This window comes from Heteronotia binoei, chromosome 3 (assembly GCF_032191835.1).
Source record: "Heteronotia binoei isolate CCM8104 ecotype False Entrance Well chromosome 3, APGP_CSIRO_Hbin_v1, whole genome shotgun sequence".
Taxonomy (NCBI): Eukaryota; Metazoa; Chordata; class Lepidosauria; order Squamata; family Gekkonidae; genus Heteronotia; species Heteronotia binoei.
This window is the reverse complement of record NC_083225.1, coordinates 89286823-89353571: the sequence shown is the minus strand read 5'-3', so window position 1 is coordinate 89353571 and position 66749 is coordinate 89286823. Positions and strand designations below refer to the sequence as shown.

The window sequence follows — 66749 nt, the reverse complement described above, 5'->3', positions numbered from 1 at the left end:
ACCACCTTTTCTCCATTTCTTGTGATTTTGGGTGGCGGGTTGCTTGCTGGCTTTTTGACTGGGGGGGGGGGGGAGGCAGCCAAGGAGGGCTGCAGGTGAGTGAGGCCTGCTTGGGCTGGCTCGATCTCTGACCAGCCCAAGCAGGCCTTGTTTGGCCAGGGCTCTCCTTTCTTGCATCAGATGGCTTTTGGCTGGGGGAGGGATAGGTGGTGGCATAAGCTAATACGCATAAACTAATGAGTTATACTAATGAGCACCACCTATTTTTCTACAAAATGACTCCTGGTTTTTGGAATGATATTGTGCATATGTAGCATCTAAATAATTAGATTCTTAGTTTATAGTTGATTTCAATGCTGGTTTATACCTTGCAATATGTGGTTGTAATTACTGGCTTTGTAAGCTCACCATTGATATATGAAAAAAGAGCAAATTAGCAGAAATGAATATGGTTACAGCTGACTATGCGTGCACATAATGATTAAAAGCAGATTTTGCAGGGAGGGAGGGAAGCTCCAAGCTAGCAATAGCAGGCCAGGACAGGAGCAGAGAAATAAGAGATAGAAAAAAAATGTGCATGTAAAGTAGAGAAGTGGTAATTCAGGAACTGTTGATGTATTGTTATGTTAGAACAAAGGCAAATTTTATTATCAGTCAGGTGCCAAATTATTTTTTGTGTATTTTTCTACCCGATCATATGTTCCAAAGAATGCTCACCTCTGGGAAACTATACATTTTGGCACTGAAGCCATCAGCATATTCATACATAATAGTAACACTGTGAAAAGTTAAATATTTTTCACCAACAAATATTCTTCACTTCCTTTTTTAATCATCTGAGTCAACTTCAGTTTCCTCTTTGAGAAGGAAATGACCATTAGCAGAGGAACAACTTGTGCTACTTCAGCATGTTTATAGCCAGACACCAAAGTAGCAATTATTGCTCTAGCATGGGCATTAAGTTGTAAGTATTTGCTTTAAAAGAGAGTTGCTTGCAGAGCATCACTGTTAGACTCACAGGTGGCAAATATGGGTTGAATTGGTTGGATGTGGTCCACACAGGATTGACTCTCACTGTCTCTGGCTTGTCATTGGCTGATTCTGCTCTCCTGCATCCACTGCCAGCTTCGTCAGGCAAGAACGCCACTAGAGGATCACTGACCTTTGAAGGAGACAATTCTTTGCTGACAGGTTCTCCTGGGGGCTTACTGATCCTTACTGCCTTTCCTCAGAGCCTCTTGTAGGAAGTCTGTCTCCCCCCCCCCCACAACAAACAATGCTATCACGAAGCAAACAGTAAACTGTGAGAGAGATGTTCATGAGACAAATAGTAGCAGTTCCTTCTCTTCAACTGACAAAAAAGAATGTTCATTTACAGCAGGGAGGGGCAAGTTCCACAGCATCAGATAAGCAGGCTGCCCCTTTTCCAGAAATTAGCTACCTTTGAGGGTGGGGGGATGGGGAGAGAATGCCTTCACTTGCGTGGGAGGGAAGACAGCAAGGCTGGGAGAGCACTCACCCAGAGGCCTTTAATGATACTTTTCCAGGTTGGTCGGAAATTCCTGAGGTATCACTACAGGCCTCAGAGGGAGGCCTTTCCTCCTGGGGAACCACTGTTGCCAATCTCCAGGTGAGGACTGTGGAAACTGACTGGGTGATTTTGGACCAGTCACAGATGTTCAGCCTGACCTGCCTCACAAGGTTCTTCAGATGAAAGGGGAGGAGGAGATTGATGTAAGCTGCTTTGTTCTCCCACCACACATACTGTGAAGAAAGACTGTCCTTTTCCTATTACATAGAGGCTGAGGGAGGGAGAGGAAGGTGATAGAAACCTGAAGTCAAAGGATCAGATAAAGGGATAGTTCCACCTGAGGGCTGGCTACCCTATGCCTGGATGTTTTCTACTATTTAGCAGCAGCTCCCTATGGCAGCCACTGTGGCATAGGATTAGGGCCTCAGAGCGGGATCTGCCAGACCCAGGTTCTTGCCGTGGAAACTGACTGGGTGATTTCGAACCAGTCACAGATTTCCAGCCTAACCTGCCTCACAAGATTTTTGTTAGGATCACACGGGGAGAGGAGAATGATGTAAACTGCTTTGGTTCCCTTCTCCCTCCACACACTGTGAAGAAAGACTCATTTTCCTATGTAGAGAGTGCAGGAAGGGGGAAGGCAATGGAAACGAAGTCAGAGGGGCAGATGAAGGGAAGGAGATAGGGTTGCCAAGTTAGGAAATTCCTGGAGATTTAAGGGGTGAGGCCTGGAGAGCATGGGGTTTGAGGAGGGATAGGACCTCAGACAGGTACAATGCCATTTCCTACTGGGGAACCACTGGAGATCACTCAGATTTACAACTGCTTTCTAGATGTCAGAGATAATAATAAGCTTTTTATTTATATCCCGCAGGCTCAGGGCGGCTCACAAGACATGGAGTGTACCATGGTTATAATAAATACAATTATACAATAAGATACAATTAAAACACATTAGATAAATAAATTAATTAAAACCACTACAAATTAAAAGGCGCTAAGATCAGCTTAAAAGATCAGCTCCCATTGGAGTGGGGGGCAGAGTCAATGCCTTCACTTGGGTGGGTGGGAAGATAGCAAGGGTGGCAGGAACTCACCTAGAGCCCACTGTATTTTTCTTCACAACAGCCCTTACTCCTAGTATATGATCATTGTTATCAATACATCCCACAATCTCTGATGCCCATTTTGTACCCTTATCCAGAATTTACCCAGGTGCTCCCCGTTGCCTCACTCTGATGATCTGAGTTTTTAAACTTACATAGGAAATAAAACTGCTGAAGTCAATTCTCATGGCAACTGCAGATGAACTAGTTATCTGTTCACTTTTGGCATACACTATCAGCTTTATGATTCTCACTGTGTGAAGAACTTTGAGCACACATTATTTTACAACTTCATAATCATTTGCCTGTTTATTACCAATGAAATACTATTTGCTTTAATGATATTGTAAAGTATGACCTTTTGAAGACATGGAAGTCATGCTGAAATATAAGCAGTTTAGTTATGATGAGTAATAATTAACTATTTTTCTGCATTAAAGTTTAGAAACTTGCACAATTTTTCATTAGCATGTGCCAACTTATACTTTGCATGTTTAGAAGTTATATAGAACCAAATCATTCCAGAGACAGTATCACAAAATCTATACAGGAACACCGAACAAACTGGAACACAAAAGTATTTTTAAGTGTTCCTGTCCTTATGGAAGATTTTATTTCCTGTGATATGACAGTGCTTTTTCATTATGTCAAAAAAGTGCAAAAGTAACTATGTTGGAGAAGCAATATAAATGGTAAAAAGTTTGACTAAACTGAAGAGCCTTCTAGGAATACAGGAAATAATAGAATGAATAATCAGTATTCTGATGAGTAGAATAAGGTTCTTATCAGGAAGAAAGTCTTACATGCCTGCTAAGTGGAGATTGGGTCCAAGGCCTCTGTGGGGACGCAACAAACTTTTACTGCCATGCCACATTAATATACAGACATTTAACTTCTATCATTCAGGGTATATTCTGCATCCTGTGGCTGTCAGAGATAAAACTTTTGATGTTTCAAGTAATTCAGATTTATAAAACAAACATAAAGGTTCAAGGCAACTAGTAGATTGCTCAAGTCAGCCCCCCTTCAGCAGTATCTGGACTTTGTCAGCAGCAACAGCCCCTTGTCTATACCCTTCCTTCTACAGGACAACAGTCTTGCACCTTCAGCACTGGGGATTCTCAGAACTGGAAAATAAAGGAGGAAAAATACAGACTGACCAAGGGAGAGACTTTTACCCTAATCTAATCATGTGTCCTAAATGTTGTTTAGCCTTGGTGCATGTTTTTGAAATCGTTGTGCTCCTGTCTGTTCTCCTGGTTCATACTTCCAATTTCAAGTTACATTTTTCAATAAGTAAAAACAGTAATCTAGAGATTATCCTTTCCTTAAGTTTTTCTTTCCTTAAGTAAATCTCACTGGTCACAGTACATCACAGTAATCACCTGTAGCATTCTTGGATTCTACCAGTGCAATCCTATGCAGAGTTACAGTAAGTCTACTGAAATTAATGTGGTTTGACTGCAGGCATTTTGCATAGGATTTCATTTTAAAGGTGAAAGACTTCTGTTTACGCAGCTGAAGTGCAGACTTCTCAAGGAATGTAAAAAAAAAATCTGTCATTTAAAAAGTGGAAAAATAATACATTTTAATAAACATTAAGTAATAATAAAATATAATAAGAAATATCTTTAATATAACTTTGTAGCACTATGTACAAAAGTACACAGTTTTACTTAATTTTGTAGATGTAGCTGGGTAGTATGAGCCTTCACCTACAATGTCTTCTGTCAAGAAAAATGCATGTTTCACTTACAGGTGGTCATTATTTGTTCTTTCTCCAACTAGAGGCACGGGCAGCCCAATCCTGAGATCTGTGGTGTAGCCCTGCCTGAGTGTAGAACTAATATGGGCGGTGCTAGTCAGCTTCCAAAGGGGAGAAGTTATGCCAGGTGGAGAGGGGGACATAGCATAAGCGGGCAGGAGGAACAAGCCATCGCCATGGTGATCCCACCCATATGTACACTATTGGCTTGCTGCCAAGGTAGAGTGGGAGGGGAGGGAAGGGGCAGGCAGGACCACAGGATTGGCCAGTCCATTGCACATGACCGGGAGGGGGAGGCAGAAAGCCTGTGCCTGAGAGGCCAGCAACCCCCCCACACTCTCCCATTGTCAGAGACTCATGCCAATGGCAGGCAGACAGGCCCCCTGGCTAGCCACAAACAGGAAGTACAAAGTGCAGAAGTTCCCTTCCAAAGACAACAGCCAGAATGTGTGTATGGGAATGAGCAGACAGAGTCCCACTTTGGCACCAAGTCCAACAGCCAACCACCCCCCAAGACTCAGAAACCGCCCCTGTGCCACCTTGATGCCCCGTACTATGCACATGGAATTCCTCCCCCAGGGGCCATAGAACTCAGAGTGCGAGGCGCCAGGCATGCATCCACTCCATTATGTGCCCCTCCATTATGCTATGAGCACAACAGCCCTGTGGAATTAGGCAGGCTGTCAGGCTCTGATCCTAAATGGCAATAGGCACAAGTAGTGGTGATGCAGTGTGGAGTAGCTCTACATCACCATGTCCATAAGGGAGGGACTGCAAGAGGCAAGGGTAAAAGGCAGGATAGAGCTATCTATGTTTACAGAGAGTTGTCTCTGATACACCCTTTATTGGAGCCACAAACCAGGTCAGGTATGAAAGACAGTGAGTTTTATTGTGGTAAAATGATAATAGGATTTATATATATATTCAGACCAAAGAATTCGTACAAGATATTGGAATAAAAGGCAGTAGCGGGTATGATAGGGGAAGGGGGAAGTATGGGTGATATATACCTATCTCAGAGGTAGGACAAGCCTGAAGAGGATGGGTAAATGATACTGCCCAGCGCTTTCACGCTGGTATTTTTTTTTTGTGACCATCTTACTTAGTGCTATATTTAGTGAAGAACTATTATTTTTGTCTTGATTTATTATGTCTCATCATTTGAAAGTTTATTCTCTGAATGTAAGAGGCTTGAATAATTGTGTTAAACAAAAACGTGTATATTCTAATTTACTATCTCTGCATCCAGATGTTCTTTTTCTGCAGGAAACCCATTTGAAGGATAAAGGCAATTTAATTTTTAAAACTAATTGGTTTAATACACAAATACAAGCAAATGGATCATCTAAGTCCAGAGGAGTGGCTATATTACTATCCAAAAATGTTCGATTTCAGTTACAAGGTATTTTGAAAGATTCTAGAGGCCGTTATTTATTTATAAAAGGTATGCTTGAAAATCAGAAAATGACTTTAGGAAACAATTGTGTTTCTTAAATGAAACCTTTAAAATACTAGAAAAATTTAAAGAAGGCGAATGTATTTTGGGTGGTGATCTTAATTTAATAGCTAATTATAGCCTTAACAAAACGTATCTGAGTGGTAAACAGAGGTCAAAACATAGTAATAACACCAAATTGGCTTTGCTGTTTGAAAAATATAACTTAATAGACTCATGGAGACTTCTTCATCCCAGTGAGAAGGATTTTACTTTTTTTTCTATGCATCACTTGGTGCACACATGTATAGATTATGGTCTTATTTCTGTAGGCTTAGTACAACAAATGGTGTCTTCTCAAATAGGATATAAGTTATGGAGTGATCATGCATGGGTTGAAACATGTAGAAGGCAAAACAAAAATGAAGCAACAATGGTCATTTAATACAAATTTATTATCAAGTCAGTTATTTCAAGAACAATTAATTGAACATATCAAAAATTATTTTAAGGAAAACACACAAGAAGAGACTTCTCCAATATATATTTGGGATGCTTTAAAACCGGTCCTACAGGGCCACATAATATCATACTCCGCCTATATAAATAAACAAAAAAAGAAATTAAAGAATGATTTAATTGAAAGTATTCAATTATTAGAATCAAAACATAAGCAGACCTGCAGTAAAACTATTTATAAACAATTACTTGCTAAAAGAAGGGAACTAGAGTTATTAGACAGTGAGAATATTCAAAAAGATCTACTAACCCTTAAACAAGAACACTGGTGTAATTCTCCAAAATTATTAAAGAATTTGGCAAAAAGAGCAAAACAGTTTCGTTCTAATAGGCATATAAATATGATCAAAAATAAATCTGGTAAAATATCAACTAAAACTGAACATATTTGTCAAGTTTTTCATGAGTATTACAAAGAATTATATACTACTACCAAACCATCTCAAGTTGCTATTGATAAATATTTTCAGGAGCATATACCATTAGTTATTTCGCAAGATCATAGAGATCAATTGGATAAATTATTTACTAGACAAGAACTTTTTGAAACAATCCGTGCACTTAAACTCAATAAAGCACCAGGACCAGATGGATTTTCATCAAGTTTTTATAAATTATTTGCAATAGAGTTAATTGATCCTTTAGTGAAAGTATGCAACTATATTTTGTTAGAAGGCATCCTGCCACCATCTTGGAAACAGGCAATAGTAACAGTAATTCCAAAATCAGAAAAAGACACAACACTTCCATCGTCTTACCGACCTATTTCACTACTAAATGTAGACTTTAAAATCTTTACAGCAACATTAGCAAGAAGATTAAGTAAGATTATTCAGAATTACATACTTCCTGATCAAGTAGGATTTATCAAGGGACGAGATCTTATAGACCACATACATAAAGTACTTAACCTTATTAATGTATCTAAAAAAATAAATTACCAACAGTTTTAATATCATTAGATATAGCTAAAGCATTTGATTCGTTAGAAATAGATTATCTTAAGACACTTTTAACTAAAATGGAATTTGGAAAAAAAATTATGACAGCAGTGAATGCTATTTATGACTCTCCATCTGCGGCAATAAAAATTAATACACAATTTTCTAATAAATTTATATTGGAGAGAGGGACTAAACAGGGATGCCCGTTATCTCCCTTATTATTTGCTTATGTCTATTGAATCGTTATCTTCACAAATTAGAAATTCTAAGTTAATCAAAGGTGTATTAGTAGGTAAAACAGAATATAAACTTACTTTATTTGCTGATGATATGCTATTATTACTTACTTCTCCCACAAAATCAATACAAGCGCTTAATTTGGTCCTACAAGAATTAGGAGAAATTTCAGGCTTATTAGTAAACCAATCAAAATCGAAAATAATGCCTGTAAATTTCTCAAAACCAACAAGCAGAAATAAAAAAAAATTCAGATTAACAATGGTCTCTAAATCAAATAACTTATTTAGGAATCAAGATTTAGGTAGATATTAATAATTTGTTCAATTTAAATTATTTAACTTGGCAGAAGGAGTTAAACCTTTAGTTACAGAAATGGGACAAATCTTTATTTTCTTGGTATGAAAGATATCATTTAATAAAATCATTTATCTTGCCAAAATTTATATTTTTATTTAGAGCATTACCAGTGACAATTCCTAAAAAATATTTTCAATGTTGGCAAACTATTCTAAATAATTTTCTGTGGGCCAATAAAAGGCATAGAATACGTTTGAATATATTATGCCGAAGAATCACAAAAGGGGGTATGCAATATCCATCTTTGTTTAATTATTATAAGGCTACCCAATTAAATAAAATAGTTTTAATGTTAAGAAGAGAACTTACCTGATTGGGCACATATATATTCAATCTTGTCAATGCCTTTTCATATCCGCGATGTGATATGGCAAAGAGCTTCTGAAAGACCAGTACGAATAAGACAGGACCCTTTTTTAAAATCTATCCTTGATGTCTGGGACAATATGAGATACAAACTACTTCCCAACCTATCAAGATTCACTTCTTTTATTGGACAAACATGGTACTTACCTGCCAAACTTCATCAACAATATCAAAAATGGCATCAGTATGGGGTTGATACCCTTAATGACTTAATTAAGAACAAAAAAAATATAGATAAAGTATCACTAGAAAAAAACCTATTTTTTCAAATCAATTGGTTAGAATATTATCAACTTAAACATCTTCATGAGTCTATTAAATTAATAGAAATAGTAAAACAACCATTAACATTATTTGAAAAAAATTTACAGTCAGAAACAGGTATTTCTAAAGGGATACTCTCCAAAGTATATCAAGCCATTTTATTTAATGCAGAAACTAAAATACTACCATATCAACAAAAATGGCAAACATTATGTAACTCCAATCTTACAACTGAGATATGGGAAAAAATTTGGAATAGCTATGCTTCAACTACTCCTATTTTAGAACTTAGGCAACAAACCTTGAAAATTATAACTTTTTGGTACACCACTCCCCAGCAATTATCTCATATAACAAAAGAGCTTTCACCACAATGCTGGAGGAAATGTGGTGAGATTGGCACATATATGCATTGCTGGATGGACTGCCCAGTAATAAAACAATTTTGGAATATAATTCTTCAAAAAATAAAAGAAATTACTGGATTCTCATTGGAATTAGAGCCAGTAATTTTGCTTTTGAATGTACGGCCTCATTATATACAGTCTAGGTCTACCTATGAAATGATAACTATGTTGCTATATGCAGCAAAATCAAGTATTACTCTCCTTTGGAAAAGTGAACGACAACCAGCATTAAGCCTATGGCATAAAAAATTATGGAATCTTTATTTAATGAGTAAAATAACATCTAACATAAAATCAATACAGAATCCTCTTCAGGTTAATACCTTTGAAATCGTTTGGTTTCCTATTTTAGTATATTTAATGGCTCAAGGTGAGATTTCTAATATAATAAAAAAAATTATTTGTATTAGCTAATTTAATGTAACAATTTGCATAAGTAACAAGACAAAATAATTTTTAGTTGATGTAGTTCGATGGTCATATGGTAAATTTATTAACAATCTGGTATGAGATAATACCTACTTTATATGTATTGTTAAATTGTTCCTTTTTATTGTTTAAGTGTTTGATTACAATAAAAATTGTTATTACAAAAAAAAAGCAGCTAGAGAATCTGAGGAATTTTCTTTCTCATCTATAAGATCATCTGCCGTTATTTTCTTCTTCCTCTGCCTTTTCACTGGCAATGCTGTTTCCAAAGAGTCAATTTCCAATGTTTGATTTTCATCCATATTCAACTGTGAAATCTTGTCATTACATTTATTTACGAATTCCAATGCCTTACTGTGAACCTTATCAAATGTTCTTGTTATTCCTTCAACTTTGTTGTAGCAGAATCTCCATGCAATAAACATATCTAAACCACTTTTCTGTAAATAACTTGATAATGGGGCTGTAGTTTCAAATATATACAAGTAAGTAAATGCTGCAATATTGTTTCAAACTTTAGAACAGAGTTGTTGAACTCATTTGTTATGAGGGCAGGATATGGCATAAATGAGATCTTGTCAGGCCGGACCATGTGTGTCATAAAATGTAATGCCAGGTAGCAGAAATATAAACTTTATAAAGGATATAGACAGACAGATTTTTTAAAAGCTTAAAATAAAACATGCTTAAAACATTAGCACCCATTGGTCTTAAAGATACTTTGTTGGTCTCTCTCCCAGGGAACTGGGCAAAGAAAGCTCTGGCTCTTTCCATCTTTCCCCAGGGGACCATGTGGAGGAGCCTCAGTCAATAGAAGGAAGAGAGGCTTGGCTCAGTAGCTCTGCTGTGCAACTGAGAGAGCCTGGCAAAGCAAGCTATTCCTCCCTTCTTCCTCCCCGCAGGAGGAGCCTCCGCAAATGGAGAAAATAGACGCTTTGCTCTGTAGCTCCTGTGCAGTTGAGCAAGCCTTGCAAAGCAAGCTGGTATGCAGAAGGAAGCAAGAGAGAAGGAGAAGGAAGCAGATGACAGCCAGTTGCTCGGGGGGTCAGATAGGAGCCCTCCGGGGGCCCAATTCAGCCTCTGGGCCACATGTTTGACACCCCTGCTTTAGAAGATTTTGAAGTAAAACATTTGTTTCTTCTTATTTTGCATCAAACTTGTCTGAATCTTGTATCATTGATAAACATGTCAATAGATTAACAAAGTACTGACACCGGCATCATAAAAATGCCCAAATACAGTTGTTGCTGCATTGGATTTTCCTGATCATCTTGTCTCACCAATTAGCTTTAATCATTTCATTTTTTCTTGTCCTAGGTGTTTTCCAACAACTTCTATCCATACATTCTTGTATGATGTTTTCACAAAAGTTGCTAAATTGTAGAGCAAATTGAAAAAAAGAAACTGCAGCACACAACATTTTGTTGTTTCAGTTATCACCAAATTCAAGACATGGGCCATATATGAACATGATGATCAGACACATCAGTAATTTTACTTTGTAAACCATTATACTGGCCATTGTAGCTTGCAACTCCAACTGTACTATCAGATAAAGATTTTGGGGGATCAATTTTAAGATGATGTAATACACGTCACGATCCCAGGCTGGGATTCCCAGCTAAGCTTCATTGCACAGTCGCAATAGTAAAGATCCAAGCATATATAATGTATGCATCAGCCTCACATAACCGAAATCAGAATTTTTTCAGAGTTATTTATTGTATTCTTAAATATAAAGTATACTCAAAATGATTTTATTCAATTTTTTTCATTAAAATAGTAATATAACATACATTTTAGTTGCATTACAGTAATAATATTGGGACTTCTGTTATATTTTCAAGCTACTAAAAGGTCATTAACATTTTTAACATACTGTCTAGTATTGAAGGGGGCTCACTTCATCAGGGGCCCACAGGGCCCACTTGCCATCAGGCAAGCTGACACCCTGGCCAGTCCACCACTGCAATGGGCCCTTTCATACTTACAAGGGGGGGTGGTGGCAGGGATCAGGGTCCAAGTCATATAGATCAGGTCTGTTTCTTCATCTCTTTTCAGGGCCCAGGCTATGGGTTGCTGTTTGTCTATATCTGTATCATTGAGACATAGACACACTAGATACCCATTGCCTAGGTGCCCAGTATTATTCTGCAGGTGAAAGTGTATGTAGACATTGTCCATTGCTGGGCTGTAGATATGTTCCATTATGGGGAATTCAGGGGCTTTACATGAGTGTTCTAAGCTGAGCAGTATATTTATATATATGTTAGCATTTTGGTTCTCTCCTTCAGCTGTTTCTGCAAAATCCCCTTTCTACGGGGTCCCCATCACCAATGTCTCTGTTTTTTAAATGTAACATTATGCTGGCATTGAAGGAATGATCTGAACTGGAGAAGGCTTGAGACCCAATTTAGGCCCCTCCATACAAAACATTCCTCTGATGCTGATCCAGCCCGGGGCTTTTTTTGTAGAAGGAACTCCTTTGCATATTAGGCCACACTCCCATGATGTAGCCAATCATCCTGGAGCTTACCGTAAGCCCTGTAGTAAGAGCCCTGTAAGCTCTTGGAGGATTGGCTACATCAGGAGTGTGTGGCCTAATATGCAAAGGAGTTCCTGCTACACAAAAAGCCCTGATCCAACCTATGCCAATGCCACATTTACATCATGGCTAGTGGATCTCCAGATATATGAGCATATCTAGGGGATACACTGTTGTGTCTTTGAGATACACTGGTTTAAGGTTTAGTTAGCCTCTAAGCCATTTGGAGATGAGATTGAGATCTGTGCTGTGCTTACTGTAGGCTGGATTGTGCCTGTAGTTTGAATGTTTCCAATTTGCACTAGAAAATATCTATAGAGAATATTTTTCTTGACAGCTTCACAAGAAATTAACCAATTGTTTTCATAAAGGTTATCTAGCATGCCACAAGCTATATGCTAATTATACCTAATGAACTGGAGAATGAACAAAAGGGCAGAAATCAGGAACTGGATTGGTGAACATGATTAATTCATTAGTGGACGTGCTGGTTATTTGATGCTCAAGTGGGCATGAAATTGCTATAATAACCTTGACTTCTTATTTATGCCTTTAATTGCAAAAAAAAAAGTGATTTTACACTACAAGAGTAGTGCCTCTGACATAATTAGCTCAAAATTCAAGTACCCTAGTAATAAATTAATGCCCAAGATCAATGAGATCTCAAAGACTAGATAATGGCTTTTTTTGCAGTAATATGCCTCCTTTAAGTTGGCCTGCTTGAAATGCAACAAAGGTGTAGAGTATACATGCTGAGCAGAGACTGCAAAACACCATATATCATAGTCTCATAACTATTCTTCAGTTAATTTCCTTAAAATCTTTTATCGGGTTTTCAGTTAAATAAACAGTGGTGCAAGTAGAAAATATTGAGCCAATGCAAATTAAACAAAAATACGCAGTCTGGGTTGTAGTTCTACACCTCCACCTGTAAGAATTTTATTCACTTTGCAGCTTCATAAATTAACAGAGACTGGTTGGTCGTATAATATGTAGGGACATTTGGTTTCTAATTGTTTCCAGATCTTTAAATCCTTTTTACATTTCTATTTTTAGAAATAAGCTTTGTTTACCTCATTCTTGCACAATCTATTAAACCAAGGATATATAAGTGTTTACCTCTCCCAATGGAGTAATGCTGCACATTTGTCTGGTTCACATCCAGTATTTTATATCTCTTTAGATCATGAACTATTATACTTTATTCTAGTTTGATTTTATTGAGTTATAAAAATGCTATTGGAGTTCCTTTTTCAAATTCAGTTAAAGCTAAACAAAGAAACAGATATTGGCCTGTGAAATTTCTTAAAGTCTGCTGCTATTAATTCAAGGCACACAAAGGATTAATTCAAGGGACAACATAGGAAGTCTGTCCTACTGACTTTCCAGTACCACAAGATGAACTCACAGTCTACATTATAGTCTCTGTTGCTAAGACATTACAGCTGTCTGTAAATCATGACATCAAAAAAATCATGATAGGGAGATCTCCTCCCAGAAACTGCTGCTGGGTTCCCCAGTGAGGATGACCTCACACTTTTAGGATATGACATTAGAAGTATGAATTTTATGAACTTCAAATGGAGCTTGCTGAATTATAAAGCAAAATTCCATTGACTTTAATAGTGTTGAGAAATGTATTTGATTTATTTATACCTTGCTTTTCTACAAAATGCGGACCCAAGGTAGCTTACATCATTATTCTCTCCATTTTATTTTATCATCAGAACAATCCTGTGAGTTAGGCTAGGATGAGAGACTGTGACTGGCTCAAAGTCACCCAGCAAGCTTCCATGACACAAGTCCAACACTCTTAACCACTACACCACACTAATTTTTTGGGAGGTAGGGACTTTTAGGATTATGCCAAAGCTTGAATTACAGGTATTGGTAAAATTGTAAGAAGAAAAGTTTTAACACACTGAAATAAAGGTGAGGAGAAGTCTCTTCAATGGAACTAAATTGGGAGAACAAGGTGTCTGTTAAATTTGAGTTTACAACATGTTATTAAAATCACCACAAACAGGAAAAAAGTGACAGAAAACGATAAAATTAGAGATAATGAAACAATTGTTTAAGAATCAAGCATGTCATCAGTAAATCACTTAATTTGTTTTATTTATATTATTTATAGTCTGCCTTTTTCACTGAGCCTCAGGGCAGATTATACAGTATAAGTCAATACAATCAACAGGCTGGGACATCCAATAAACAATGCAGTAAGGTTTGGATTGTAGAACTCTGATACAGTGCTGAAACAAGGCATAAGCATTAAAGCAACACATTAAACAATGCAGAGAGAGATTACTCAGCAGGAGCTTACTTACATCAACAAACAGTACACAGTAGTACAGTCTTACAGTTCCTGTCCCTTTTTCAGAGCATCTTTCTGAACCATTTCATTTCATACAGCCGTGCTAGTGCTAGAAAGTGCTGTCAAATTGCAGCCAATTTAATGACAGCCTTGTATGGTTTTCAAGGCAAGAGACGTTCAGAGGAGATTTGCCATTGCTTCTCTGTGTGGTGATAAGGTTGCCAACTGTTGGCACTTTTGTGGAGATTTGGGGGTGGAGCTTTGCCAGGGTAGGGTTTGGGGAAGGGAGGGACCTCAATGGGGTACAAAGCCATGGAGTCCAACCTCCAAAGGTGCCATTTTCTTCAGGGGAACTAATTTGTCTTGCTGGAGATGAATTGCAATTCCAGAAGATCATCAGGCCTTACTTCAAGTTTGGCAACCTTAGCTGTAGTAACCCTGGACTTCCTTGAGAGTCTTTCATCCAAGTACTCACCGGGGCCAACCCTGCTTAGTTTCTGAGATCGAATGCAATCAGAAAGCCCTCCTGAATAATTCAGTTTTGCATAGTTTGTTGAAAGCTAGGAGAGTGGGAGCCTTCCTAACCTACCGAAGGTCCATAAGGCGAGGGACACAAAAGAGAATGAGGATATAGAATTATGTACTTTGGCTTAGCAGTGTAAATTTTTGAAAAGCACTGTAACTCTAGACCCAGCAAAATACTCAAGTTTGTATGTGGATACAAGAAGTTAGAAGCATGTTGCTGCTTCAGTGCAACCCCAAAAGGGGAAACTCTGAAAGCAATTGCATTCTGCTGTTATTTACCACCCAGAGTGTTTTTACAAAATACAATATGCATGAGTCATTTCTCCTACTATGAAATGTGGATGCTTCTGTGTTTAAATGCAGGGGGCATTTCACCACATATAAATTGATACTGCAGGGGAAAACCATATAAAGTTATTTTTTCAAATTTATTTTAAAATTCCAAAGCTGTTTTTCTTTCTTCAGTAGGTACCTAACAAATACACTTTAACATCAATAAAGCAAATGAAAGGAAACAACAAAGCTGAATTAATGAGACCCTGTTCCAACAATGCAAAATAGAGACATCATAAAACTAGTATTGGAACACCAAAGTGCCTGGGAGATCAAAAGGGCTTTGATTTCATATCTATGCCAATGTGAACTTGATAGGCCTTTCTAGGGAAGCATTCGAAAGCTACAGAACCATCAGTGAAAAGCCCTGCTAAGAGTATTCACAGTCATCAACAGTATAAAGGAATCTGGAGCAAGCCTCCACCTGCACATCATAATGTTTGAAGGGCTTGCATAACAATTGCAGAGCATATGTTGCAGCAAAAGCACTCAGGGCTTCTGGTTTCTGTCATATCTGAAATGCTATTTGTTTGGCAAGCCCTTTAAGACTCTCAAGCTAAGCAAAATGAAGTGTCTATTTTACTATACTATATCTTTGGCTAGACTGAGGACAGCCTTGCTGAATAGATTTCTAAGTGACAGAAAGCCTGCAATTGTTTCTGTTATCCAGATATTTGGAATTTCAGGAAATACTTCAAGTGCCAAAGAAACTGCCTTCAAAATAGGGTGGCCAGGCCCCTTGTAACAGCTGGTGGGGACACACTTATGAGAGTAGGGAGGAATGCTGGAAATTAACACAACATGCCTATATGACCTGGAAGTGACATAGGCATGTCAGGGGGGGTGACACTCTGATTTTTGGGCAAAACTCTATGGTGGTATTAGCTTCTACCATAGAGTTTTGCCCAAAAACCAGAGCATCACCTCCCCCCTCCAATATCCCTGACATGCCTGTGTCACTTCTGGGTCACATAAGTACATTGTGTTAATATCGAGTGTTCCTCCCTTTTGGCTGGTGGTGGAGAGGTGGGTGCTTAAAGCAGGAGACCCCTGCCCCCATCGGGGAAGGGGTCTGGCATCCCTACATCAAAACAAGAGCTGCTTTCCAATATTTTAAGCTGTCTACTTCATTGTTTAGTACAGTGTTTTCAGAAGCAACCATTAGAGATTCATTCTCCTGTTTTGCTAGTCTGAATAACGACCAAATAGATCATTAAAATTTGGTGTCAGCTTGGGTCTTACTGCCTCTCCTTGGCTGTTTAATGCATAATGATCATGACAGCAGAATGAGACTTTGTTAGAGCTTTTGGTAAACAGTCAGCTATTTAGAGCCGAAGAACTGAATGCTCTGCTATTTACTGAGAATTTTTTTGTTATGGAAAACCTGTTTGTTTGTTACAGAATCATTTCCATTTTTGCTGTTTATACTTGTCATAGTAATATAATGCTTGGGGATAATACAACGCTACCCAGACCACTATAGGGGCTGTGTGTGAGTGTGTGGATGGGCACATGTGTATGTTTAGGCATGCCCATGTTTACTTTTGTGAAGTTCACAGATCAACTTCTAAAAAAAAAGCTGTTACTAAATTTCCTGTCCCAGTTCTCTAGGCTTGCCAATCCCCAGGTCCCAGCAGGGGTTCTTCCGCTTTTCCAGTCTCCTTCCCACCCCCAGTCAGCTGGCCAGCGGGGGGAAGCCCTGGCCCAAAGCCACCATGTGATTTTTTTTCCCCTCCAGAGGCTCCAGTCTCCGATTGGAAAGGCTTCCTCTTGGGATGGGGTATCTGTGTTACTTGGAAGAAGTTGGCTGCAACTCATGAGTAGAGAGGCCAAGCCCTCACTTCAGAGTCGCCAGAAAAGGGGTGGCGGGGAGGAGGGGAGGAACGTCTGCTGAGCATTTCATTATTCCCTATGTGGAGATCAAGTCTCATAGGGTATAATGGGGAATTGATCTGGAGGTTTGGAGGGCTCTGGAGGAGCTGTTTTTTGAGATAGAGGCACAAAATTTTCAGTATAGTATCTAGTGCCTCTCCCCAAAGTACCCCCCAAGTTTCAAAATGATTGGACGAGAGGGTCCAATTCTATGAGCCCCAATAGAAGGTGCCCCTATCCTTTATTATTTCCTATGGAAGGAAAACATTTAAAAAGGTGTGCTGACCCTTTAAATGTGATGGCCAGAACTCCCTTGGAGTTCAATTATGCTTGTCACACCCTTGTTCCTGGCTCCGCCCTGATGTCTCCTGGCTCCACCCCCAAAATTCCCAAATATTTCTTGAATTGGACTTGGCAACCCTACAGCTTTCTTTCTTTCTTTCTTTCTTTCTTTCTTTCTTTCTTTCTTTCTTTCTTTCTTTCTTTCTTTCTTTCTTTCTTTCTTTCTTTCTTTCTTTCTTTCTTTCTTTCTTTCTTTCTTTCTTTCTTTCTTTCTTTCTTTCTTTCTTTCTTTCTTTCTTTCTTTCTTCCTTCCTTCCTTCCTTCCTTCCTTCCTTCCTTCCTTCCTTCCTTCCTTCCTTCCTTCCTTCCTTCCTTCCTTCCTGGATTTATACCCTGCCCTTCACTCAGAGTCTCAGGATCGCTTACAATCTCCTTTCCCTTCTCCTCTCCTCAACAGGTGGGGCTGAGAGAGCTCTTTCAAGAACTGCTTTTGAGAAAGCCACTCTTTCAAGAACTGTGACTGACCCAAGGTCACTCTGCAGGTGCAGTGGAGGAGTGGAGAATCAAAGCCAGTTCTCTTAGATTAGAGTCCACACTCTTAACCACTACACCAGACTGGCTCTCTGGTGCCACAAACAATGCAAACTTTCACCTTCTTTCTTGTGGGAAATCTATTTTGCAGAGTTTTTAAAATATTGTCAGGCTTGTTACCTACCTTAGGTAGGAGGTAGGGTTTGAAGGAAAGGACTGTAAACTTATAGGTAAACACACATTTCCAGAAAACATAGTTTCCCAAAGCAGATGTATTGTGTTTCTGGGTAATACAGATGTACAAAGGCAGATATAGGCTACAATCAAATGAAAAAAGAGGAAAGAATAGATTGTTAGATTATGTTCCTATTCTCCTTCCTCTGGGAGATTTCTAATGTTGTCAGCTATCCAGCTAAGCTTTCATACCCAGCAGTTGATGTTACATGGGAACAGCATGCTCTGTAAACTGTGCACCCAGAAAATTCCACCAGAGGGCAATCAAGGTTTAGGAAAGATTGATTTGACAAAATGGAAACCCAGGGAAGAAAAACAAACCTAGCAGCTATATTAGAGGTCTGCAGAACAGTTGCCACAGGCAGACAGGTTTAGGCTGCATTTTTGTTTGTTTTTAAATCCAGAGGTCTAGAACTCATACAGAGCCTGGCCTAGGCCAGAATGGGGCTATTAAGCAAGTAGCAGCAGCAGCAGCGGTAGTAGTGGTATAACACATACAATAATTTATACTGCTATTTGCCACATAACAAATGTCCTCCCTCTCAAAAAAAGGCTTTTTCTCTTTACTATATGTATAAAAAGAGGAATCATTATTTACCTTTCCTGTGTTCATATATGGTGTTAATGTCCTGAACTGAGGCAGCCTCTCTCAATTTCACCTTTGGGAGAGTTCTCCGGTGGTCCGTGGTAGTGGGACGGTCCTGAACTGTTGGGAGTAGGCTCCTCCTCCGGAACAGGGTCGTTGATCGCTTGATCCGGCCTGGGGGAGGGGCCGCTCCCTTAGGACCTCGTCAGTCCAAACGGCCCTGTTGGAAGAACAGGACGTGTTCGCGGTGCCTGCGAGGCACGTTGATCAGACGGAAGAATTTTCTCTTTGAAGGCCCCTGCCTTTTTACTTCAGCCGCAATCGGCGGCGGGCAGGGAAGTCGCCGTCAGCGTTAGGCTTTGCCTAACAAAAACGGCTCGTGCATCGGTTGCCGCGGAGAGAGGGAAACGAAGGTCGCCTCTTTCTAGCCTGCGCAGGAGGCGTTGGTGTGAGCGGCAAAGCCGACAGTCTGGTCCCACGCAGCGCCGGCTGGCGTAGTGCAGACGACCAGGGCCCGGTTTTTACCCGGCGGAAGACCTTGGCGAGGGCTCCAGGCAGCGGTTTACTCGTGTGTAGGTAAGCCGTCTGGGAGAAAGAGCGGGAAACCTTTCTGGTTTCGCTCTGCCCTTATTCTTGGGACGGGCTCTGCTGTAAGGAGGACAGCCCACCCAAGAGCTTGCAGCTGCCCCCCCCTTTTTTCCCGCCTCCCTGTGGGGAGCGGGTAGAACGTTAGTTAATTCAGCCTCTCCTTTTCCAGACACGCGCCGCGTGGTCAGGAAGGGAGGGGGGAGGTCGGGGTTGGCTTGTTGTCGCCCTGTAGGGGTCGCCTTAGCAGGCTTTTAACCTGGGAATGGCAGTTTCCTTTCCCTTTTTTGTGTTCACTTTCGTTTCAGCCTCCTGCGCAGTGGAGATGGCTGACGAACAGGAGCAGGGGACAGGTTCAAACAGCGACTTCTCCATGCCTAAGTATTCTGGCTCAGCTTCTGAAAGGGATCGTGAGGATTCTGACCCGGACTTATCCGGAGAGAATGCCAAACTGAATTTACTTGCTTGGTTAAAAAGGGAACTTAGCAAGGAATTTGCCCCGGCTCAGGACGCCGCTGCGCATGCTCACCCTCGGAAGAGGAAGAGGCAAGCGGTTTCAGATTTTGCCATGGCCCCTACAGACCCTAAGAAGGCAAGATTGAGTAAGAACTTAGAGTCTCCTAGTGATAGCTCGCAGGAGGAAGAGGAGGTTGCTTCCTCGGTGGACTCTTCTGCTAGAGAGGAGGGAGAACTCTCTGAGGAGGAAGATGATACTCCCTCTGTACAGTCTAGGGTGTTCCCAGTGGAGTATTATTCTAAGCTCCTTCCTAAGGTCCTGAGGGAACTGGACTTCACGACCACACCCAAAGAGAAGGCAGATCTAGACCCGGACCTACCTTCAGGCTCGGGAAAAATGATGCCCAAAGTGGGGGTGTCTCAGACCGGTGTACCCTTGCCCGCTCCCTTCTTTAGTCTGATTAAAGCGGAGTGGGAGCATCCGGCCAAGCCAAAATCTAATCCACATTTATTTTCCAAGCTGTATGGGTTGAGCCCAGAGGCTACTAAGCGTCTGAAATTGCCTCTAGTGGACGATCCTGTAAATAGTTTGTTGTCCACATCGGTGCTGCCTATGGATGCAGACGGCCTACCTAAGGATGCTTGTGACAGGCGGATGGAACAGGCCCTACGAAAAAACTTTGAAGCTTCGGCTTGGTCCATCCGGGCTTCTTCAGCGGGCTCCCTGTTTGCGCGTGCAGTTTATACCTGGGCTTCTAATTTGGCGTCAGCTGATAGTGATGCGCCAAAAGAGTTCAAAGATGAGCTCAAGAAAATAGCCCTGGGCACAGCATTTATTGCAGATGCAACCTTGGACGCTATGCAGTTGTCTGCTAGGGCAGTGGCATGCAGTGTAGCAGCACGTAGGAATGTCTGGCTTCGAACTTGGGAGGCCGATGCAGCGGCTCAGGCCCGATTAGCAGCTGTTCCATTTAAGGGTGTGAGTCTCTTCGGGGACGAATTGGAGCGCTTCCTGATTGAGGGGAAGGACAAGAAGAAGGTTTTGCCTTCTAAGAGGAAGGACTTTAAGTCTAAGAAGCCTTTTCAGCCCTTTCGGGACTCTAAAAAGTTCTCACGGCCTGCGTCGTTCAAGCCCTTTCGAGGGAAGTGGCAGTCTCGCAGTAGGGATACCAAACCCTTTGCCAACCGTAGTGACAAAGGAAATAAGAGTGACTCCAAAAAGGGAGGGTCACAATGACTATGCCACAAGGCCAGATCTGGTTCCTATCGGAGGGCGGCTTCAGTTTTTTGCAGCTCAATGGAAGGCTTCGGTGGCAGACCAATGGGTGATCGACACGGTTTCCAAGGGCTACGCCTTGGAACTGGAATTCTTCCCACGTCAGAGGTTTCGTCCAGTCCTGAGGAAGCAGGATCCAATCAAGCACCTGGGAATGCTGGGTGCTATTCAGCATCTTCTGGACATCAGGGCCATAGAACCGGTACCCCCAACTCAGAGGGGTCTCGGGGTGTACTCCATTTTGTTCCTGGTTCCGAAGCAGAATGGCGATACCCGGGCCATTCTGGACCTGAAGTGGGTCAACCGCTTTGTCAAGACCAAAAAGTTCCGGATGGAGACTTTGCGTTCCATTCTCTTGGCAGTGCAGGAACGAGAGTATCTGACGTCAATCGATCTGTCCGAGGCTTATTTGCACGTACCCATTCGACCAAGTCACCGTCGGTTCCTCAGGTTCGCCTACGATGGGAAGCACTTCCAATACCGGGCCCTGCCTTTCGGGCTCAAGTCTTCCCCGCGAGTGTTCACGAAGATCATGGTGGCGTTGGTGGCTCATTTACGGATGGGGGGCGTGGCTCTTCATCCGTACCTGGACGATTTGTTGGTCAGGGCCGCTTCGCATCAGCAGAGTCTGGAGGACACCGAACGGACAGTGCAGGTGCTGCTGGACCACGGGTTTGTGGTCAACAGAGAAAAAAGCAACCTTGTTCCTACGCAAGCGATAGTGCATCTGGGGGTCCTGATCGATACTCAGAGGCACAGAGTGTTCCTGTCGGAAGGCCGACAGGTGAAGCTCAGGTCCTTGATGGAGGAGGTGCTGGCTTTGACTCAGGTTCCTGTAATGACTCTAGCGAAGCTGTTAGGGGTTCTGGTTTCTTGCCAGGATGTGCTGGCTTGGGCGCGTTTCCATCTACGGCCTCTGCAATGTTTTCTGATTCCCTTTCAGCACGTGATAGCTCGCAAGCTACACAAACTAGTGACTCTTCCACCGGAGCTACGGCGGCAACTCCAGTGGTGGTTGGAACCATCCCGGTTTCAACAGGGGGTTGCGATGGCGGAGCCACAGAGGATAGTAGTGACGACAGATTCCAGTCTCTCCGGATGGGGAGCGCATTCTCAAGGGGCGATGTGTCAAGGTCAGTGGTCTCTACTGGAGTCTCGGCAGAGCATCAATCTGTTGGAGCTGCGGGCGATCCGTCTAGGGTTGTTACGCTTCCAGACTTCGCTACAGGGGCGTCACGTGTTGGTAAAGACGGACAATGTGACAGCAAAAGCCTATGTCAATCGACAAGGCGGGACCAGAATCAAGAAACTGTGCTGCGAGGCCAACAGTCTGCTAAATTGGGCGGAGAGGTATCTCTTGTCCATAAAGGCGGTGCACGTAGCCGGAAAAGACAACGGACTGGCGGACTGGCTCAGCCGGCAACGGCTGGATCAGTCGGAGTGGTCTCTGGACACGAGGGTCTTCCAGGCGCTTCAGGACAAATACGGCAGAGTGGCGGTGGACTTGTTTGCAACCCCGGTCAATCGTCAAGTGCGGCGGTTTTTTGCCAAACAGAACTGCGATCAGGCGGAGGGCGTAGACGCTCTCAACTGCGACTGGCCGGACGGCCTGTTGTATGCCTTTCCGCCACTGCAGTTGATTCCCCGGTTGGTGAACAAAGTTCTTCAACAGTCTGCGGAGCTGGTATTGATAGCCCCCTTCTGGCCGAGACGGGGGTGGTTTCAGGATCTATTGCGGCTGTCGACGGAAAAGCCTTGGCGTCTGCCAGTGTCCGAAACGTTGCTGAAGCAAGGGACGGTGCTTCACCCTCAACCGGGCATGCTGCAGTTAACTGCGTGGAGGTTGAGCGGGCGCAGTTAGCTAAGTTGGGGTTTGACTCCACAGTGATTGACACTATGCTGGCCTCTAGGAAGGGTTCTACCACTCGGGTGTATAATAACACTTGGCGGGTGTTCTCTCGTTGGTGTGACGAAAGGGGTTGGGATCCCTTGAGGTTACCTGTCCGGAAGCTGTTGCTCTTCCTACAAGAGGGCTTGGATAAGGGGTTGGCCACTAATACCCTTCGTAGACAGGTGGCAGCTATTGCGGCTGTGCGTGGAACTAAAAGAGGGGGTTCTTTGACACGGCACCCACATGTTAAGCGTTTTTTAAGGGGGGTGTCCTTGTTAAATCCTCCTACAGCACATAGGTTTCCTACCTGGAGGTTAAACGTGGTGCTGAAGGCGTTGTGCCATGCACCTTTCGAGCCCATGGCCACCTGTAACCTGAAGGATCTTACCCTTAAAACATTGTTTTTGGTGGGGATAACTTCGGCCCGCAGGGTTTCCGAGTTACGGGCCCTTTCAGTGGATAAAGACCTCTGTACCTTTCACAACGACAGGGTGGTGTTGAGACCTGATCCGACATTTGTTCCCAAGGTGAATTCAGTTTTCCACCGGTCTCAGGAGGTGGTGTTACCCGCATTCTGCCCTAATCCCAAGCACGAGAGGGAAGCGGAATGGCACCGACTGGATGTACGACGTGCCTTGAGTTTTTATATTAATAGAACCAAGGATTTTCGGAGGTCCGAGTCCTTGTTTGTTTCCTTTTCCTCCCCCTCGCTGGGGAAACCAGTTTCTCCCTCAACTTTAAGCAGGTGGTTGGGGCAGTGTATTTCGGCCGCTTATGCAGCGTCAGGGTTGGAGCCTCCAGGAGGCGTCACGGCTCACTCCTTACGGGGGGCGGCTACTTCTGCAGTATACAAGTCCTTCTCATCTTTAGAAGGCATCTGTAGGGCAGCTACCTGGAGTTCTGTCCATTCATTCACCAGGCATTATAGGGTGGATAGGTGGGCAGCGGCTGAGGCGGCCTTTGGTCGCAGAGTGTTGCAGCAGGTCATACATTGAAGGTACAGGCCCGCCCAGGGTACATATTGCTTTTGTATGTCCCAACAGTTCAGGACCGTCCCACTACCACGGACCACCGGAGAACGGAAGATTGGAAGCTCTTACCGTGAAGCTTCCTTCTCGGTGGTCCTGGAGTGGGACGGTCCACCCCACCCGGTGTGGTACCTTCCTCTAGGCAGATAGCAATGCGAATTAGTCGCGGGGGGTACTGGGGCACGGGGGGCGAAAGTTTGTTATCTGGCTGTTTGCCGTTACTTCGGCTGGTTGCAGCTATTAAAATGGAGTTGCATCATTATGGTCTCCGAGTGGTTTGTTCCTATGATGCAGAGTTTTGTTTTGTAGATTTATGCAGTAGGGGGAGCATGGCTGTTCTATGGACTGACGAGGTCCTAAGGGAGCGGCCCCTCCCCCAGGCCGGATCAAGCGATCAACGACCCTGTTCCGGAGGAGGAGCCTACTCCCAACAGTTCAGGACCGTCCCACTCCAGGACCACCGAGAAGGAAGCTTCACGGTAAGAGCTTCCAATCTTCCGTTTTCTGTGCCCTCAATTTCAGGTGTCAATGATACGTATCTGTTAGGCTTGCCAACTAGTTTGGGAAATTCCTGGAGATTTGGGAGTACAGCTTGAGAAGCATGCAGTTTGGAGAGGGGAGAGACCTCAGCAGGGTATAATGCCATACAGCCCATCCTCCAAAGCAGCCATTTTTTCCAGGGGAACTTGGGTTAATAAATTGTAATACTGGGAGATCTCCAGGCACTACCTGCAGGTTGGCAACCATAGTACTAGCACTTATTCTAACAAACTCTTTGTAGCATAAAAAAACCCTTTCATTTCTAGTTCTTACTGAAAGTTTGTAATGAACAGCCCTTATTATAAATGCACAGCATAGCCTAAAGACATTTGAAACCATCATTTTCTGCCTTTCATGCTGTACCACATGTACTACCTCAGAATACATGTCATTTTCTTCAAGAACATCAAAACTATGGGAAGCAGGGCCTTTTTGAAAGTTGCCCCAATAGTCTAGAATTTTTTTCCACATGACATCTGTTTATTCTTCTCTTACAACTCTCTTTGGAGACTGAGCTTTCCACTGAACATAAGAACATAACAGCAGCCATATTGGATCAGGCCAATGGCCCATCCATTCCAACACTCTGTGTCACATAGTGGCCAAAAAAACCCCAAGGGTCATCAAGAAGTCTACTAGTGGGGCTAGAAGACCTCCCATGGTGCCCCCCGCAGCACAAGAATACAGAGCATCACTGCCCCAGACAGAGAGTTCCAATAATAAGCTGTGGCTAATAGCCACTGATGGATCTCTGCCCATATGCTTATCCAATCCCCTCTTGAAGCTGCCTATGCTTGTAGCCACCACCACCTCCTGTGGCAGTGAATTCCGCGTGTTAATCACCCTTTGGGTGAAGAAGTACTTCCTTTTATAGAGGAAGTGTTCCAACCCTTTAATCATTCTAGTTGCCCTTTTCTGCACTTTTTCCAATGCCATAATATCTTTTCTGAGGTGCAGTGACCAGAATTGTACACAGTACTCCAAATGAGGCCGCACCATCGATTTATACAGGGGCATTATGATACTGGCTGATTTTTTTTCAATTCCCTTCCTAATAATTCCCAGCATGCCGTGATTTTTTACTGCAATCACACACTGTCTTGACATTTTCAGTGAGTTATCTACTACAATTTGAATAAAAAATCCCAGATCAAAATTCAAATTCACATTTCATATTTCAAATTGGGCCATAGAGCATGGATCAATAGATCTTCAAAATGGAATTGGGACAGATAAGGAAGATTTTGCTACTAACTTGAAGGAGATCCCAGTTTCTCAGAATAATCTGAAATCTTAAAAAACACCCCCCCCCCAAGGAGCCCTGGACTCAAACCCGGATCTCATATCTGTCGTTAACGTCTTTATTATCTGTATGCCAATTTGCTGCTATTTACATTTCCTACTATATTGTTATTTCAATCTTGCTGTATTTATTGCTCAGTAACTTATGCAACTTGACTCTAATATTCTCTTCCTGACAACTACCCCCCTTAACTGCATGTGATAGTTGAGGAAATCTGTGTCAATGCATGTGAAGAAGTGTGCACATGCTGAGTCTCTGTTCTTGCATGTATCTAGGATTGAGCTTGGTCTTGGGGGCTAGGGTTAGATCGCGTTCTACTTTTGTAATATCATTTTCTGCATTGTATGACATACCAAGCATAATTATTTTTGCTCTGTTTCAAATGGCTGCAATCCTAGTCTTATTGTATTGTTTGTTTCATGTGAATTATTGCATTGACTTCCACTGTGCAACCCATTTTGAGTCTCATTTTGAGTTTCTTATATAAAGTAAAGAAAATAAATAAAGTGCATAGGATCAGGTTGTGAGTAGGATTATTTTCTATGTGAACAAACAGGGACATGATCCCTGAGGTACCCACAGGTGGGAGCCTCTCTCAGCAACTATCAGTATTCAGAACAAACACAAAACACCACAACCCTTTCCTCTGTGAATAAGATTTCTTTGAGTTAGCATATATTAGGCAAAGAAGATCGGTGCTCACATACTTCAGGATCTAAATTTCTTATTATGTCTCCCCTTTCAAAAACAATTTCCCCAGCAATAAGAGTCCTCCAGGACTATTGTGAAACACTGTCATGTTCTTCTCTTTGTCTTTTCTTTTACTTTCTTCTGAGCCTGCTACAACATCCTTCATTCCTCAGCCTCTGCTTTACTCCAACATGATGTCATTCCCTCTTCTCCTGTTAACTGCTATTCCTTTCCTAGCCAATTGCATAGATAATTAATCCCTGAAAGATTTATGACAGGAGGATTCACACTGTTTACTTCAACTTCTCCCTTTTTATTAGAAAATTTACACCTGCTAGACATGTGACAGATTTCACACCCTTATGTTGATTGTTAGTTCTGTGCCTCTATGAGGTCTGCACTCTAAGTGGCTGCCTAGTTGGCCTTAATGGTACTATCAGCCCTGACTACACCATTCTTAGGTGCCTTTCACAATGCCTTAAAAATTCAGTTTCATTACTTGATGTTACCGAGTTTTATTCTTGTGTTCAGACACATTTGTAAATATCCCAGCACTCTGTCATATTTTCCCAATCCCCCAGCATTCCTAATAAAACTAGTTTCTCCTACCCTTGTTCTTCAAAGTGAAATATATTTGCAACAAAGCCTCTGCTCTGTAATCTGAACCAAGTTCTTTGCATTGGCAACTTCCACACAACCCACCTGTCCACCAAAATCTGCCCAAAAAGGACAGGGTGGTGTGGCTGTTTTTAAAAACATGTGCATCTCAATGGTGAAACATTTCAGTTATTCTCTTCAGAGGAAGGGAAGAGAGAAAGACCAGAGAGGAAGACCATGAGAAAATGACCTGCAGGTTGGCAATTTTTGTAGCTGCTATCAGCATGCTGGCTTGGTTGTATGATCTGTTAAGCAAGTTTGTTTCAGTCTTGGAGAAAGGGAAATCTAGCCAATCCAGTGCTTTTTTGCTATGCTCAGACTCCCCTGCATTTTAAAAATAAAAGGGAAAATGTTTGGCTGGAGGCAGCATGATGTTGGCTTCAAAAGGCCCCCTTCAAGGGACTTCCTCAAGCTAAGCCAAGGGCAGACCACTCCCCACCCTGCCTTTGGTACACCACTGCATGTCAGATACCAATTACTGTCAAAAATAACATGCAAGCTGTATCAGACTATTCTGCTGGAATTCTTTTAAAGCTTTTCAAGGTTGTTACCATTATACCCCTTGCCTGTGAACACTGATCTTCATGTGCAGTGCACAGCCAGGGAAATTTTGGGGTTCACATGTGAACATTTTTAATTCATACCACTGAAAAATTGAAGGATTGGGACATTTATATTCACCTGAATTACTTTTCTTGTTTCTTACATATATTTGGTTCTCCATATTTGCCATCTCATGGTTGTCACAGTAGCTATCCTGGCACAAGAAAAACATGTATTGCGTTGCCCAGTTTATAAAATTTAAGAGCCTTTCTAGTATCTTACCACTCCCTAGAAAGATGATGAGTCTGACTTGCAGGAATTGTTACTGGCTAATATCACTTGGATTTTTTTAATTGGGTTGAGATTTTATCTAAAGAAATTAACTGACTGGGCTGTTGGAACTGAAAATCCTCAAGGGAATAGCTGAGCTCAAGTGAAGCACACTGGCTGTGTCCTTTGCAAGTCTAGATCAAAGAATGGCACGAGCTTGCTGGATGATGTGTTTTATGTGGGTAATATCAGGCATAGTGTGTTCTGAAAATGTATTTGACAACGGCTCGTTGATCACACACCTTTTTGAAGGCCTTGAGAGTTATAGTACTCTTTGGAAACTTCATTCTTTGGCCAATTGCCATATATTTATTCCTGCACAGCTCAAGTGAAAGTCAACCAGATTCTTTTCATCTTTAAAAAACCTCTAACTGGAGAGGATATAGCTGTGATTGAAACCACTGCTGAGAGCATTATGCCTGCAGCACCCTACCAAACAGGTAAGCCTGGATGGGCATCTGAGACAGCAAGCACTCACTGTGCCAGAAGCAGCAGATGAGCTAGGTTCACTTACTGCTTCAAGTATGACTAGGTTGTACCCCAGAACCCAAAGTGATATTGCAAGGGATTTTGGGACACACACTTGTTTTGTGCAGGGATGCTCTGTTCTGGGCATTAAGATGTAGGATGAAGAAATGTAAGTAGTAGGGGTGTGCATTTGGTTCAGCCAAACCGAATCAACCGCCGAATCACCCCTGATTCGGCTGTATATGGAATCGCATACAGCCAAATCCAATTGGGGCCCATTATGCAGGAGCCGAGTATGGCTCCCCGTATACTTCTGTATAGCTATTCGGAAGCATACAGAAATCCATGGAAAAGGCGGGAAAGGGGCTTCTGCAGCCTCAGGGAAGCTGCTTGCCTCCTTTCCCACCTTTGGTAGCCTTTTCCCATCTCTCCCATAGCCTCCCTGGGATCAGGGAGGGGGGGAGGGGGAAGAGGAGCCCCAGCAGCCAATCCAAAGCATGCATTTGCAAAATGATCCCCCAGCCATCAGCAACATTGTTGTTCTTTTGATCTTTTGCTTACTTGGGTATCCAAGTAAGCACTGTTGTCTGGCCAATCACAGAGCAGTGCTATTTTTTGAAACTGCTCTCTGTAGGGTCAGAAAACCTTTTTAAGGAGTCTGCCTGGCTGGACTCCTCCATTGCTGCTGTGTTGGTGTGAGAGAGAGATTGTGCTGTGCTGGCCCTTGGCCTCAGCTGCTGCTGCTCTCTCTCAGCCTTACCAGACTTGCCTGGAGTAGAGAAGACGTCTAAGGTAAGACAGTCTTGGGGTTCTTGTTTTTATTTTAGTTGGTAAAAGGATTTTTTAAGACTCAGAGTCCCTTTACTTATCCAGATTTGGGTGGTGGGTAGCTTATTTGGGGTTAGGGTTAGGGGGTTCTGCTGGGGGAGGGGGCCTGGGGTGGGGTGGGGGTTTGCCAATTTGCCCATATCGTACTTTAGTGAGAGGACTTTTAAAAGTGCAGTGTCCTTTTACTTTTCCTGATTTGGGTGGCTTGGATTTCTTGGGGTTAGGATGAAAGTATTTTTTGGAGGGAGGGGTTGGTAAAGTTCCTGTATTGTTAAAAGTTAAGGGTTTTTTACTGTTTTAAAAGGATTCTGTGTTTGATTTGTTGCTGCTGTGTTGTGCTGCTGTCGTTCCTTTTCTCTTCTGGTTCTGGTTCTGGGGGGGGGGGGGTGTTTGGCCTAATTTTCATTGTTTAAAAGGCCACTTTTTTTAACAGTTCAGTTTCTTGGCCTTCTCCTGTTGTCCCTTTTCCTGGTTCTGTTTTTTTTGGGGGGGGGAGTGGCACCTGGGTGAGAAACCCAGAACCAGCAGGCTTGTTGTGCTTGGCCAGCTCTCCCCGTGTTGTTTGGGGAAGGGCTGGAGAGCTGGCATCTGTAGATTGTGGGTTCTGTGGCAGGGAAGCTGGCATCTAGGTGAGAGACCCAGAACCAGCAGGCTTGTTGTGCTTGGCCAGCTCTCCCCATGTTGTTTGGGGCAGGGCTGGAGAGCTGGCATCTGTAGATTGTGTGTTCTGTGGCAGGGAAGCTGGCACCTGGGTGAGAGACCCAGAGCCAGCATGCTTGTTGTGCTTGGCCAGCTCTCCCCGTGTTGTTTGGGGGCAGGGCTGGAGAGCTGGCATCTGTAGATTGTGGGTTCTGTGGCAGGGAAGCTGGCATCTAGGTGAGAGACCCAGAACCAGCAGGCTTGTTGTGCTTGGCCAGCTCTCCCCATGTTGTTTGGGGCAGGGCTGGAGAGCTGGCATCTGTAGATTGTGTGTTCTGTGGCAGGGAAGCTGGCACCTGGGTGAGAGACCCAGAGCCAGCATGCTTGTTGTGCTTGGCCAGCTCTCCCCGTGTTGTTTGGGGGCAGGGCTGGAGAGCTGGCATCTGTAGATTGTGTGTTCTGTGGCAGGGAAGCTGGCACCTGGGTGAGAGACCCAGAGCCAGCATGCTTGTTGTGCTTGGCCAGCTCTCCCCGTGTTGTTTGGGGGCAGGGCTGGAGAGCTGGCATCTGTAGATTGTGGGTTCTGTGGCAGGGAAGCTGGCATCTAGGTGAGAGACCCAGAACCAGCAGGCTTGTTGTGCTTGGCCAGCTCTCCCCATGTTGTTTGGGGTAGGGCTGGAGAGCTGGCATATGTAGATTGTGTGTTCTGTGGCAGGGAAGCTGGCACCTGGGTGAGAGACCCAGAGTCAGCATGCTTGTTGTGCTTGGCCAGCTCTCCCCGCATTCTTTGGGGCAGGGCTGGAAAGCTGGCATCTGGGTTTGAGCAGATTGTGTTTTGTGTGGCAGGGTTCATAGAGTAGATAGATGTATATAGTGCATTTGGGTCCTATAGAGATTCTCTGGTGTGAAGTTAGGTTTGGCTTTGGGTGCCCCAGGAATTGGAACCCCTGGCCCAATCTTTTTGGGACTTGGGGGGTTTGTAGGGGAGAGTCCCCTGCAGGTCCCCTGCAAATTTGGGGGCACTCCTTCAAACCCCTTCCCCTCCAGGCGGCTTCAAATATACCCTATTTGCCATTGATTTCAATGGCCCATAGGGTATAATGGGGCCGTATATTCAGAAATAGCCGCGCATCTACCGTATATGCAGCTATTCCGACTACGGAATTCAGAAATATACGGGATTCCGTATTCCCCCCCCCCCGTATATTTCCGAATCCGTATACTACCAATTTTTTATTTTTTTTTTGCACATCCCTAGTAAGTAGGTAGGTGATTGATGGGAAAAGATGGGAGGGATGAAGGAGGTTGAGAATGAGGGGGGTGAGGGAGGGAGGAAGGTGGAAGATTTGAGGTCAAGGTGAAGTAGAAAGTTAAAGTGGGTGGGAGGAGTGGGATTTGAATACTTTAAAAAAATATATCCTTTTGTAAGGAGTGAAGTCAAAGGAATGAAAAAGGTCAGCCAGATCAGTTTTGATGAACTGTGCTGGTGTGTATTACCCATAGTTGGGGCTTGGTGCTATTGTCTGATGAATGTACACCAGGGCAGTGCAAGGCGACATGGAAGGTTAAGAAGAAACCATTGAAGATTGCAATCATGCTGTTTCTGTCTTGAAGAACAGGGAATATATAGCAACAAAAGAGTCTCAGGTCAGTTTCTAGATGCAGCTGGTGAGATTGTGCCATCTATGGGCTAAATCTTGGAATGACATATTATTTTTCCCTTTTTTGTTTAAAGTAAATGGTAGCCAAGAACCACCAAAATTAATTGATCAGCCATCTAAATCAGACTATCTTCTCCACCAGAATGGGTCATAATTGAATGACTAATATCACTTTCTGTTTTACCATCTGATTCTGGCATCGTAGTGGAGCTTAATTCAAATATTTTCCTATAATTGAGATTTATAGGAGTATGTGAGAAGTTGTAAGGTTGGCGGGCCATACAGATATCTGTAAAAATATCTGCATGCTCAACAAGCAGCCATTTCTTCTCAATTTGATCATAATGATTTTGCCACCTATTCTGAACCATGCAATTATATTAGCACAGTTCATAGCTACTTGTACAGCCAACAACCATTTTAAGTGCTCTGGCATCATAAAATTGAAACACTGGACCACTAGCATAATGCCCTTTATCTTTTATGAAAGTGGCCTGATCTGTTCCCAGAACCGCAATGTATCAGACTGCAGAAACAACAAAACATTTGAATTGTATTATGTCTAGGGAGGGTATGAGCTGGGAAAATGGAAGTTCATGGAAGCTCATGGTACATGGGGTTTTATGAACCATGAACCTCCATTAAACTACCTGTTGAACAAACCATGGTTCATGAGTTCATAAACTCATGAGGTTTATGATGCAGTAGAATGCCCCCCACCCCCGCATGCTAGAGGCACAAAATTCAGTGTGTCTTTCCTCTCTACATTCCCTCCAAGTCTGGTGATGATTGGCTGTGGGGGGACTTGGGAAGAATAGTGTGCCCCTCAAAGCAGGTGAAAAGGGAAGTTCTCTCTGGGGAAATCACAGCTGCAGATTCAGGAGTGTGTTGAATACTCCCCCTCTAGGGAGGGTATGAGCTGGGAAAATGGAAGTTCATGGAAGCTCATGGTACATGGGGTTTTATGAACCATGAACCTCCATTAAACTACCTGTTGAACAAACCATGGTTCATGAGTTCATAAACTCATGAGGTTTATGATGCAGTAGAATGCCCCCCACCCCCGCATGCTAGAGGCACAAAATTCAGTGTGTCTTTCCTCTCTACATTCCCTCCAAGTCTGGTGATGATTGGCTGTGGGGGGACTTGGGAAGAATAGTGTGCCCCTCAAAGCAGGTGAAAAGGGAAGTTCTCTCTGGGGAAATCACAGCTGCAGATTCAGGAGTGTGTTGAATACTCCCCCTCCTACAAATAAAATAATAATAAAAAATTATTTATATCCCGCCCTCCTCGCTGAGGCAGGCTCAGGGCGGCTTACAAGACATGGCAAAAGCCATGTTAAAACAATAAAACAAGATAATACAATTAAGTACAATTAACAATTAGACATTAAATAATCTAAAAACAGTCTAAAAGAATATAATTTAATGGTGCTACTATCTCAGTGACCGTTGCATGGATCACTGTTACCAGGTCATTGCGTTCTAGGATGGGAGCCAACTGCCTCACCCGCCTAAGATGAAAGAAGGCGGATTTGGCAGTGGCTGCTATCTGGGCCTTCATTGTCAAGGAAGACTCCAGTAGCACTCCGAAGCTCCTGACCCTGCGCACTGGTACCAGTGGCACACCATCAAAAGCTGGAAGGGAGATCCTTCCCTCCGGACCACCGCACCCTAGGCAAAGGACCTCTGTCTTCGCTGGATTCAATTTCAGCCCACTCGACTTAATCCAATCTGCCACAGCTTGCAACGCCTGGTCCAAATTTGTAGGGACATCGGCAGTTCAGCTGCCCATCAATAGAGCTGGGTGTCATCCGCATACTGGTGACAACCCAGCCCATATCTCCGAGCAATCTGGGCAAGGGGGCGTATGTAGATGTTAAATAACATCAGGGAGAGAACTGCCCCCTGAGGCACCCCACAATTAAGTAGGTGTCTCCAGGACAGCTCTCCCCCAATCGCCACCCTTTGTCCCCGACCCTCCAGGAAAGAGGAAAGCCACTGCAAGGCTAGCCCCTGAATCCCTGCGTCGGCGAGGCGGCGGGTCAGCAGCCGGTGATTGACCATATCGAACGCAGCCGATAGGTCTAACAACAGCAATACCGCCACACTTGTATAGGAGGATGTTTGATGCAGGCTTGCATAGCCGGATGTTGGTCCATAAGGTGGGTGTTGTGCTATGAGGAAGATCTTAGTTCCTGACATGGATGTTGTGCTGTGAGGTAGATTTTGGTTCCTGAAATGGGTGTTGCATTATGAGGTGGATCTTGGATCCTGAGGTGGGTGTTGTGCTATGAGGAAGATATTGGCTCTTGAGGTTGGTATGAGGCTATGAAGTAGATACTGGTCCTTTAGAGAGGAGGTTGGAAGTTCTGATTCTTGGGGGGACAGATATGGTGAAGAGACATGTGTGGATGAGAGGAGACTGGAAGCAACAGTTCTTAGGGAGACAGAAATCACAAGGTGGCAGATGTGGCCAGTGGGAGGCTGGGGGCAATATTCTTGGGGAAACAGAAATCATGAGGAGGCAGAAAAGGATGAGGGCGGGCTGGAAGTGACTGTTTTTGGGGCAACAGAAATCAAGAGGAAGAATATATGGATGGGGAGGAGGAGGCTGGGTGAGACAATTCTTTGGGGGGACAGATATAGTGAAGAGACATGTGTGTGGATGGGGGAAGGCTGGAAGCACTGAATCCTGGAGGGAAAGAATGCCTGAAGAGGCATATATGTGTGGGGGGGCAGGGAAGAACCAGAACCAGTCCCCATAGATAGTATGTATACTGTCTATGCATGCACACTATCAATGATACATTGGCTCTGATCAATAGCCTGCACTTGTACTCTCTGGACCAAAAGTAGAAGACACAATAAGAAACATCATTCAGCATGTATGTAATTGGCCAAGATACAAGATCAGACTCAAGGAGTCCTCACCAACATTCTTTGGCTTTGTGACGGTATTGCTTTACTTTGTTCTAGATAGACCTCACGTAGAGTATTGTGTTCAGTTTGGGACACCAAACTGTTTAAAAAGGATATAGACAAGCTGGAACACGTCCAGAGAAGGCCAAAGATGGTGAGGAGTCCGGAGACCAAGTCCTATGTGGAAAAGTTGAAGGAGCTTTACCCTGGAGAGAAAACAACTAAGAGGCGATATGATCACCATCTTCAAGTACTTGAAGGGCTGTCCTATAGAGGATGGTGTGGAATTGTTTTGTTGCTCCAGAAGATCAGACCAGAACCAATGGGTTGAACTTAAATCAAAAGAGTTTTCGACTAAACATTAGGAAGAACTTCTTGACAGAGTGGTTTCTCAGTGGAACAGGCTTCCTTAGGAGGTGGTGCGCTCTCCTTCTTTGGAGGTTTTTCAACACAGACTAGATGGCCATCTGACACATTCTGCGAATTTAGGCAGATCATGAGAAGGAGGTCAGGAAGGGTTGTATCATTGTTTAGTTCTCATGGCCCTTTCTTACATGTCTGGGGAAATGGTGATTGCCACTTTGGAGTCAGGAAGGAATTTTCTCCAGGCCAATTTGGCCAGGGATCCTGGAGGTTTTTGTTGTTGCTGCTATCTTCTGGGTATGGAGCTTGGGTAACTGGGGGTATGGGGAGAGGTGTGTGAGAATTAACTGCATTGTGCAGGGGGTTGGACTAAATGACCCTGAAGGCCGCTTAGATCCATTTCTTGGGGGTAAACCAGTTTAATGTGGACATGCTCACTGGGGATTAAGCATATTGGATGTGTAAATTTAGTTAGGCTTGTTCTTTCTCAGTTTGTCATCTGTCATTTAGAAACTGGAGCCATTCAGTGTCAAACTAAATATGACAGTATCCTCATGGCCACTGTGAGGATGACAACATCATTTTAGTGATTTAAAAATGCTATCCTGATGATCAGACCCACTGCATCTCAGGCTGAGGTACTCTTGTTCCATCCTCCATGCCTTATCAAGAGCCCAAACAGCTGCATATTCCTGCAGATGTTTCAGCACATGAAAAAGTCACGGGGGTGGAAATATGAGTGCCACACTATGAGCCAAATTGGGATCAGGCATATTTAAATAACTATAAAATGTCAGCAGTGTGTTCATGGCAGCTATAAGGATGCTGTTATGTTTAGTTTGGTTCTCAGAGTTTTAATACCATAGGATCACTTGCTTCAAATGAGAGTTTTCCAACAAGAAGTTAATCCCTATGTACAGGGTCGGCGCATCCATTAGGCAGCCTGAGGCGGCTGTCTGGAGCCAGCCCAGGGGTGCGCTGGTTTTGACTCTCCCCTGCCGTTTACAAGCTTGGCCGTGTCGGTGCAGTTTGTGGCACAGGGCACTCTGCCCTGGCTGCCACAGCTCTGGTTTTGGTTCTCCCCTTGCCCCTGGTGAGGAAAATTTCCCTTGCACAGCACATCCCACTGCTGACTGTCATAGCTCCACCTCCCTCACTGTGTCCGCAGCATGGGAGGTGGATCTATGGCTGTCGGTGGCAGGGCATGCTGTGCAAACTGCACTGCTGTCAGCTGAACTTGCCTTAACTGGGGGCGAGGGTGGGAGGAAGGAGGAGTGCACTGGGCAGAGGTGGGGCACCGTGCCTGTAATGCTGGCCTTGTGCTGCCACCCTAGCACCAGCGCTGCCTGTGTAGGAAAAAGAAAAAGAATTGCAGATTTATTCCCAGCTCTTCTCTCTGAATCAGAGACTCAGAGTGACTTAACATAAGAGAAGCCATGTTGGATCAGGCCAATGGCCCATCCAGTCCAACACTCTGTGTCACACAGTGGCCAAAAAAATTATATATTCTTCCTTTTATCCATTTTAACCTGATTGCTCAGCAATTTCATCGAATGCCCACGAGTTCTTGTATTGTGAGAAAGGAAGAAAAGTACTTCTTTCTCTACTTTCTCCATCCCATACATTATCTTGTAAACCTCTATCATGTCACCCCGCAGTCGACGTTTCTCCAAGCTAAAGAGCCCCAAGCGTTTTAATCTTTCATAGGGAAAGTGTTCCAGCCCTTTAATCATTCTAGTTGCCCTTTTCTGCACTTTTCCCAATGCTATAATATCCTTTTTCAGGTGTGGTGACCAAAATTGCACACAGTATTCCAAATGAGACCGCACCATTGATTTATACAGGGGCATTATGATACTGGCTGATTTGTTTTCAATTGCCTTCCTAATAATTCCCAGCATGGCGTTGGCCTTTTTTTTATTGCAATTCCACACTGTCTTGTTTTAAACAGTTTTATTAATAGCATATGGTAACAATATCCATTTATATCATCTCTATCCCTAACCCATATGATATTTTCTAATCCCCCGTCCCTCCGTTTCTAGACTCTTGCCGAAGTTATATACTTCAAGTTCACTTATAAAGGTACCTTTAACTATAACAATCTAAATTCATATTCCACCTTTTTCTAATTCTCATTATTAAAAAATTGTCCAATGTCTTTTTACGTTCCTTTCTTTCTCTACATAACTTCTAAATTTCTTCCAATCCCTTTTAAACACTTCTAAATCGTAATCTCTTAGAATTGTTGTTTGTTTATCCATCTCACTCCACGATAAAACTTTCACAATCCAATCCCATTTCTCTGGTATTTTTTCTTGCTTCCACAACTGCGCATACATTGTCCTAGCAGTTGAGAGCAAGTGCCAAATTAAAGTTCTATCTTCTTTTGGAAATTTTTCCATTTGTAATCCCAACAGAAAAGTCTCTTTTACCTTCTTGAAGTCATATCCCAGAATCTTAGATATTTCTTGTTGTATCATCTGCCAGAACTTTTTTGCTCTTTCACATGTCCACCACATATGATAAAAAGAACCTTCATGTTTCTTACATTTCCAACATCTATCCGACATCTTTTTACTCATCTTTGCCAGTTTTTTAGGAGTCATATACCACCTATACATCATCTTAAAACAATTCTCTTTAATACTCTGACATATTGATATTCTCATAGAGTTCTTCCAAAGATACTCCCATGTATCCATCTGTATTTCCTTGTTTACATTAATTGCCCATTTAATCATTTGAGATTTTACTACTTCTTCTTCTGTAGACCATTTCAACAATAACATATATATTTTCGATATAATTTTCATTATCTCCAAGCGGAACTTAATTTTTCATTATCTCCAAGCAGAACTTTTTCCATTTCTGTTTGTTCGCGTCTAATTCCTTCAGATTTAACATAATTTTCCATCAAACTTTTTATTTGTTGCATTTGAAACCAGTCATACTTATTGTTCAGCTCTTCAGTAGATTTTAATTCAACTTTATCACCTTGGATCTTTAGTAATTGATTATATGACAACCCTCTCTCTTCATCAGATTCAACCATTATTCTTGTTGTTCCATGTAAATTGCTTTTGTCATTCTTATAAAATGCTCTCCAAGATTTATCTTTTCCATTACTGCAAACATAAAGTCCCAGTTCAGATTATCAAAGGTTTTCTCTGCATCTACAAAGAATAATGCCACCTCTTTTTCTGGATGTTTCTCATAATATTCTACAATATTTACAACAGTTCTTATATTATCTCTTATTTGCCTTTTAGGGAGAAATCCCGCTTGATCTTCCTTTATAATCAAATATTGCTTAAGTCGTTCTGCCAGAATTCTTGTATATATCTTATAGTCATTGTTTAATAATGAAATTGGTCTATAATTCTTTACATTTGTGACATCTCTATCTTCTTTAGGAATCAACGAGATTACAGCTTCTTTCCAAGTATTTGGAATTTTCCCATTTGTTCTTATCACATTCATCAATTTTTGTAATTTTCGTACTATTTCTTCTTTAAAATTTTTATAAAATTTAGTTGTATATCCATCCGGCCCAGGAGCCTTACCTACTTTCATTACATCGATTGCTGCTTCGATTTCAATTTTCTCTATTGGATCATTCAAAATCTTTTTCATATATTCAGTCAAGGGCGCTATTTTAATATTTCGTAAATACTCTTCCATTTTTTCTTCTTTTATTTTCACACCTTTGAATAAATTTGCATAATATTTAAAAATTCCCATTTGATTCCTTCTTGGTTTACTATCTCTTTTCCATTAGCCACAATTTTGTTAATAATTTTATTTTCTTTCTTTTTCTTCAATTGCCAAGCTAAGTACTTTCCAGGTTTATTCGCACTTTCAAACGATTTCTGTTGCAAACTTTTCAAATTCCACTCCAGTTCTTTATTCAACAAATGTCTGACTTGAGTTTGTAATATAGTAATTTCCCTTATTATTTTATTTTTCCCTGGTCTTTTTCTCAATTCCCCTTCTTTTTTCTTTATTTCATTTTGAATGTCCAACATCTGTTTTTCTTTTGCCCTCTTATCTTTATTATTCAATGTAATCATTATTCCTCTCATTACTGCTTTGTAAGTATCCCAAACCATCTGGAAATCTATATCATCAGTATCATTTATTTGGAAAAAAGCTATGGTTTCCTTTTCTAGAAATGTCACAGTCTCTTTATCTTTTAGCAAATCCTCATTTATTCTCCATCTTCTTGTTTTCTTTTGCAGTTTTGTAGCCCAAAATATTGGATTATGATCTGCACATATCTTTGGTAGAATCTCTACTTTTCTAGTTATGAAGCCCAAATTTTTAGAGCCCCATAACATATCAATTCTAGAAAAAGTACTATGTCTTGCTGAAAAAAAGGCATAGTCTCTTACTTCAGGGTTAAATTTTCTCCAAATATCCTCCAAGCTTTCTTGTTTAACCAACTCAAAAAAAGATTTTGGTAATTTCCCTTCTTTATTATTGCCCTTTTGGCCAGACCTATCTATATTGTTTTGTATTGTTCCATTAAAATCACCCATCATCAAGATCTGGTCATAGGACACTTCATCCAACTGCCGATTGATGTCTTTTAAAAAAACATCTTTTGCACCATTTGGTGCGTATAGTCCTAACAACATTTTCTTTGCGTCAATCATTACTTCCACTGCTACATATCTTCCATCTTTGTCTTTAAATATCAATTTTGGCTCTAATTGTTCCTTAATATAAAAAACCACACCCCTTTTCTTTTGTTCTGCCAATGAAAAAAAATTCCAACCCCAATTGTTTATTCCAATTGTTGTATATGAACTTCCTGTAAACAAATTATATTACATTTTTGTTTTTTAATCCAATGAAATGTTGCTTTTCTTTTTTGTGGTGAATTTAGTCCATTTATAGTAATTTGTAATCAATTATGGTGCAAAGTCTTTATTTTCTTCAAAAAAGCTACACATCTCCTGCCCATTCCGTATTGTAATCCTTCTTCCACGTAGCTCAAAACCCAAACCTTCAGGTATTATCCATCTGTATCTCGTTCCCTCAGCACGTAACTTCTCTGTCAGTCTCTTGTATTTTTTTCCTGTCATTTATCACTTGTCTTGGCAGCTCTTTCATTATTTTGACTCTGCTCCCTTCCACTGTCAGAACCTTTTGAAAGTTTTTATTCAGAATTTTCCCTGCCATGTCTTTTGTCCTTAATTTTATAACTATCTCTCTTGGTAGGCCTTTGTTTTTTGCATATGATGAATTAACTCTGTACATACTGTCAAACATGTTTCTGGACCTTTCAGGATCTTCCTCTAAAAAGTCAGCAATTATTTTCACCATATATTCCATTAAATCCCCTTCAGGTATTCCTCTCAGACGCACTTGAGTTTCCATTAACCTGCAGTCATGTACTGTTACCTTCTCTTGTAGCTTTAAAAAGGTGGAAGCATGTACATTAACTTTCTCTTCAACATCCTTGACTCTGTTTGTTACTACAACCACTTCATTTTTGAAATCTTCAATTTCTTTTTTAAGATCTCCAATGTCCTTCTTAAGTTCTTTTTTACAAGCTGTTAACATCTTTTCCACACCCTTCATAATCCTAGCCTCCATAGCATCAAATTGTCTTTGCATTTTGTCCAAAGAGTGGGCTCTTGCACGAGTTTGACTTTCTTCTGACATAAAAAAAACCTTCAAAAATTCTAAAATCTCCAATTCTAAGGTCCAACACAAAATCTAATAGCTTAGAACTTGCCCTATAAAAGACTAATTTCGCCATTCTCCGACCTTCCTGAGCTTAAATATTGATTTTTAACAGTTTTTGACAATTTTCTTTTCTTCAAAATGGCGATCGTAATTTCTCTATGGTTAAAATTCCTAGCATAGGCCTTCTTCTTGCTCCTCTCACCTTCTTTGTTAGTCCCGTTTCAGCCTTTACTTCCTGGTTCACTAGGCCCCAGTTCATGTTCTCCAATTATCGCGATCTTTGGAGTGCTTGTTATGTTGATTGCCAGTGCAGAGCTACGACACCGATGCATACGTCAGCCACCACAGGTATTCAAAACAATTATTTTCTTTCGCAGTTCCTTTCAAAGTCCTTAATTTAACAGAGTCCAAGTTTTAAATTTTCTTTTCCTCACCTCCTCTTCTTTGTAATTCGATTTTTCCCACCTTCCAATGTTATTTAGATTAGTTTTAAAAGGCCTCGGAGCGAGAGATTGTAATCAAGTACCTCTTAACAGCTATGCAGTTTAAACTTCGGTCTTCTCAGTTTTCAGATGTTTATCAGTTCCAAAAGAGAATGAGATCCTGATAGGCTTATGACAATTAAATGGCTCTGTAATCCTCTGTAGATGCTAGAAATGCCACCCTTCTTTGGCGGTCATCAAAGCCTCAAAAAGATCTCCTTCGAGATCTATTTTTAGCCGAGGTTAACCATCTCAGAGTTGCTATACGTATCCTGGACAAATCTTTATCTGAGAAATGCAGGCAGAAAGCCAAAAGGAAGGCCTGAAAAGGAACTACCCTGAACAGAGAATTAGGTTTCCCCTTATTCAGGAGACTGCAGCCCAGCTGGATTCTCAGACCAGAAGCCCTGCAATTGCACACTGTCTTGACATTTTCAATGAGTTATCTACCACGACCCCAAGATCTCTCTCATGGTCAGTCTCTGCCAGTTCACACCCCATCAACTTGTAGTTGTAGCTGGAATTCTTGGCCCCAACGTGCATTACTTTGCACTTGACCACCTTGAACCTCATTTGCCACATTGACGCCCACTCACCCAGCCTCAACAGATCACTTTGGAGTGCCTCACAATCTTCTCTGGTTCTTACCACCCTGAACAATTTAGTGTCACTTCACCACTTACTCCCAACTCCAAATCATTAATGAACAAGTTAAAAAGCATCGGACCCAGTACTGAGCCCTGCTGCACCCCACTCTTTACCACCTTCCACTGAGAAAATTGCCCATTTATACTCACTCTCTATTTCCTATTAATTAGCCAGTTTTTGATCCACAAGAGGACTTGTCCTTTTACCTCATGACTCTCAAGCTTCCTAAGGAGTCTTTGATTAGGAACTTTATCAAAAGCTTTCTGGAAGTCAAGGTAAACAACATCTATTTACCTTTCCTTTCAGTATCCTCCTCATATGTCTCCTCATCTCAGAGAAGTTACCCCTTTTAAAGTTGAAAGTGGCTGTGTTGGTCTTTTTGGGCAACTCTCTATTTTGACAAATGGTGAACTCAATAACATTATGGTCACTGCTCCCAAGCGGTGCAATCACTTTTACATCACTCACCAGATCTTGGGCATTACTTAGGACCAAATCCAGGATTGCCCCACCCCTGATATGTTCTGTGACCATCTGCTCCATAGCACAGTCATTGAGAGTGTCTAGAAACTCAGTCTCTTTCTCCTGACCTGAACACATATTGACCCAATCAATCTGCAGATAGTTAAAATCACCTATTATGACACAGTTTTTATGTTTAGCCCCTATCTCTCTTTCATCATTTTATAATCATCCTTTTGATCTTGTGAGCGATAACAATCTCCCAGAGTTAAACTTCCAAAGCATTTCTAGAAGCAAATCTTATTCTCTGACCTTCTCAGTTTTACTGGACTGTATACCCTCTCTGACATACAGAGCCACCCCACCTCCAACCCTTCCTTCTAATATAATTCATACCCAGGAATCACTGTGTCCCACTGATTTTCCTTATTCCACCAAGTTTCTGAAATACCCACAATTTTCTATATTTCCCCCCAACACTAAACATTCCAACTGCCCGATTTTACCTTGGACACTTCTAGCATTTGTATATAAACATCTATAGTTTCCCAGGCAAGTTAGGGCCACAACCTTCCTCCTGCTGCCTCGAGATTTTCCAGGCAGTCCATACTGTTTGTCACTGTAGAAAAGTAACAGTTAACCCTTCATCTCTATGAGATGTGTCGTCCCAAACCAGAGACATTTCATCTCCTGTCGGCTTTCCCCCAAGATTCAGTTTAAAAACTGCTCTGCCACCTTTTTACTTTTAAGTGCCAGCAGCCTGGTTCCTTCTTGGGACAAGTGGAGACTGTCTCTTTTGTACAGCTCCTGCTTGTTCCAAAAAGCATTCCAGTGCTTAACAAAGTTGAACCCTTCCTCCCTACACCATCATCTCATCCACGCATGGAGATTTAATATCAGTTTGATCTGCAGGAAATACCAAGTGATTTTATTTTCCTACATGCCTTGAAAAACTTTGTCTACCCATTTAAGGTTCTATGAAAGGGATGGGGCATTTTTCTCCTAGCCAACTCTGTGTAGGAACTTTTTAACCTATAGCTCTGAGTGATTCACTACAGAGTCATGGGGAATGGCTGCAAAATTTCCTGGTACAATCAGATTCTCCCCATACAGTTTGTATTGTGGAGGGGAACAATCACATAAAATGGCTCAGAGAGTCTGGTCTCTGAACAGCTTGATTGAGGACGCTTCTGCTGTAGGCTGAAGAAGTAAGATGATACAGACTGGTACAGTGAATTAGTAAAGACGTATCCAAAGCATTCAGTTAGAAAATGCACAACTTACATTAGGTTTAACAGCAGTAGAACCAAAACAAAAATCAGGCATCATTTTAATCCAGTGTACTTTTGATTCTCAGCCTTCGGGGAGGCGGGGGGGGGGATACTCTGCTGCCAAGTTTTTAGTTTTTACCTCTGTCTAGTTCAGGTTCAAGGTTGACTCAGTCTTTCATCCTTCTGAGGTTGGTAAAAAGTCTGCCAAGAAAGCATCATGATGTGACATCACCCCATAAGTTGGTAACGACTTGGTGCTTGCACCTTTACATTAAATCCTTTTCAAGTGATATGAGGCATATAGAAATAATTGTGCACAGAGTAGGTGCAGGCGTGAACCTATGCACAATCACTTGTTCATGAACATGGCATTTATGTACATACAAAGTATACATAGTGTTGAGTATCGGACTCTGCACCCGCGCCGCGCAAGCCGGGACGTCCTCGGGTTACCTGGCGCAGCGCGGGAAAAGTCACCGCCAATCAAGACCAAGCGCGGGAAGTTTAACTGGCCAGGATTGGGCTGGCCAGCAGGGGGGTTGATCCGGGGTGCATGTATATATTAGCGGACCCGGCCGCGTGTTTCCCAGTTCTGTAATGTATCAGCGATTAAAGACCAATGCCTTTACCACGTCTCGTCTCCCAGTACATTACACTGGCGACGAAGGTGGGATCTAGATAGGTCCGGCCGGAGACGAGGAAGGCGAGAGACCACAGGATCGGGCAGCCCGCCGCCACCATGGCGAACTCGAGCGTAACGACGGGCCATCTTGCGGAATTCAACCCGGAGCACCCCGAGAGATGGGAGACCTACACCGAAAGGGTCGAGTGCTACCTGCGGGCGAACCTGATCGACGATGACGAGAGAAAGAGAGACGTCCTGCTGAGCGTCTGTGGCGAAGAGACCTTCGAGATCGCACGAGGTCTCTCCGCTCCAGCTAAGCTGACGGAGAGGACCTACCGGGAAGTCGTGAGGCTCCTCACGGGCCACTTTTCACCCCAACCGTCCATCGTCGCCCGCCGATTCCTCTTCCACAAGAGGGACCAAAAGTCGGGGGAGACAGCGGCGGTCTACCTGGCGGCCCTTCGGCAGATCGCCGGAAATTGCAACTTTGACAAAAGGGACGAAGCCCTGCGGGACCGTTTCGTTTGGGGCCTCCGCGACGAGCGATTGCAGCAGAAGCTCTTCGCGAAGGAGGAGCTAACGCTACAACAAGCCTTCAACGAGGCAACGGCCTTCGAGAGGGCCACCAAGGCGTTCGGCCAGCCACGAGGTGAAGCAGTCCACCAAGGGGAAACGGAGCCAGAAGACCGAACAGAGGAAGAAGCGTTTCAACTCCGGCGGCCCCAAAGAACGGACACAAGGGCCCCCACTAGACAGCGAGCGACGGAGAGGGCCACCGCCACCACCGGTCCCAGATGCGCCAGCTGCGGCGACCCCCACGAGCGCCGGGACTGCCCGTACCGCAACCTGGACTGCCGCAGCTGCGGAAAGACGGGCCACATCGCTCGGGCTTGCCGGGCCAAGAACAGCCGCCGACAACCATCAGCGCATCACGACTCCCTGGACACCCACACGACGGCATCCACCACTCTGCAGGTATTGAACTTGCCCCTATCGGCCCCAGACAAGGTCAAAATGTCGGTCCTAATCGAGGGCGCCCCCTGCACCATGGAAGTGGACTCGGGTTCCTCCATCTCCATCATTTCGGAGGAAACCCTCAAGAAACTATGCCCCCACCGCCGCCTTCAAACGAGGCCAGCGGACTTCGTACTGAGGGACTTTCAGAAGAACCCAGTACACATCGTGGGGTGGGCCCGGGTGCATGTGGAAAGAAGGGGTTTCAGAGGGCCCCTGGACATCCTAGTGGTCAAGCGCCAACTGACCACACTTCTAGGGTTGGCTTGGTTCAATCCCCTGGGGATCCAGCTGGTGGGGGTGGACCACTTGCAGGCAAGCAATTTCGACGGGGTCTGCCGAGAGTTCCCCGAGGTCTTTGATGGGTCTTTGGGGAGCTATAAGGGTCCGCCCATCACCCTACCGATTGACCCAATGGTCAGGCCCATAAGGCTTAAAGCGAGGCGCGTCCCGTTCGCCCTTAAGCCGAAAATAGAGGCAGAACTGGACCGCCTAACGGCCCAGGGCGTCCTAGAACCGGTAACATACGCGGAATGGGAAACCCCCATAGTAACGCCCGTCAAACCCAATGGGGAGGTGAGGATCTGCGCTGACTACAAGTGCACGATCAATAAGGCGCTACAAGACAACCCCTACCCAGTCCCGGTGGTCAGCCACGTCCTAGCAGCGCTAGCCGGGGCGAAGGTTTTTGGGAAGCTGGACTTAGCACAAGCATACCAGCAACTGCCGGTCGACGCTAAGACAGCGGAGGCGCAGACGATCGTGACCCACAGGGGCGCGTTCAGGGTTAAACGGCTGCAGTTCGGGGTCAGTGTGGCTCCGGGGATATTCCAGAGCATAATGGACTCTCTCCTTAAAGGGATCCCCGGAGTTCAACCCTTCTTTGACGACGTTTTAATCGCCGCCCCCAATGAAGGAGAGTTCTGCTGCCGCCTGCGCGAGGTCCTCAGGCGGTTCCAAGCGGCGGGGCTGAGAGTCAAAAAGGAGAAATGTTTGTTAGGGGTCCCGCGAGTGGAGTTCCTGGGGTTCGCCGTGGACGCGGCGGGGATACACCCGACGGCGGACAAGACCAGGGCCATAGTCCAGGCTCCTGCGCCCAAATGCAAGGCAGAACTACAGAGTTTTTTAGGATTGTTGAACTTTTATCACACGTTCCTACCGCACAAAGCCGCCGTAGCGGAACCGTTGCACCGTTTGCTGGATAAACAGGCCCCGTGGGTCTGGGGCCAACGCCAAGCCGCGGCGTTCCAAGCAGTGAAGGACCTCTTGGTCTCTAACGCGGTACTTCACCACTACGACGAAAACCTACCCCTGATCCTAGCTTGCGACGCCTCCCCCTACGGAGTAGGAGCGGTTTTGGGGCACCAACTCCCGGACGGGAGGGAAGTGCCAGTCGCGTACTATTCACGGACTCTATCTCCAGCGGAGCGGAACTACGCTCAAATTGACAAGGAGGCCTTGGCGATCGTGGCGGGGGTGCACAAGTTCAACGACTACCTCTACGGTAGGCGTTTCACCATCGCCACGGACCACAAGCCGCTCCTGGGCCTCCTAGCTCCAGACCGTCAGACCCCCCAAATCCTATCCCAGAGGGTCCTGAGGTGGAACCAGTTCCTGAACTCCTACACGTATGAACTGATCCACCGCCCGGGTAAAGCCATGGGACACGCCGATGCCCTCAGCCGCCTGCCGCTCCCCATGACAGAACCGGATCCCGCCCCTGCACATGGGGTAATGCTCATTGAATCGCTCCCCGAGCGCCCCCTGCACGCGGCGGAGGTGGCTCGGGCAACAGGGAGGGACCGCATCCTGGCACGGGTCAGGGACTGGGTGGGGAGGGGGTGGCCATCAGGCAAAGTCGAAGACGCGTTCAGGCCATTCGCGTCCAGGAAGGACGAGCTATCAACCCACAAGGGGTGTGTGCTTTGGGGCAGTCGGGTGGTGGTTCCCCCCCCCTTGCGCAAGCAGGTGCTGGAAGACCTCCACGAGACCCACCCGGGCATCGTGAGGATGAAAGCCCTGGCCCGTAGTTATGTGTGGTGGCCGGGCATGGATGAGGAGATAGAGGGGTGGGTGAGGAGGTGCCAACCCTGCCAAGAATCCCGGCCCGATCCCCCATCAGCCCCGGTCCACAGATGGGAGTCTAACAGGCGACCATGGTCCCGCCTCCACTTAGATTTTGCAGGCCCGTATCAGGGCCAAATCTTTTTTATACTTGTGGATGCCTACACAAAATGGCTGGAGGTGATTCCAGTAGCCTCAACCTCCACAGCAGCAGCCGTCCGGGCACTCAGGAGGGTCCTATGCACGCACGGGATCCCAGACACCCTGGTGACGGATAACGGTACTGCATTCACCTCCCGGGAATTCCGGGAGTTCACGGAGAGGTACCTCATACGACACATAAGATCCGCACCCTTCCATCCGGCCACCAACGGCCAGGCAGAGCGGATGGTGCGGACCACCAAGGAAGCACTGGGGAGAATAGTACAAGGGGATTGGGACCACCGCCTCTCAGCCTTCCTGTTCCACAACAGGATCACCCCAAACCCTATAACGGGATCCAGCCCCGCAGAACTGCTTATGGGGAGGAAACTGACAACACGCCTAGACAGGCTGCACCCCGACCGGGCCCCCGAGGTCCGCGGGTCCCCAGAGGTCCGGGAGGCGGTGCGGGGGTTCTTTCCGGGTGACCCGGTATACGCGAAGAACTTCGCAAGCGGTCCCGAGTGGGTCGCGGGGAGAGTCCTTAGGGTGACAGGTTCCAGGTCATACGAGGTGACCACCGAGGGGGGCCAGGTACTAAGGCGGCACATAGATCAGCTGCGCCGCCGCACCCTACCCGAAGAAACAGAGGAGGTAGGGAATAGGGATCCGCGGGCAACCGAAGGTCCGGAAGGGCGCTCGCCAATACAGGAACTACCCACTTATGACGCCCCCAGAGACACCGAACCAGAGCCGGAGCCTGAAACAGACCCCAACATCCCGCAGCCAGAAGCAGCATCGCCCACAACGGAACCAGCCTCCGCACCAAGAGCGACCCCGAGGAGATCGACACGGGAACGGAGAGCACCGGCGTACCTCCGGGACTATGTGGTTTAAACTAAGGGGGGAGGAGTGTTGAGTATCGGACTCTGCACCCGCGCCGCGCAAGCCGGGACGTCCTCGGGTTACCTGGCGCAGCGCGGGAAAAGTCACCGCCAATCAAGACCAAGCGCGGGAAGTTTAACTGGCCAGGATTGGGCTGGCCAGCAGGGGGGTTGATCCGGGGTGCATGTATATATTAGCGGACCCGGCCGCGTGTTTCCCAGTTCTGTAATGTATCAGCGATTAAAGACCAATGCCTTTACCACGTCTCGTCTCCCAGTACATTACACATAGGTAGGCTCCCTCTCTGTGATTGGGAATGATGATGGGTAGTGTTGCACCGCTGTATGGGCAAATGTAAGGATCAACATAGAGTAAATTCAGACTTTTATTCCAACTTTTTATTAAAGTTTTATTCTATAACATTGCTAGTAGCTTTTGATATGAAAGCCAATCACAGGAATCCATTGTATCAACAAGACAATAATGTGGGGCGATTCAACATTACTAAGAAGAAATATGTTACTTTCACCACTGTTCTCTGTTACTTTCATCCTGTTCAGCTTTCTCACATATTGGAACCACATCACATGAGGAAAAGGGCAAATGCTTCTTGCTTTCCCTATTCCTCCATTTTGCTGTTGCCTTCCATGGTGAGTGAAGATACACAGGAGGGTGTGAATCCCACATATGGCTCTTTCAGACTCTTTACAGCTCTCTGTGTAGCATATAAAGAAGTGTGGAAGTGAGCTGGAAGCTGGAAAGGGAATGTACAGCATCTCTAAGCCATATTCAGTGCACAGACTACCTGTTGCCAACATTTATAGTATATTATGGTGGCTATGTCTCTTGTTTTCGGAACTGTCCTATTTCTAATATCCCCTCTCTCTCTCTCGGCTTGACTTCGCGAACGAAGATTTAAGAAGGGTGCAGTAGTCCATGTCTGCTGCAGGCTCGCTGGTGGCTGACAAGACCAATGCGGGACAGGCAGATCCGGCCACAGTGGCTGCAGGGAAAAGTCTGATTTGGGGTTGGTGCTGTAGCAGTGCGATTCTTCCTCAATCTCCTTTTTTCCTCAAGACCAGCTATGCGTGCGTTCTCAAAGGAAGAGACATCCTGGTGGATGGTGTGCCTCCATGCTTTGCGATCTGAGGCTAGGTCAGACCACTGGTGATGGTTGATGCGACAGGTGCCAAGGGATTTCTTCAAGGAGTCCTTGTACCTCTTCTTTGGTGCCCCTCTATTTCGATGGCCGGTGGAAAGTTCGCCATACAGAGCAATCTTGGGAAGGCGGTGGTTCTCCATCCTAGAAATATGCCCTGCCCAGCGCAGCTGCGTCTTCAACAGCAGTGCCTCGATGCTTATAACCTCCGCCCTCTTGAGGACTTCAGTGTTGGTCACAAAGTCACTCCAGTGGATGTTGAGGATGGTGTGAAGGCAGCGCTGATGAAAGCGCTCAAGGAGTCGCAGGTGATGACGGTATAAAACCCACGATTCGGAGCCGTAGATGAGGGTTGTCATCACAACCACTTTGTAAACATTAATCTTTGTGCCTTTTTTCAGATGCTTGTTGCTCCACACGCTTTTGTGCAGTCGGCCAAATGTACGGTTTGCCTTTGCCAGCCTGTTGTCAATCTCCTTGTCGATCTTGGCATCTGAGGAGATGATGCACCCCAGGTAGCTGAACTGCTGGACTGTCTTCAGAACTGATTCACCCACAGTGATGCAGGGAGGGTGATAATCTTCCTGGGGTGCAGGCTGGTGGAGAACTTCTGTCTTCTTCAGACTAACTTCTAGGCCGAATAGCTTGGCAGCCTCTGCAAAGCAGGACGTCATATGCTGCAGAGCTGATACCGAGTGGGAGACGAGTGCAGCATCATCAGCAAACAGTAGCTCGCGGATAAGTTTTTCCATTGTCTTGGAGTGAGCCTTTAGTCGCCTCAGGTTGAACAGGCTGCCATCGGTGCGATAGCGGATGTAGACACCATCGTCATCATCTAGATCTACTGCAGCTCTTTGAAACATCATGCTAAAGAAGATCGTAAAGAGAGTTGGCACGAGAACACAGCCTTGCTTTACACCTGTGCCTATTGGGAAGGGCTCCGAGAGGTCGTTGCAGTGTCTGACTTGGCCTCGCTGGTCTTCATGTAGCTGGATGATCATGCTGAGGAACCTTGGGGGACATCCTAAACATTCCAAGATTTGCCACAGGCCTTTCCTGCTAACGGTATCGAAAACTTTGGTAAGGTCGACAAAAGTCACATATAAACCCTTGTTCTGTTCCCTGCATTTCTCTTGGAGCTGCCTGAGAACAAATACCATGCCGGTGGTGCTCCTGTTAGCTCTGAAGCCGCACTGGCTCTCTGGGAGGAGTTCTTCTGCAATGGTGGGCACCAGTCTGTTCAGGAGTATTCTGGCAAGGATTTTGCCTGCGATGGAGAGCAGGGTTATCCCCCGGTAGTTGGAGCAGTCTGACTTTTCCCCTTTTTTCTTGTGTAGAGTGATGATGATTGCATCGCGAAAGTCCTGTGGTAGTTTGCCTTGTTCCCAGCAGGTGACAAGTACTTTGTGAAGTGTGCTATGTAGTACTGTGCCCCCATGCTTCCAGATCTCTGGTGGGATTCCATCAACTCCCGCTGCCTTGCCACTTTTCAGTTGCTTGATGGCTTTAACAGTCTCTTCTAGGGTGGGGATCTCATCCAATTCTGTTTTCACTGGTTGAAGTGGGGTGAGGTGGATTGCTGAATCTTGAACTACGCAATTGGCACTGAAGAGAACCTGAAAATACTCCAACCACCGGTTCAGTATGGATGCCTTGTCTGTGAGGAGCACTTGGCCGTCTGCACTACGCAAGGGACTCTGAGCCTGATATGATGGGCCATATACTGCCTTCAGGGCTTCGTAGAACCCTCTTAAATCACCAGTGTCTGCACACAGCTGGGTTCTCTCTGCAAGCTTGGTCCACCACTCGTTCTGAATGTCTCGAAGCTTGCTCTGGAGGTTGCTACATGCAGCGCGAAAGATTCCTTTTTTCCCGGGACAGGAGGGCTGAGCAAGATGTGCTTGGTAGGCAGATCTCTTTTTCGCCAGTAATTCTTGGATCTCTTGATTGTTCTCGTCAAACCAGCCCTTGTTCTTTCTTGTGGAGAACCCGAGGACTTCTTCAGAGATCAACAAGATGGTAGTTTATAGGTGTTCCCAGAGTGCTTCTGGAGAAGGGTCTGTGGGGCAACTGGGGTCCTCAATTCTTGACTGGAGTTTTGCCTGGAAGGCAGCTTTAACTTCGGCTGACTGAAGGCTGCCAACCTGAAGCTTCCTCCGAGGGATACCTCCTCTCCTGGGTGTGGGTTTAAAGTGAAGACAGAGATTGCAGCGTACAAGACAATAATCCGTATGACATTCCACACTGGGCATTACTCGGGTGTGTAAAACATCTCGAAGGTCTCTCTGGCGCACCAGAATGTAGTCGATAAGGTGCCAGTGCTTGGACCGTGGGTGCATCCAGGTTGTCTTCAGGCTGTTCTTCTGCTGAAAGATAGTGTTGGTGATGGTGAGCTGGTTCTCCGTGCAGAATTCTTGCAGGAGGCGCCCGTTATCATTGCAGTTGCCAATGCCGTGTTTGCCAAGTACTCCTTTCCAGGCTTCCGAGTCTTTACCTACTCTGGCATTGAAGTCGCCAAGGATGATCACCTTGTCCTCTGTAGGGGTCTTCCGTACGAGGTTGCGTAGATCAGCATAGAACTTGTTCTTTTCTGCAGGATCTGCTTGAAGGGTTGGGGCATACACACTGAAGAGTGTTGCATGCTGCTTGTTTTGAAGTGGGAGGCGCATGGACATGATGCGATCTGAGTGACCTGTTGGCAGGTTTTCGAGTTTGGAGGCAATGGAGTTCCTGACCATGAAGCCAACGCCAGAAAGGCGGCTCTCAGCCTTTGACTTACCCGACCAGTAGAGGGTATAGCTAGCACCATGTTCTTGAAGATTACCTTCCTCAGGGAAACGGACCTCACTGAGAGCTGCTATGTCAGTATTCAACCTGAGAAGTTTGTGGGCAACTAGAGCAGAGCGTTGTACAGGGCGACCACTGTCTACTGTGTCGAGCATGGTTCTGATGTTCCAACACGCAAGCTTTAGTCTTTGCACACTTTGTGAGGCAGGTGCATGCCTTTTCTTTGTTGTTATTTTTTGACCGCAAGTAAGGATACCCATTGACCGCGGCTAGCCAACTGGGGTGGGGGAGACGAGCTTTGTTTAGGCCACCTTTTCTAGGCCCCTCTCCGTGTGGAGCAAGCAGTGCTGTCCCTAGATAAGGCTGCTTGGTCATTCAGGGTGCTGCCGAAAAATGTTTTCGTCTCCGGGTCAGCATCAGGCGACCAATACCCTGAACCGCCTACATGCAGGATTGGGACTGCGGCTTCCAGTGGCATCTTCCACCTGCCATTTCGCCCCTTGCCCATTGCTGCAGGACTTGGTGTGTTGTGGGTTGTGGATGTGGATATGCCCTTCAGGCCTGCGCAGAGGAATTTTTAGGTGAAGCACAGTGTGCGCGGTACTGGCTCCACCCTTTCACCTTGGGGTCATCTGCCATGGCCCAGTAAGCTGGGACGCTGGCAGTGAGTCCACCATGTGGTAGGTCTATCTGCCTGGGTTTGATGTTAGAGTTTTCCTTCTCTTGGCTGGCGAGGTTGGTGAGCCCAGCCTGCCCATCCGGTTATACCGCCGGACATTCGGTCGCACCATGACTTGGCAAACTCTGTGAGAAACGGGGGGGGGGGACCAGCGGGAAGGTGTTGCTACGGATGCAGTAATGCAGGAGAGGCCATTGCAGTGACCATCTGCCAGGCATAGCCGGACAGTGACCACGCGGCGTTCACTACACCGGGAAAGGAGAGGCTATGTATTGCGCATACACTTTCCCTGGGGGGGGCAGGATACCCAAGAGGGAGCCCACCCCTCCCCCCCCCCTAGTCTCCCCCTTATGGTTTAATGATAATATCCTAGTCTTCAGTAAAATAGACATTTATAATCAGTGTTCAGGAATTAATGTGACCTCAGACATACTCCATTCTAATGAGCTGGCTTGGCAGAACACAGAACTGAAATAGATGGTGAATATTATTACTTTTGTTGTATGGAAGTATTTGTTTAGTTGTATGGAAGTATTTACTTAGTCAAGATTAATGTCTAGATTAGCAATTAACCCCTGAGCATTGGCCTATATTTGTAATTTCATTATTACTTATTGCTGACATTTTGGTTTGTAATGTTTATGTTCAACCATCATTTCTCTTCATTAATGGCTGTGATAAGCAGCTTGGAAGTGAAAATAAAATTATTTAAGGACTCCTTATGGTTTAATGATGAACTTGCTGTACACTTAGTGACATTTTATCTATACATCAGCTAAACTCCAGTGTGTGTGACTAATGGCATGAACCAGTATGTAAAACTAAGAAATCAGTCTCTTAGCATTTTGATAATGAAAGTTTCACAGAGTAGTGTACACAGGACCCAGTTTGGTGTAGTGGTTAAGTTTATTTATTTATTTATTTATTTATTACTTTACATTTATATCCCGCCCTCTCCGCAAGCGGACTCAGGGCGGCTTACAGTATCATAAAAACAGTCAATTCCATAAAACATATAAAACCATAAAACATTTATCAAGTTAAAAACTAGTACACTATCTCAGTCTAGTCTGGCGGTATTGGGGTCTGACTATGACCGCCAGCTTCTGTAGGATGTCCGGTGGCAGCCCATTTTCAGTCAACCAGAAAAGCCTGCCTAAACAGTTCGGTCTTACAGGCCCTGCGGAACGCCGACAAATCCCGCAGGGCCCTTATAGCTTCTGGGAGGGTGTTCCAGAGTTCTGGTGCTGCCACCGAGAAGGCCCTAGATCTTGTTGCGGATAGCCTGGCTTCTTTTGGGCCAGGGGCAGACAGCAGATTTTTTGTCCCTGATCGCAGTGCTCTCTGGGGGATATATGGGGAAAGGCGGTCCCGTAGATAGGCAGGTCCCTGACCATAAAGGGCTTTAAAGGTTAATACCAACACCTTGAAGCGAACTCGGAACACAACAGGCAACCAGTGTAGCTCTCTCAGCACTGGCCGAATGTGCTCCCGTTGTGGTAGCCCCATTAACAGCCGTGCCGCAGCATTCTGCACTAGTTGTAGTCTCCGGGTTAGCGTCAGGGGTAGCCCCATGTAGAGAGTATTACAGTGATCTATTCTTGAGGTGACCGTAGCATGGATTACTGTCGCTAGGTCGCTGCGGTCCAGGTAAGGGGCCAGCTGCCGTGCTTGCCGAAGATGGAAAAAGGCAGATCTAACAGTGGCTGCCACCTGAGTCTCCATTGTAAGGGAGGACTCGAGGAGCACGCCTAAGCTCTTGACCTTGGGGACCGGTATTAGTGGCACCCCGTCAAGGGCCGGCAGCTGGATCTCTCTCCCCGGACCGCCCCGACCCAGGTAGAGAACCTCCGTCTTCGTCGGATTCAATTTCAGCCGACTCAGTCTGAGCCAGGAGGCCATGGCTTGTAATGCCAGGTCTAGATTTTCCGGGGTACAGTCAGACTGGCCACCCATCATTAGGTAGAGCTGGGTGTCATCCGCATATTGATGGCAACCCAGTCCATACCTCCTGACTATCTGGGCAAGGGGGCGCATATAGATATTAAATAACATCGGGGATAGGACCGCTCCCTGCGGCACTCCGCAACTAAGGGGGTGCCTCTGGGATGCTTGGGCTCTTATCTGGGAGAGCCCGGTTTGATTCCCCACTCCTCCACTTGCACCTGCTGGAATGGCCTTGGGTTAGCCATAGCTCTGGCAGAGGTTGTCCTTGAAAGGGCAGCTTCTATGAGAGCTCTCTCAGCCCTACCCACTTCACAGGGTGTCTGTTGTGGGGAGAGAAGATATAGGAGATTGTAAGAAAGCTCGAGAGCCATGGAGTAAAAGGACAGGTCCTCTTGTGGATCAAAAACTGGCTAATTGATAGGAAGCAGAGAGTGAGTATAAATGGGCAGTCTTCGCAGTGGAGGATGGTAAGCAGTGGGGTGCCGCAGGGCTCAGTACTGGGTCCCATGCTCATTAACTTGTTCATAAATGATTTGGAATTGGGAGTAAGCAGTGAAGTGGCCAAGTTTGCAGATGACACTAAATTGTGTCCAAGGTGGCCAAGTGCAAAGTAATGCACATTGGGGCCAAAAATCCTAAGTATAAATACAAGTTGATGGGATGTGAAATGGCGGAGACTGACCAAGAGAGAGATCTTGGGGTTGTGGGTAGATAACTCACTGAAAATGTTGAGACAGTGTGCAATTGCAATAAAAAAGGCCAATGCTATGCTAGGAATTATTAGAAGGGAATTGAAAACAAATCAGCCAGTATCATAATGTCCCTGTATAAATCGATGGTGAGGCTTCATTTGTAGTACTATGTACAATTCTGGTCAACGCACTTCAGAAAAGATATTATGGCATTGGAAAAAGTGCAGAAAAGGGCAACTAGAATGATTAAAGGGTTGGAACACTTTCCCTATGAAGAAAGATTAAAATTCTTGGGGCTCTTTAGCTTGGAGAAATGTCGACTGAGGGGTGACATGATAGAGGTTTACAAGATTATGCATGGGATAGAGAAGGTAGAGAAAGAAGTACTTTTCTCCCTTTCTCACAATATGAGAACTCGTGAACATTCAATGAAATTGCTGAGCAGTCAGACTTCCAGCTTCGGCAACCTAAGTTAGAGAGCGACTCGGACCCGCTGGTCCAGGGCCGCTCTCTAATTGGGCGGCAGAGGGGTCCTCCACGCATGGGGACTCGAGTCTGGGACCCAGGAAGGGTCCGAGAAGGCTGGTAGCTTGACGTTGAGGGTCAGGATTGTCAGTGGCGGCTGGCTCCCGAGCCCAACGTCGCTGTGAGCCTTTCTGTCCCGCTCGCCATTTTTAAATGGCATTGGGGTTAACTGTTGGACTCTTTTCTTCTCTTTTCCTCAAACAAGCACCTCTGCATGATCAGATCGAATTCTGCTACCTACGGGATGGATTCGAAGTCTTCTTTTGTTGTTATATTCGATCTCTAACTAAGATCAGTGAAAGGATGGGAGTTGGATAGTGGAAAGTGAAGTGGAGCATTGACGGAGGCAAGTACGAAGAAAAAGGGGAGGGGGGAATGCCTGGCTCCCTCTTTCTCTTTTCTAAGGCTTCCAAAATTTGGTGCCTACTCTGGCAATTTTTTGTGGTATTTTGGAAATTGGGACTAATTCATATCAGCTTCTAAACCTAAAAAAGAACTGATCCCTGAATTGAACTGATTTGTCCTGAATTTTTCAGGGGGAGAAAGATCTCGCCGTTGAATGATTTGAAGGCTAGCAGCAAGTTTATGTGGCTGAGAAGACTAATTGCTGGAAGAACTCTGAGCTAAGACTGTTGCTAACGAATGTCTTATAGAGCTGACATTTAACGGATACAATACAATTATGAATAAAACTTTGCTGGTCTTAAAGATATAAAAAGATAAGAACATTATGGCTGTGCTGAAGGGAAGCATTCTGAATAAATCTCTGTTGGTCTTAAATATACATTCAGGGTCCTAGTTGGCTTGTGCAGTAGATTATAAAATGCAGCTATATTGTTGATAGTTTGAAGAATAGCTGTGAAGTTTCCAAGTGGATTATAAAATTTTTGATAGTTGATATGGTTCTTAGCATTTTTTCTGCTTTCAACTTCTTAATTAATTATAAATAGTTGGTTGACTGAAGGTGATTTTTGCATCTTTTTTATTTTTTTAATTTTGGCTTATTTTCTGGGGGGTTTTTTGCTTGCCCCTCTTTGCCTTCCCTGGAGGATTTATCTATAACCATACGGTTGGAATATTTTTTCTTAACTTTTCCTCTTCTCCTCATTGTGGATTTTTTTTCTCTCTTCATGGCTTTGTTGGGAATGTATAGATCTTTCATTTTCTATTTTTCTTTGATTATTTTTAATTTCTTCCCGTGGAGTCTATACAAACTGGGCATCCAGCCCTGGATTACAATTTATATTTTGGAACATTTGTATGAATCTGGCAAGTCTTAGAGTGGATTGAACTATCTATCCTTGAGAATTTACTATAGTGAACTGTTTCTGTGAGCTTAATTGTTTAGGCTTGGTAACATTAAAGGTGATTGTGGTAAAAAGGCTCTGTTTGTCATAGGGTTTATTGTTGTTTGGGGCTGGTTAAATTGTTGATATAAGCAAGAAGGTTATGTTCTCAAACAAACTACCATCTTCTCATAATATTGATACTATTTGTTAGATACTGGGCTAGTTGATACAAATAGGAACATTGTGTTCCAAAACAGGTTTGCTATGGAGAACTATTCAAAGTCTGTGGATATGAGTGCAAATATACTAATAAGGATGGACAATAAAGCTGCTATTGGCTTTAAAGAGGCTCAAAGAAAAAAAGAAAACCGAGAAGGTAGACCCCGATTCCTTCACCCAGTTCTTCGTCTGGCCCTGGGAAGTTCACACTTGCAGCCATGCAGGGGGACAAGAAAGAAATGCAAAACACTCTCTTAACTGCCATAGCACAACTGACTGGCAAGGTAGACAATATAGGAGAGCAGATGACAGAGATCAAACAAGAACTCCAAGAGAATAGAAAGCAAACAACAGAGACCAGAGAACACACAAAAGGTAGAGCAACTGGAAAAAGAGCAGAAAATATATGATAGTAGATTTCTTCAGCTAGAGATGGCTTATATGCAGCAGTTTCAAAATGTACCAGAAGAAAAATCTGAAGATCTACAGAAAATATTAAGTGAAGCTCTGTCAGAAATTTTACAGGTGACACCTGATAAGATGGAGGAGGAGTTTGATCAAGTTAAGCAGGTACCAGCAAGTTTCACGAGATGGAATAAACTACCTAGTGAAATCCATTTGAAGCTCACAAGGAAGAAGATTGGAGATAATATTTTGAAACAAACGAGGGACAAACCAGTGATGATAGCAGGAAATATGGTGAAAATTTTGAGAGAGGTACTATGGCCAATCAGACAAAAGAGAAAAGAATATCAAACTTTGACAGACTTTCTGAGAAAAAGAGAAATACCTTATACGTGGCTAATGATGCGAGGCCTACTTTTTACGTATGAAGAGAACAGATACAGGATAAATTCTATTTTTAAAGCCAAAAATTTTCTAGAGAAAATCGAAAAAAAGAGGGGAAGAAGAAGAAGGATGAAGCAGAGGAAATCTCAGATGAAGAGTTTAGTTTAGTTTAGTTTATTTGTAATTTGTATCCCGCCCTTCCCACCAGCTGGCTCAGGGCGGCTTACAGCATATAAAATCTAATTGGATTCAAGTGGAGCAAGAAAATACTCAACAAGACTTTACACCAAAAAAGATAAAAAAAATTAGTGATAAGATAAATCCATAATGGTATCAATAGCTTCTATTAACGTTAATGGACTTAATTCTCCTATAAAAAGGAGGAAGACTTTTAAATATTAGCAAAATTGGAAATGAATATAATTTGTTTACAAGAAACTCACATTTTGGCAAAAGATCAACATTTTTTTGAGAAACAAGAAACTTGGCAATTTGTTTTTAGCAGCAGATACAAATAAAAAGAAAAGGGGCCTGACAATGTATATCAAGGACAAATTTAATCCACAGTTACAGTATGCTTCAGAAGATGGAAGAATCTTATTAGTGGAAGTAATGGTGGACAGCAAAAATTTTTTATTGGCAAATATCTATGCTCCAAATGAGCATCAAGAAAGATTTTTTAAAGATTTACACCTTAGGTTAGCAAATCTGGACTATGCAGGATACTGTCTAGTATGAGATTTCAATGCAGTCTGTGACAGACAATTGGATAAAAAAATACATAAGCATACTAAAACTAAAGGCTTTCAATTACCAACTAGCTTTTGGAAGCTTGCAGAAGAACTGGAGTTGGCTGATGCATGGAGAACAAGATATCCAAATTCGAGAGACTTTACACACTCCTCTGCCAGTCACCAAACGTGGTCAAGAATTGATATGTGTTGGCTGTCCTCAGACCTGATTAAAGACTTAGTTGAGACAGAAATTCAACCAAGAGTTATATCGGATCATAATCCTGTAATGATAAAACTCAAGGGCACCCAAATGAGAAGAACTTGGAGATTAAATACGTCAATTCTAAAAGACAAAGATTTCCTTCAAGAAACTAAGGCAGAAATGGAATCTTTTTTCAAATAGAATATAACTCAAGATGTCAAGATGCAAGTGGTCTGGGATACAGCCAAAGCATATTTTAGAGGAATTGCAATTAGATTCAGTGCTAAGAAAAAGAAAGAACTGAAAACTTCCAAAAGCTAGTGTTGCAAGCAGGAGAAGTTGAAAAGAATTTGAAAACACAACCTACTAAACAGGAGTTTCAAAATAAAGTTTTAAAAATACAACATCAACTCAACCTACTACTTGTAGAGGAAATGGAGAAAAAATTAAAATTTGTTAGAATTTATTTGAGCATGCAAACAAACCAGGAAGGTGGTTGGCCTACAGATTGAAGAAAGAGACTGCAAAAAGAATAATACTGGTACTGAAAAATGAAAATAATAAAGAAAAATTTCAAAGACAGGAGATACATCAAATTGTGGAACAATTTTACAAAAGATTATATAAAAACAAACAAGCTCCAAAGGAAGATTTAGAAGAATATATTAAACAGAATAATCTTAACAAGTTTACAGAGGAGCAACGGGAAATTCTAAATGAGCCAATAACGATAAGGTAAGTGTGAGATGCAATGGCATTTCAAAAGAATGGTAAATCACTGAGTCCAGATTGCTTACCTGCAGAGTTCTATAAAGCCTACAAAGAATGTTTGCTGCTACCATTTAAACGTCTTATTGAAAGGATCCAAGAGGAAGCTCAAATACCAGCTTCGTGGCAAGAAGCTACAATATCCCTAATTCCAAAAGAGGGTGCAGACTTGAAAGACATAAAAAATTTTCGGCCAATTTCCCTTTTAAACGTGGATTACAAAATTTTTGCCTCAATATTGGCACAACGCTTTAAGAAGGTCCTACAGACTTCAATACACCAAGATCAGAGAGGACTTCTTCCTAGAAGATATTTGAAAGATAATATCAGAACAATATGTAATATATTGGAATATGATGAGAACCATCCAGAGAAACAATTGGCATTAATTTGCTTAGATGCAGAGAAGGCCTTTGACAATGTGCGTTGGCAATTTATGTTGCAACAATTGGAGGGTATGGAATGCGGTGAGAACTTTCTGAGAACAATACAATCAATATACTCCTTGCAAAAAGCAAAGATGATAGTGAATGGTGAATTAACAGAAGCTATCCAGAAGGGTACAAGACAAGGTTGCCTGCTGCCACCACTTCTTTTCAGCTTGTGTCTAGAGATACTGAATAACCAAATAAGAGAAGATGCAAGTATTAAGGGGGCCTTGATCAAGGGTGAGCAATACAAACTGAGAGCCCTTGCGGATGACCTGATTTTTATATTAGAGCAACCAACAGACTCAATTGACTGTTTGAAAAATAAGATTAACCAGTTTGGCCACTGGGCAGAATTAAAGATAAACTATCACAAAACAAAATTCCTGACAAAGAATATGATGACAGAACAAATTCAACTCCAACAAAAATCAAGATTTTCTTATGAGAAAAGAGTTAAATATTTGAGTGTATACATTACAAACAAATGCAGTAGTTTAAAGATGGACAACTATGATAAACTGCTCAAAGAGATTAAAAAAGACTTGGGAAAATGGCAAGATTTGAATTTATCTTTAATGGGAAGAATAGCTTCAGTAAAAATGAACATCTTGCCAAGACTGCTATTTCTATTTCAAACTATACCAGTGCTTTTAACCAATGTGTTTTTTCAGGAACTGAACAAGATGGTCTCTGATTTTATCTGGCGGAAGAAAAAAACAAGAATTAAGCTAAAGGCACTACAAGATTCCAAACTGAGAGCAGGTTTGGGCTTTCCAGATTGGCAACTGTATTATAGAGCTTCAGTGCTATCCTGGGTATTATTGAATGATAGGAGACTGGGTGACTGGGTGTTATTGAATGATAGGAGACAGTTACTGATAGAGGGCCATGATCTCAACCTGGGTTGGCATGCGTATTTATGGTACCAAAGATTAGAAGGGCATTCTTACTTCAAGAATCACTGGTTTCGGAAATCTTTGTATCACACATGGTCATGGTTAAAACCGAGAATTTATCAGAAATTTCCAAGATTGGTGTCACCAGTGGAAGCATTTACATCCCCAAACCTTATGAAACCTTATGAAACCTTAGGGGAGGGATGGTGGCTCAATGGTAGAGCATCTGCTTGGTAAGCAAAAGGTCCCAGGTTCAATCCCTGGCATCTCCAAAAAGGGTCCAGGCAAGTAGGCGTGAAAATCCTCAGCTTGAGACCCTGGAGAGCCGCTGCCAGTCTGAGAAGACAATATTGACTTTGATGGACCAAAGGTCTGATTCAGTATAAGGCAGCTTCATATGTTCATATGTTCAAACCTAATCAAAGTTATAGATACAAAGAATTGTTGAAAGATGATAACCAACTGAAAACCAAGGAAGAGTTAGAAGATATGGGCATTAAAATGAGTTAGTGGTTGAGAACACAAGTAGAATCCAGATATGCTAAAGATAAGACAACAGATTTTAATATGGAACAATAGCCATTTGATAAAAAAATTTTGGGCCCTCAAGAAAAATTAATTTTTAAATTGTACTAATAATTATTACAGATGAAGATGCAAGATGAGATTGTAAAAGATTGTTTGGTACAATGAGCTAAAAATGTGGGTCGTAATATCATGTTGGAAGAATGGGAGATGTTATGAAAATTTAATATTAAATTAACCAAGTCAGTAACTTTTAAAGAAAATCTGTACAAGATGTTTTATAAATGGTATGTAACTCCACAGAAACTTTGTAACGTACTCTAATATGCCTAACAAATGTTGGAAATGTACTAAACATGTTGGGTCTTTTTATCATATGCGGTGGACCTATGAGGTGGTGAAAGATTATTGGAAGATGGTTCATGAACTATTACAGAAAATTCTGAAGACACAGATTCAATTCAAACCAGAACTATTTTTTATTGAACATATATCCTAATGATTATTCAAAAGAGATGAGACATTTGTTGGTGCATGTTAATACAGCAGCTAGAATTCTTCTGGAACAGAGATGGAAACTCCAGGAAATTCCCATGAGATTGGACAATGGAGAAGATACTGGAAATGGCTGAGATGGACTATTTATCCCAATTGTTGGCTGGGAAATCTAAAGAAGAAGCAAGAAAATACTGGGTGAAGTTATATGTTTGGCTGGATGGTCAAGAATCTTAAGATTCTTTGGTGTGAACCTCTATCTTCTATCTCCTGTAATGGGTATTACAATAACAGTTATATTGGTAATTGAAGCCTAAGTAGATATCTTAAATGAAGACTTACAATCGCTAAAATATGTTTAGATGTGGATGATATAGTGTAAAGAGACAACAGCATTTGACAATATTGTATTTTAAAAAAGCATTTTTCATGCAGATTTGATTATTATAACATTGACATTTGTATTCCGAACTTTCTATTTCCCTTTACCCATTCCCCTCATTTTTCTGGAAAACTAATAAAAATTTTCAACTGGCAAAAAAGAAATTGCTGAGCAGTCGGATAAAAGGAAGTACTTCTTCACCCAAAGGGTAATTAACATGGAATTCATTGCCACAGGAGGTGGAGGTGGCTACAAGCATAGACAGCTTCCAGAGGGGATTGGATAAACAGAGATTAGGGTTGCCAAATCCAATTAAAGAAAAATCTGGGGACTTTGGGGGTGGAGCTAAGAGACTTTGGGGGTGGAGCCAGGAGACATTGGGGGTGGGGCCAGGAACAAAGATGTGACAAGCATAATTGAACTCCAAGGGAGTTCTGGCCATCACATTTAAAGGGACAGCACACCGTTTTAAATGCCTTTCTTCCATAGGAAATAATTAAGGATAGGGGCACCGTCTTTGGGGCTCATAGAATTGGACCCTCTGGTCCAATTGTTTTGAAACTTGGGGGGTATTTTAAGGAGAGGCACTAGATGCTATACTAAAAATCTGGTGCCTCTACCTCAAAAAATAGCCCCCCCCAAGAGTCCCCAATACCCATGGATCAATTCCCTATTATTCCCTATGGGAATCGTTCTCCATAGGGAATAATAGAGTGCCTAGTAGACGTTTCCCTCCCCCCACGCTTTCTAAAGGGGGGGAGGGCCTCCATACCAGGGAATCCCCCCTCCCTGCCCCCTCCCTCTCTCTCACACACAAATACTTACTTGGTCTTCTTCCAGCAGAACTTTGCTGTGAAAACGAAAGCAAGGCTGCACAAGAAAAGAAAGGGAGGGGCCGTTCTCCATGGAAACTGTTACTGACCCTTTCCCATGAAGCCCTTCCTGTTTCCCGTGCAGCCTTAAAGGGACACATTTTAAAAACGGATCAGAAGCTCTACAATAACATGATGCCTACAGGCATGTTCTCTCCCCCCCCCGCCCCCACCCCCAGATTTTTTGAGAGCGGGGGAGGAGGCTGCAAATTCGGGGGTCCCCAGCCAGGGTGGGAGAGTTGGGAAGCCTAGCAGAGATCCATCAGTGGCTACTAGCCACAGCTTATTGTTGAAACTCTCTGTCCGGGGCAATGATGCTCTGTATTCTTGGTGTTTGGGGGAAGGCTTTTAGCCCCACTGATGGTCCTCCTGATGGTACTTGGGGTTTTTTTTGCCACTATGTGACACAGAGTGTTGGACTGGATGGGCCATTGGCCTGATCCAACATGGTTTCTCTTACGTTCTTATGTTCTTAAAGGGTCAGCTCCAACAAACGGTTTAAAATTTGGCAATTTTATTCCCAGTACTATGATTGCCTCTCAGTTCTGCAAAGACGCCTCCTATCCAGATATCTCATTATTTTTGTTTAACAGGACAGAACTATAAAAGTTCCTGGATCGGGCTTAAGTTTTTACTGACTAGCTGCTGCTGTTGGGTCTTATGCCCTGCCTGCTGGCCTTCTCTGAACAGCTTGTTCTTCATCTTGCTACACAATCTAGGCCCAGTAGGGTTGTCAGCTCCAGGCCTGGAAATTTCTGCAGATTTCTGGGAGTGCAGCCCAGGGACAGTGGGGTTAACCAAGGGGAAAGACCTCAGCAGGGTATAATGCTATGCAGTGCACCCTCCAGAGCTGCCATTTTCTCCATGGGAACTGACCTCTGTTATCTGGAGATCAGTTGTAATTCTGGGAGATCACCAAACCCACCTGGAGGCTGGCAGCCCTGCTTTGTCTGAACAACAAAAAAGCCTACTCTCCATCAGAAATGCAGAGTCTCTCAAGGAATTAGGCCTAATCCTGTTCTCATAGCCATTATTTGTAAATGTCTAACATGTTTCCAAGACAAATCAGATTTATACTGAAATAGCAAACAAACAGCAGAGTTTAATGTTTAGCTAATATATAGGACTAAAGAGTGGTGATCCTTTCCTTTGAACCTCTTCATATAATCTTCAAAAGCAATTTGTATAATTTGTGGTATAGGGTTTATTAGTCTTTAGGCTGACCTACTTAGGTCAGCCTCACATAGGGTTATGTGATTTGTGAGGAGCATGGAACCATTCCAGACAGGATAGATAAAATCACATTAAGCTCAATTCAATGAGAGTGAGGCTTCACCTGGTTCTATAATACTAGAAGTAATAAGATTTTTTTTTTTTAATTTCTTGATCTGGGTATTTCAGAGGAAGGCATTAGAGTGATTGCATTAGAATGCACTAGGGAGTGGATTTTGTAGAAAGATTATTTGTTCAATGTAATAATGAATTACCTTAATTTGACATTAATAGCTTTGATTTGGTTTTATGACTAACTGGTGTGTCTGCCAAACAGAACTGTCAGATGAGAGAGACATCTTATTTTTAGGAAATGCCAGGCCCTGGCTCACCCTCTGGTCCCATTTGCAGTCCTGTTGAGAGACCCAGTGGAGGTTGACTGAAGTCATGGACAGTCACATTCAGCAAGGAGGGATGAGCTGCTCAGGCCAGGCATATGGAAGTATGGGAGGCCAGGCATATGGAAGTATGTAAAAATCAGGCCTGCCCCTTCCCAAGACAGCCTGATGGGGCCTGAACTGGACTGTGGGGAGGGACCACTGGGAGGAAAAATGCATCACACTGCCAGTTCACATGGCTGCATAGGATTACTGACTGTATGGAATTGCTTGGAACATAGCCAGCCACTCTCTTGCACAGCTTTCCCATGGCAGGATTTTAAGGCTCACATGGTTGGGTCTATGTGGAAGGGACATGCAGCTCAGTTGGCAGCAGGATAGCATGACCCACAGCCATCAGAGGTGACATCAGGAGTAAGGGCAAATGCAGTAGATCTGGGGTGGTGTGCCGCTGCACCTCGTGTCCTGAGAACAAGATTTTGTGCTGCCACATCAGCAGTGTTCATTGAGTGAGCACTGCCATGTAGCTTGGCAGAAGCAGCAGCAAGTCCTGGAAAGGTAGTAGGAATGTCCCCATTTTTAGACCCCCAACAGAAGGGAGCAGCATTGGATTAAGAGGAGGCTAGCAATTGGCTGCTGAGCCAGCTGAGGAGGCTGAGGAGCATCAGAAAAATTAGCTGGCAATTGATAGGTTTTGAGGTGGATTCCACACTAAGGAAGAAGGTGCTGTTGTATGGGCCTGCCGGCTCATGAGGAGGCAAGAGGGGAAGATTGCCTCAGCTTCTGATTTGAGCTTTACTCATAAGGAGGGGAGTAATAGAAGGATTGCCCTGGATCCTCGGCTTTTCCTGCTTCCTTCGCTGTCTCCTGCCTCATGGCCCTGGATTGGCAGGCCATGTTGTGCATCCTAGTCTAGCACATTCATCCTTGCCCCTTCCTAGCCTTTGTGACAGGGTTGGGCTTGTTAGCAGTATTATTATTTTTAAAACATAAAAAGGGAAAATGGAGGGTTGTGGAGATGATTGAGGCTCATAATCGTTGGCTGTAAACCACACATAACTAATAGGCATGTGGAGAAGACAGCTGGCTGAGCTAGGGTTTAAAGACAGCCCATGTGCCTACCTGCCTGGGTCACCATAGATATACGTGTGTGTGCTGGGGAATACAACAGATAGACAAACAAAGATGTTTAGGTAGTTAAGAATATAGATAAGTTACACAGGAAGTCAGGTAATAGATAAGCAGTAGTAGGTAAACTGAATAAGGCTAGCTTGATCTTGTCAGATTTGAGAAGCTAAGCAGGGTTGGCCCAGGGTAGTATGGGTAAAGAACCCCACTCATTGTAACCTAGGGTCCCCTGTTGTTACCAGTAATTGGTATTAGGACAGCCCACAGGCCTTCGAATTCTGGGTTAGTACTTTTCCTCAATAATAGTCTCTGTTGAGTTTGGTGCAGGATGCTCCCCCCTCCAAAGGGCTACTCATTAAGTGACGGAGCTCACATTTCACTGCTGAAGTCATGGGGACATGGCACATGGGACAAGGGGTGTGTTCCAGTCCCAACCGTTGGAAATATCTATATGTTCTGTATGTCCTTTGCAATGTTCTAAAGTTCCAGTCATTATAGGGTTAACACTGTGCCTGATTCCCTATTGTCTGCATGACCTAGGAAAAAGATACTGACTGCTGTCAATCA

At 43.8% G+C, this 66749-nt stretch overlaps 1 protein-coding gene across 1 annotated transcript; it reads left to right on the top strand.

Annotated features, from left to right (window-relative positions):
• Positions 1 to 23152: 23152 nt before the first annotated feature.
• Positions 23153 to 47690, top strand: LOC132569073 (uncharacterized protein K02A2.6-like; the record flags this gene model as incomplete). Its single annotated transcript, XM_060235256.1, has 5 exons — positions 23153 to 23416; positions 45018 to 45647; positions 45720 to 45883; positions 46472 to 47449; positions 47552 to 47690. Coding segments are annotated over exons 1-5 (2175 nt in total), but the record flags the coding sequence as incomplete, so codon positions are not given.
• Positions 47691 to 66749: the final 19059 nt, after the last annotated feature.